This window comes from Acomys russatus, chromosome 4 (genome assembly GCF_903995435.1).
Source record: "Acomys russatus chromosome 4, mAcoRus1.1, whole genome shotgun sequence".
Lineage (NCBI taxonomy): Eukaryota > Metazoa > Chordata > Mammalia > Rodentia > Muridae > Acomys > Acomys russatus.
In genome coordinates this window covers 17378506-17449042 of record NC_067140.1, presented here as the reverse complement: position 1 = coordinate 17449042, position 70537 = coordinate 17378506, and the positions used below count along the sequence as shown (strand labels likewise).

General features: G+C 49.9%; 2 protein-coding genes and 1 pseudogene across 3 annotated transcripts in view; 1 reads left to right on the top strand and 2 right to left on the bottom strand.

Moving 5' to 3' along the window:
* The window catches only part of Ripor3 (RIPOR family member 3), a 27371-nt gene extending 19406 nt beyond the window's left edge, over positions 1-7965 (top strand). The window contains exons 12-20 of one of the 2 annotated variants that reach the window (XM_051143843.1): positions 1190-1320; positions 2061-2184; positions 2622-2757; positions 3189-3350; positions 3990-4151; positions 4665-4867; positions 5577-5660; positions 7262-7352; positions 7722-7965. In XM_051143843.1, the coding sequence (XP_050999800.1) occupies positions 1190-1320; positions 2061-2184; positions 2622-2757; positions 3189-3350; positions 3990-4151; positions 4665-4867; positions 5577-5660; positions 7262-7352; positions 7722-7819 (1191 nt within the window). In that variant the 3' untranslated portion in view covers positions 7820-7965. Of the gene's footprint in view, positions 1-1189; positions 1321-2060; positions 2185-2621; positions 2758-3188; positions 3351-3989; positions 4201-4664; positions 4868-5576; positions 5661-7261; positions 7353-7721 lie in introns of those variants that run through there. The other variant, XM_051143842.1, reaches the window with a different exon arrangement.
* A 3387-nt stretch (positions 7966-11352) lies between these two features.
* Positions 11353-61015, bottom strand: Ptpn1 (protein tyrosine phosphatase non-receptor type 1). Its single transcript, XM_051143845.1, has 9 exons — positions 60809-61015; positions 27020-27110; positions 24372-24472; positions 21492-21590; positions 16693-16830; positions 14200-14409; positions 13741-13902; positions 13049-13269; positions 11353-12198 (listed from the first exon to the last, which is right to left on the bottom strand). The coding sequence occupies exons 1-9, from the start codon at positions 60869-60871 to the stop codon at positions 11985-11987; spliced, it is 1299 nt and encodes a 432-aa protein (XP_050999802.1). The 5' UTR covers positions 60872-61015; the 3' UTR covers positions 11353-11984.
* A 3460-nt stretch (positions 61016-64475) lies between these two features.
* On the bottom strand, positions 64476-65218 carry LOC127187738 (60S ribosomal protein L17-like; annotated as a pseudogene).
* Positions 65219-70537: the final 5319 nt, after the last annotated feature.

Here is a 70537-nt window from a genome sequence, read left to right as displayed (position 1 = left end):
GACCCTGCCTCAAAAACAAGCAAAACAAAAGACACGTTGGACAGCTTTTTTTTTTTTTTTTTTTTTAATTTTTCAAGACAGGGTTTCTCTGTGTAGCCTTGGCTGTTCTGGACTCACTCTGTAGACCTGGCTGGTCTCGAACTCACAGCAATCCACCTGCCTCTGCCTCCCAAGTGCTGGGATTAAAGGTGTGTGCCACCACCGCCTGGCAAGTTGTACAGCTCTTAGGGCATGGTACCCAAGGTTGTCCTAGCATGGTCCCTCTACCCACACAAGCACATGCACACATGTAACACACACAACACACAAAGGAAAAGAAAACAGATTTGAAACTAAAGTGCACGTGTGAGCCTAGTATTTACTGGCTGGGAGTTTGAAGTGTAGCCCTAGGGGCCATGGGTCAGTGTTTGCTAATTTAGCTGCATAACTACCTCAAATCATAAGAACCAGTGTGTCTATTTGTGTCTGTGTACATGTATGCACACATGTGCTTGCCGAGTTTTATTCTAATGGAAGTAAAGTCTCTGTGGCTTATTATTTTGTTGTTGCTCAAGGATTTATTTTATTTTATTTTTGTCTGGGGGCTCAGCTGTGAGCACCTGCTTCAGGACTTCAGTCCTGTTGGGGTGTGGTTGGTGCGGACTGAGGCCTGGTGTATTGGGTACCCGTGGGACCCTAGCACTGCAGGCAGCCCTGGCTTGACGACAGAGGTCTCCAGATGGCTTGACCAGCGGTGGGTAGTGGCTCCCGCACGCCTCCCCGTTTGCAGCTCACCCACAGCTTCAGAATCTCCTCAGGGTACTTGTCAGCATGAGCGCAGAACAGGTGTCTGGATTTGCTGAGAATTGAGCCCCTGAGCCTTGGGCAATAGTGCGGGGGCAGGTGTCGGCTGGGATAGAATGGCGCCTTCTTGTGGGAGAAGCCCTGCCCTGTGTGTCCCATACCTGGGTTTCTCTTCCTGTGGTTTGTCCCATGGGTGTTGGGGACAAACAAGTGAAGACATGCAGATCTGTCTCCCTGGAGACCTTCCCTCGTTGCAGGCCATGTTGGCGGGACACCGGAAATGCCACATCCTAGGCTTGCACATCCTGAGACTTAAGCAAGCCATCTCTGGGCTGGTGTGTGGGACTATCACGTCCTGGCTGGGTGGGGAGTGCAAGGCCTTCCTTATCCTGGTACTTGTCCACAGCCCCGAGGGGTACAGCCGGAACCCGTGTCAGCGCAGAGCCTGATGGACTGTATCCTTGAGAGCTTCGCGTTTCTGAACGCCGACCTTGCCAGTGATGAGCTGTCCCTGTTTGGGGGCTCCCAGGCTCCTGAGTGAGTGCACCCCAAGTGGGGATACCTCCGGACTGCTAGAGCTCTATGCTAGTCTCTGAGTTGCTGGCCCTATCATGTCAGGTTTTACTGTGCACAGCGTCTCCTTTCCACGTCGCTCTCCCCGCACAGTAAGCCTGTATGGCCACTGAGGGGATCTCAGGCAGCACCCAACAAAACCCTGACTTGACTTCAGTGGCCGTCACGTGACCAACAGGAACTGCCTTGCCCACCGCTCAATCTGGACCACAATCCACCTCTATCTGCCTCACCGCCTGCCTTGCTCACCTCACAGCCCAGGGTCACCTCTATCCCTAGACCTTAGCATTTCAGAAGGAGACAGTCTCCGCTTTTTTTTTTCTCTGATCCAGTGGGGTCCCACGGGGAGATTTCAAATCTGCTACCTTCCCAAGTGTGGCGAGCCAGTTGGGCCTTGGTGGGTCTTGCCTCTGTCCTGTGAGCCACGAAACCAGGCCTAAGTCTAGGCTTCCTGCCTGCTTCGCTGAGGAACAATATGAGGCTCTGGAAACCACCCAGAGCCACAGCCTCAGGTTCCTGGGAAGCCCTGCCCTCCACAGCTATTTGATTTCCAGCCAACTTTCTCTCCCTTTCCTCTATCAGAACCCTGTGCCTGGAGCCCAGTCTCCAGTCTGGAGCTGGGACGGGGTGGGGGGTGGGGAGCCAGGTCAGAAAAGGGGGTCCCTTACTAACCCAATGTTCATTCAGTTCTTCCGTTTCCTCAGGAGGGACAGCCCCCCACCTCCACGGCCATCACTGAAGGTGTCGCCCAGCGAGCTCACAGCCGGTGCCCCTGAGCTGGACACACTGCTCACCGTCCACCTTCAAGTCTGCAAGGCCTTGCTTCAGGTGTCTGGGCGGAGCTTGGCTGGGCTGAGGATTGTGCTCAAAGGTGGGGAAAAATCTGGGGTCGGGTAAGAGGAACCCACCCTGAGAGCCAATGTCAAGGAGGCTCTGTAGCAGGAGGTTGGCCTCAGGGCGCCAAGCCCTGATCCAAATGGGTGTTTCTGATGTCCACCAGTCCAAACTGCCTCAACCACAGCAAGCATCCAAGGTGGGCTGCAGGCCACACTGCTCCCATGGGTCCAGATGCCATCAGGCAGGCCTGGCCCTCGGTCCACTCCTTTGTGATGTTTGACTGAACATGGGTGGGGTGACCCTGGGGGCTCATCCTGAAGAAGAGAAGGAGCTTAGGTCATGGGTTAGAAGCCACCTCTGGGCCAGGGCAGCTGTGAGCTGAGTGAGACCTACATGCTGGGCTAAGGCAAGTATCTTGCTGATTATAGAAACTGGCCTCCCCTAATTTGTCACGGATGGTCCAGGACTGCCTCCTGGAAGAAGCAGCTCAGCAAAGGCAGGTCCTGGAAGTGCTTTCAGACCTTGACTCTGAGCAGATCAGCAAGGCCAGGTCTGTTGAAGAGAGTAAGTAGCAAGCAGCCGCCAGCCCAAGACCTCGCCTCCCTCCCCCTCCCACTGACGGGCAGCGCCTATGGGCTTGCACAGCTGCATGTCTCTGTGTACAGAGAAGGCCACCGCTGGTTCCCTGAAGCCATTTCCATCCACATCCTGGTGTCCCCTCCAAAGAGCAATGGCTGTCACCATTAGTTCTTTATCTTCCCCCTGTGGACCTGTCTGGGGAATCCAGCTTCCTAGTCAGGGTGGCTGATCTTGTGAGTGGGGACCAGGAAGGTGCTTGGAGTCAAGACTATTCTCTCAGGGAGACACAGGCCTGAGAGGAGGTCCCTGTATTGGGTCTCCTACCCTTACTTCCAACCTTGGGTCATTGTGTGGGAGGGGTTTCTGGTGTCTGAGGTTACCCCAGCCCAGGCTGCTGAGCAGCTGCTGGCTCTCAGTCATCCCACAGGCTCCTCACAGGAAGGGCGGGCTGGCACTGTGGCGGGCGTGCACACAGCCTGGCGGAGTCCTGGCCTGCCCTGCCTCCACACTCCTGAGCCAGCTCAAGAAAACCTTCCTGCATCGCGTCCGAGGGAAGTACCCAGGCCAGCTGGAAATAGGTAGTGTCTTCCTTGCTTGTCCTGTCCCATGAGGGAACAGCAGTGCATGCAACTGGGGTCTTCACACTTCGGGTTCTCCCTAGCTCTGTGCATGCCTTCGATGCCTCTGGGGGAGCAGGCTGTGAATCCCTGTGCCGCCTACCGAGCCTTGAAAGGTTCTTACAGGAAGGTGTGCAGGCAAGGTGCCATCCAGGTGTCCTGGCTTTAGGCTGAACTCTTCCTGAGGGTGGCTGCAGCATTTTCCTGTGGACCAAGTGAAGGGTGGTGCTCCCAGGGGTGGCTTTGAAGTCTGGAAGTTTGGCCCGCTCTCTGGGCTGCTGATTGCCATGTGTTTCCAGAGCTCTGGCTCTGGGATTTCAGAGTCCACTTAGTGGTTACTGGCTAGCTGGCACGCTCTTTTCCTCTGTCAGTTAAAGGATTAAAAGACAGGAAAACAGCCAGAGCAGAGTGAAAATGAACTTCATTGGCAAGTGCTACTGCCTTCTGGGATAGGGAAGGTTCTAGAACCAAGAAGTCTGCTGACTCTAAGGAGGCCTCTCTGGGATCACATCTCCCAGAATTCCTTTCAGCTGACACAGACCTGTTTATTGAGAGGCCATCTGAGGCCTCGGCTCCACTCACGGCCCTTCCCTCTGTCAGTGTGTCGTAGGCTCCTGGAGCAGGTGGTTGGCTGTGGCGGGCTATTGGCCATAACAGGGCTCCAGGAAGAGCAGACGGTCACCTGGTTCCAGTTCCATAGCTACCTGCAGCGGCAGAGCATCTCCGACCTGGAGAAACACCTCAACCAGCTCACCAAGGAAGGTAGAACCCGGCAGTGGCCACAGCCTCGAAGCCAGTTATGGCACACCCTGTATGCAGTCTGTGTTTCCTTCTGACTGGGGCCACAATTCAGAGCCCCCGTAACTCTCCCTCAAGCTGTCAGAACTGAGGCAGCGTGAGACCACAGTCAGTTGTGATTGAACTTAAGAGGGAAGTGAGCCACCCCGAGTAGCCCCGGGAAGGAGGGGGTAGCAGCCTAGAAGTTTGGGCTTGTTCTGGTTTCTTTTTGAGTCAGGCTCTCACTCTGTGTAGCCTAGACTGACTGACTTCAAAGTCCCTGTCTTTCTGCCTTAGCCTCCCAAGTGTTGGGATCACAGGTGTGTACAATTGTGCCAAGGCTGGCCTGTGGTTTTGTTCATTTTTCCAGGGTGTGTCTGGTCCACTGGTAGAAGTGTCTTAGTCGGGATGTGGTGATGCCCTTCTGTCTGGGAGTTGGCTCTGTGGCTCAGGCAGCTAAGCCTCGAACGATGGCAGCCACCTCTCCCTGTTTTTCAGTTACTCTCATTGAGGAGTTGCATTGCGCAGGCCCAGCCAAGGCCCTGAGGAAGCTGCAGGGGAAATGTCTGGGCCAGCTGCAGCCCTTGCCCCAGACACTTCGAGCCTGGGCACTGCTGCAGCTGGACGGACCCTCAAGGCTCTGCAGGACCGCCAGAACACGCCTGGCCAGCGCGGCCAGGAACAGACGCTTCCGGGAGAAGGTGTGCTGCATGCATGGGCATCCTGGCTGGGTGTGCAAGAGTACAAGATGGGTGATGGGGCCTGTGCTTAAATAGGGGGTTTGAGAGTGCTTTGAAGAGGCTGAACGTGCACTGCAGTCACTAGGGTGACCTAAGGGGTATACCTAGTACCAGCTCACAGCCTGGGCTTGGTCTCTCAGTCGTCCATACATTTTTCTAAGAGGTGTTTTGACATTTTTATTGTTTATTTATTGGGAGTATGTGTGCCACACTCTGAGTCTGGAGGTCAGAGGACAACCCGAGGGAGTCAGTTTACTCCCTCTACCACATAAGCTCCAGAGCTCAAACTATGGTGAAGCTGGGCACAGTGGAATGTGCCTTTAATCCCAGCATTGAAAGGCTGTGAACTCTTGTGAGTTCAAGGCCAGCCTGGTCTACCAAGCAAGTTTCAGGACAGCCAGAGCTACACAGAGAAAGCCTGCCTCAAAAAACAAAAACATCAAAGCTTTGGAGTTCACTCATTAAGGCTGGCTAGCGATCAGTCTTTGGTTAATCCACCTCCTGACAATAGTATACTTGGCCATATTGACAGGTCTTACGTGCCAGATTGTTTAGAGAGGGTCTGGGTCACTGGAGCATCTGGTCACTGGAGCATCTGCAGTGTGCTCGACTCAGCTGGGGACCTAGACCTGCTCTGACTTCTCAGTCCAATCCTGGTCTTCTCCCTCAGGCTCTGCTGTACTACACCAACGCCTTAAACGACAGTGACACCAAGCTCCAGCAGGCCGCGTGCATGGCGCTACAGCAACTTGGGGTGAGTTCCCTGTCCTCCCTAGTGACTGACAGGAGGCCAGCTGTGGTGAGGACCAGAATGCAGCAGCAGCTTGAAAGTGCCTTTATTGGCCTGGTGTGGTGGCGCACGCCTGTAATCCCAGCACTCTGGAGGCAGAGGCAGATGGATCGCTGTGAGTTCGAGGCCAGCCTGGTCTACAAAGGGAGTCCAGGATAGCCAAGGCTACACAGAGAAACCTTGTCTCAAAGGGGGTGGGGGGGGGGGAGAAAGAAAAAAAGAAAAAGAAAAGAAAGAAAGTGCCTTCATTACTGGGACAGGGGATGGGGGTGTCACCAGCAGCAAGAGGACCCCAACAGTAGAGGTCCCCACGCCAAGGGACTCCTTGTCCAACTCAACATGTTTGAACTATGATAAATTCTTGTAAACGAGAAAAAGATGAAATATGGAAATGTGAAAGCTGCTTGTCACCCATCCTTAGCAGAAGTGACTTGGCCACCTAAGGCACAGTTCCTGCTTGCAGGGACACGTGTTGCTCAACATTGGTGTTACACATGACTTTAGAGTGAGCTGAGGGACTGAATGTGAATCCCCAGAACTCCATAAGAAAAGCCAGGCATGGTGACACACACTTTAATTCCAGTATAGGGATGCAGAAGTGGGGTACCCCTGGGGCTCTCTGGCCTGTCAGCATGGCTTATCTGTGAGCTCCAGGCTAGGACAGACCCTCTTTCAAAGGCACCTGCTCACTCTCATTTTGCTCATATTGTGTGGAGGTGTGCATGTGGGGTGCACATGTGTAATCACTTTAGAGTCATCCTCTTCAGAGTCTTCATGCATTGGGGGGGAAAAACCCAGCCAGGTGTGGTGGTACATAACCACGATCCAGGCCAGCCTGGGTTACATAGTAAGATCCTGTCTGAAACAAAACAAAACAAAAAACAAAACAAACAAACAAAAAAACACAAAAAAACAAACAAACAAACAAAAAACCCAAAAAAACAAAAAAAATGCCACTATGAGCACTGTGTGACTAGGTTTTTATAAAAAGCCATACTGGCTTCCAGCTCATCTTCCCAGACTGGATGACACAGGGTTGCTTCAGGGCCTGTGAGCCATGCCTTCCCTGCTCTCCCTGCACCCCGACGCTGGGGCTCCTCCATGCATAACCTTGTTGCGTGCTTGTACATGGGAGTTGGTTCAATGCAGAGGAAACCCACCGACCCCACTTGCTCAAGGCTGCCCCAAAAGGTCCTCAGAGGTACTTGCTGAAGCTCAGGAACTGGGCGAAGGGGTCGGGGATCCCGTGGGAGCGCTGTCTGTGGATGTGGATGTGTGGGCAAATCGGGTCCTAGTTCTTCAGGGAAGGGAGTTTCAGCTAGCAAGTCCCAGAAGCCAGCCAGATCTGTCAGGTGGTGTCCACAGACAAACTTGCCGGCCTGTACTGGGGTGTAGAAGAGACTTCCAAAAGTGCCCTTGCATGACCTGAGACCATGTAAGAAGCCCGGAGGCCTCTAGAGGGCAGACGAGGGCCTGGGAACCATGCCGGGGTTGGCACTGCAGGAATGACAGTGAGGCCTGTGTACTGCTTAAGCAGCGCCCCCTCCCCCCTCCTGACCTCACAGGGTATTGAAAGCATCGAGCAGATCGCTAGCCTGTGTCAGTCTGACCTGGAGGCCGTACGAGTTGCAGCGCGGGAAGCGACACTGTCATTCGGTAAAGTACAGCCAAAGAACCTGTGCTGCAGCGGAGTCCCAGGGGTCTAGTGGAGAAAGGTTAAGGCTGCTGGGGCCCCTGCTGCAGGCCACTGCAGCAGCTCCTGGCCAGGGCCTGATGCCTTCACAGCAGGTCGGAAGCCAGGGTGTGATTTTTTTTTTTTCCACTTACTTTGGGGCCCTTGGCTAACGGAGGGCAGAGGCAAAGGCAGGCTGGTGCCCAGGAGATCTCTGACATAGGAGGCTGTTACAGCTGCTCAGTCACCAGCAGGGGCAGGGACCTCTAAACACTACTGTCCTCCCCCTCCAGAGACCGAAGAAGACAATAAGGTGGTGACAAGCCAGTGTGACAAATACCTTTATATTCTAGGTGAGAAAGGCCGCCTAGCTTTTGAGAAGATGGACAGACTCCATTCAGACCAAGAAGCCTTCTGCCAGGAAGCGGATGTTGAAATCACAATTTTTTAAGAAGCTGTGACCAACAGGCTCAAACCTGGCATCTTTCTTCCTTGATGTTGCCTAGCCTCCAGAGTGCCCCAGTTTTGGATGGAGCACCATAGGCACTTCACAAGTGTGAGCTGGTCCGGATGCCTACCTGAGGGTTGGGTTAGTACTAAGCCCAGGCGCATAGAGGTATTCACAGAGCAGGAAGAAGTGGTATGTGGGACCACCGAGGCTGTGGCCTTCCTCCAAATGCTGTTTTACCTTCTTGCCTTCCTGGGGTACAGTGCCAGGGCAGCTGGTACTGACTGAGGATCAAGAGTCCAGGCCTAAGTGAGGCTACAAGAAAGCCATGCATGAAGCATGAGCTCCTGGCACTCTTGGCCAGGGCAGAGCTGGCGTGGTAAACATGGCTGCCTCAGGCCATTAGATGAACTGCCCGAGACCCCAGAGCTAGGGTGAGACCCACGATGGGTTTCCTACCTAGGTGGATAAACACTCCAAGCTGCTGTCTGAGAAGCCCACGAGGGGCTCTCAGGGCTGACTCAGACATGCCCCACTTACAGTCCTGTGGACCACGTGTGCGGACTTGGTATTTATTTGCCTCATTCACGTCCATTTTTGAAATCTCAATTAAAAACTCTGTAGTGTATGGCTACCTTACTGCCCAAAGTGGATAACGCTGTGTCTGTGGAGCCACATGGGAGGGGATGGCCAGGGCCACAGGGCTCTGCAGGACCCACGGGATCCTCCCTGCACTGTCCGCCGCCCGCACCACAAGACAGGGTTTCTCTGTGTGGCTTTGGCTGTCCTGGGCTCACTTTGTAGACCAGGCTGGCCTTGAATGCACAGCAATCTGCTTGCCTCTGCCTCCTGAGAGCTGGGATTAAAGGTGTGCGACCCCATGCCTGGTTTCTCCTTACACTCTTCACCCTACTGGACGTACACCCAAGAGTTACTAGTCAGTCACCTTCTCATGCTTATGCTCTGTGAAAGCTTAGACACCATTTTCATAAATGAAACTTTCAGCTGGGACAGTGGGGGTGTGGCTGTGCTGTCTGTTTTATCTGTCACTGCACAGGTGAAACAGGAAGTCAGTCACCTTGGGGCCTTGCATGTTTAGTCTTGTGCAAGAATGGGAGGTCCCGCTACTTTTGGGTCTCATTTTCATTTCTGAGTGTACATCAAATGAGGTTTATGGATAGCTTGAGGTGGGATGCCAGTGACCCCTGAGTCTTAAGGCACCCAGGTTACTAAAGGGTGGGTTCCTGAACTACCAGTGTGGAGGACCCAGTTCCCCACAAGGTCTGCAGGAAAGGCAGGCTGGCCAGTCACTGGCACACACAACCCACAGCACGCTAACCCTGCTGGGCAGATGTCTGTCACATGTCACAAGAAAACAGAAGCATCTCACGTTCATGTTCTTTAAAAACATTTATTGTTGCAACTAATGCAGACCCATTAGTGAGACAGCAAGTTGGAAACGGTGCAGTCTGACAGTTCTGTGAGGTCACAGAAGACCCTGAGACACCCCCACTGGGGCGTGCACCACCCCACACACCTGTAAAGGTACTATACTGGAACACTTTTTTTTGTTGTTGTTCATTTTTTATTTTTATAAAAATGGTTTATTCCATGGCCATTTAAAAAAAAAGAGAGACCGACCTGCTGAGTAAATATTGGCTTAAGGCATACAGCAGCTTGCTACCTCCACCACAGGCGACGGGCAGAGAGTGCCTGTTCTCCAGGCCGTCACCTAGAAGGCTACTGTACACACAGCAGTACTACAGACACAGCCCGCTGCTAACTGCTCTCAGCCTGGACCCTGGCTGTACCACCTCCCCAGGCTCTGCGGGCAAGGCCACTATCATTCCCACCAGTGGCTCTGTGCTGGCTTCTCTGGGTGAAAGGCAAAATGTGAAATGCTGGCAAGAGGCAGTTTGGAGCTCCAGCTGCCTTCACTTATTTTTAAAAAGCCACCCAATGTGGAGTCTTAAGTTCCCCTCACAGGAAGAGTCATGAGCACCATCATCAGTCTCTACCAGGCTCAAGAGCGGCGCATTTCTAGGCAAGGTGACCCAGGCCAGCAATGACAGCAGCTGACTCTAAGGACACCCGCGCTGTTCCCAGGAGGGGGCCTCCCACAAGCAGCCTTGCTTCCAATCCTGGCCTGCTCCCAGAGAGCGTGAACTTGGAATGGAGGGGCTGACCCCAGAGGCGGAAGGGCCCTGTCTGCCTAAGTGTCCAGGGAATGAGGTGTGAGTGTGGAATGTGTGAGATCCAGCGGGGCTCCGTGGGGCTAGGCGGGGAAGACCAGGGAGCCTGAAGCATCCTGCCAGGAGTGAGGCAGTATCTGCACTGGATAGCACTGCTCTTAGGCAGAGTTGGCAGTTACTCAGCAACGGCCACTTCTGGTCAGAGCATGCAGAGGTGGCTGGACATGGGTTGTCAGTGAGCAGGCATCTATCTTAAGTTTCCCATGTCAAGCAGGTGGCACCACCAGGACAGGAGACTTCCTGCTTTCTAACCACAGGGAAAGCAGAGGCTGGGAACTGGATCTAGAAGGCCATGGGGACAAAGCCCAGTGTCTAGCCTCGCACTCCATAGCAGTTCCACAGGGTCTTCACACGGCACCACATTGCCCCATGTTCCTCAAGATTTCTCCTCACACCCTGCAGCTCCTGCTCCTAGCCCAGGCCTGGCCACACAGGGACTCCTGATCTGTTACTGTACTTGATGGGGCCCTGGGAGCCAGGCTGTCATCTTACACCCTCAGTTTGAGGACGTGCTCATGCAGTGGGGACGCCTTTGGGAACAGGTGAATAAATAAGAGCGGAGTGGCTTCTAGGGAAGGTGTAGGGCCTCGGGCTGCTACAGGGTGCTGTTCTGCCGCTGCCGTTCCCTTCAACTCCTCAAAATGACCGTGGGCTTGGGACTCTAGGGAAGGAAGTGGAAGGAGAAAGCAGGAAAGGGGAGATGCCTGGCCTGGGATGGTGGCCCCCTGTCAACAAGCACCCTTCGCAGCTCGCTCTGCGGACCTGCAGCTGAGAGGTCAGAGTGCAGGCTGTGCTGCTGCTGACAGCAGCCTCAGGAAAGCAAGTGGCCTGGATGCACTGCAGCGCCCACCCCCACGGCCATGGCCACAGCAGCACTGGAGGCAGCATGGCCAGCGGTGCTATTTTATGAGTCCAGATTCTGAAAATCACCACTTAGGAAAACGTCTTTGCAGTATGCAAAAAAATCATCTGACGCCTTCAAGGATGTTCTCTGGAACAGGACTGGGTGTTTCAGAGGTTGGTGCAAGTCCTGTGGAGCAGCTTCCACGATGCCAAGGCTCCTCCCTCCTTTCTCAGTCATGCGTGCACCTCAGTGGGCTGGCTTCTACCAGAGCGGTGCTGACTTCCCACATGAAATGCCAAGGGCAGCAAGAGGCCAGCAGCCATCTAAGATGAACCTGACCCTAAGGCAGGGCCCTCGGGGAAACCCATCTGCAGGAATGGGGTGGTGAGGGCTGGGACACCTGCAAGATGGTTGTCACAAGGAGGGAGGGCACAGATGGAAACGCAGCAGGGACACCTGAGCGAAGCAGAGCCGGGCCTGTGTTTAGACACAGCCTGTGCTGTTGCTCTCCTCACAGCAGGGTGACTCCAGGGCACCTGCAAGCTCAGGGAGCATAGTGGGGGTTGCCCAAGCCAGCAGGAGCTTTACACCCTGACTGGTTGGGATCCTTCCCCTGGGAAATCAATGTAAGTTATGAATCTAATCACACGCCAAAGGGCACAGGAGAATCTCCTGAGTGCCTGGCGTCTTTTTCTCCCCCAGAAATAACAGAAACCTGCCTTTATAAATGTTAAAAACAACAGTGTGTTGTAATTCTTTCTTTCTTTTTTTTTTTTTCCAAAAACAAACGAACCAGAGAAAGAGGGAGAAGGAGTGAGGTGAGCGAGTGAGTGAGAGTATTTGGCATTTCCTCTACTTCTCCTGAACAGGTTATGGCCCTGAGATTAGACCCTGTTCTTGGGACCAAGGGCTCCTTCAAAGCCCAGTGCACTGATACCCCTCCTGGGGCTGGCCCTTCCAGTTCCCCCGCAGGCTTGCGAGCTGTTCCCCCAACACCGGGTCAGATGCCGCAGACTGAATCCTGAGCTGGGCAGCAGCAGTGCCCACTGCACTCAGGCCTCACAGCAGTCCGTCAGTGAAAACATACCCGGTAGCAGAGGTATGCACCAGTCGCCAGGACCGTGGCCATGCACACATTGACCAGGAAGGGCTTCCAGTGAGTTGGCCAGTGTGGCTTTTGCTCTTCCTCTGTTGGGGGCTGCTCTTCCTTGGTGGGAACAGATGCCTGGGTACCTTGAAGACCTCTACCCACCATCCGCTTCCTAACTTCAGTGTCTTGACTCATGCTGAAGAGAGAAGAAGAGACAGGTTGTTCATCTTGGGAAGATGGACAGGGACACTATCACAAAGGAGGAATTCCGGAGAAATGAGGCCTCCTCACAGAGCAGACCCTTGGGCAAAATCCACAGCCAGGCTGGGTTTAATTCAAGGATCAAGTCAGCTCACAGCCCACCAGTGTTGTGCGTCACCAGGAATGGAAACTCCCAGCTCTAGCCAAAGATGCACTCAGATGCACATGGCTTCCTTAGTCCCAGCACACTGCTAGCTCTGTACTTCCATGACGAAGCACGGTAGAGTGAAGGCCGCTAGGTCATGCCTCTACAAGCTGTGTGCAGAGCTCTGGGTGGGTACCGCCGAGAGGCAGACTGTGTGTGCCCACATGTCAAAACTGCCCTCCAGGAAGGACACAGTTGCCTCAGGAGCTGGCTCACTCCTACCAGGATCACCAGAGTGCTACTTGCTGCAGGCACACATTTCTTGGTCATCCCAGTTCTACCACACAATGCTATGAGCTTGCCCCTCCGAGGGTCTGCAGCACACACATCCCGGTGCATTCATAGCACCTCAGTACTCCACAGGTACCAGTGGGTGCCCAACAATGCTCGTACCAGGATAAGCAAGCAAGCTGCAACACCTGCCTAGTTTCAGCACCGAGCAGATCAGACAAACGCCACAAGGGGGCACTGGAACCCCATTATAACTTGTCACTTCAGGTATACCCAGGTGCCATGGGCACTGTCTCATGAATGCAAAAGCACCTCTTGTAGCCTCACAGTCTTGAATGCCTACAAGTATTTCTGGACAGCAAGCCAGTTCCTGTCCCCACCCCAAGCCACACTCTCTTCTATCACCAACCTGCTCATGCTGTGTATGGCACTTGAGGGGGCTCTGCCTTCCTCTCTGGCCAGGCTGTCCTCATCCTCACAGGTCTCCTCGCTCACCCACTGGTGGTTGGAGAAGAACTCCTTGCATTTCCCATTGGGAGACTCCAGGATGCGCTTGGGTGGCCGGGGAGGTGGGGGTACATGCTCGGGTGGGGGTTCCAGGTCTTCATGGGAGAGCTCCTTCCACTGATCCTTGGAGGAGGAGCAACAGAGGCCGCATTAGCACCCGCTCTGGGTCTGTCCTGGAGACCAGGGGACAGCTCAGCAGCAGCTCTGGGTCTGCCCTGGACCCTGGCTCCAGGCAGATGTTTGGAAGGCAGAGGCGCAGGTCTCAGGCAGGCCTTGGACTCCTGGTGTCCTGCTTCCATTTCTAAAGGGCTGGGGTCACAGAGGATGCGAGGCATGGTCTTTAGAAGGTCAAACCCACCCTTCATCTCGGAAAGAATGTGTGGCAGGCAGAAGGGAGCAGCTGCTTAACACTCTAGATTGTCATGCCCGTAGAGGAGCTACTTTCATTGACCGCAACAGCGTTGGGCCTTTTACAATGGCGTTTCTTTCAAAGATGTGAGCGTTGATGAGCATGCACAGACTGTGGTCTGTCCATAGCTAGAAACCAAGCTAGCTGGACACTACTGCACATGCGCGAAGCAGAGTAGCACTGACCTGCACTGAGGAGTCGCCCATGATAAACTTTGCACCCTCGATCACAGCCAGGTAGGAGAAGCGCAGCTGGTCGGCAGTCTGGATGAGGCCCATGCGGAACCTGCGCATCTCCAGCAGCACTTTCTTGATATCCACGGAAGAGGGGTCTTTCCTCTTGTCCATCTGCAAGCCAGGGAGACTGGGTCAGCCAGAGGAAAGCCACAGAGGGGTGGTGGAGGGACTCAAAGAAATGGGAGAAAATGCAGCCAACCTGGGACTCTTTGGGCCCCAAGCTGAAAGAGCTTAGAAAAGAGTCATGGGTATTCTAGGGTGCCCCGGATCCTGTGACAATTGGGAGAACCCTGTGAACAAGGCTAGAAGGGGCTGAACCACTGTTATGGAAACTGTGGAAGGCAAAGGCCACAGCAGGGTAGGTTCAAGCATGTTTTTTTTCTTCCTGGCTTGCAAAGCCCTCCTCACCAGCAAGAGGCAGGTGTCAGCCAGACAGAAGGTCCCCGACCTGCCGATGCCAGCACTGCAGTGCACCACAATGGGGCCATGCTCTGGGCTGAGCGAGCCTGACTCTCGGACTTTGAATAGGAAGTTGAGGAAAGAGGCAGGCGACTCAGGAACTCCAAAGTCGGGCCACGTGGTGTAGTGGAAATGCAGGATCTCTCGGGCCTCCTGGGTCTGAAAGAGAGAGACTTGTGGTTAGGCTGAGTGCTTCATCCGCACAGACTACACATGTGCATCAAGTGACTTCCTGCCCAGCCCTCCTTAGGGCACGTTGTCTGGGTCTGGCCACCATCTTCAGTAGTGGAAACCCTCTTATTTTCCCGTTCCTTCCCCCATGCACATGTGGCCACAATCATTTCAGCTGAAAAGTTCATGATGCCACTGGCACCCTAAATCTTTCAAAGAGTTCCTGAGTGTATGTGTGTGAGAAAGAGAGAGAGAGCGGGGTGGGGGTTGGGCTGAGCAGACCCCAGGTCTGAGAGTCACTCGGATGGGTCAGGCAATTGTTACTTTTGAAGAAAATGTGATTAGCTCAAGTCTTGGAAGATGGGACTGCCAAGAAGGCAGCTTAATCCCTGTGCAGCCTCAGCCATGCCTCTAGAAGTTGACTGCCTATGAGTTGGCCACATCCTCACTCACCCCAAGGACCACACCCATCCCACAGTGCCCGAGGCCGAGCGAAAGAATGGCCTCCAGTGCTGTTTCCTAGATGGCAGTGAGGGGTGCCACATGGTGAGTGTACCTCTGGAGGTCAGAAGATAACTTGCAGAGTTACTGGCAAGTAACTTTACACATGTTTTATTATTTACTATTATTAAAGGAGGCCACCTCAGGCAAGACCCCAGAGGGCAGGGCTCCAGGGCTATGGAGAGGGCCAGCTGCCTGTTCGAAGCAAAGATGCCCTGCTGATACCAAGTTACTTCTGTCTGCAATATACAGGAGGTCCCTGCTGTGGGACAAACATGCATGAAAGACATGGCCCATCCCTCAGTGTAGCTACTATACCCAGGATGTTGTGCACAGCTGGCCCATCTGGAGACCCTGCAGCAGCTATGGCCGCCACCCTGCAAACCAAAATACCACTTGTATTGGGTGTTAAGGTGGGAGGTGTGTCAAAATAAATGTGAAGCCTGCCTGGCCACTGGTGAGACCTTGTCTCAGGACAAACAACCACCCTCTCAAAGTCCCAACCCAAACAAAGCCTAGACACTCCTGTCCTCACTGCCAGGAAACAGACAGCAGGCCTCTGGTGGTGTTCTCAACTGTCTCCCTCAACAAGCAGACATTTCCAAGGTTATTAGATGTCACTCTTAAAGCTGGGCTGGCAAATACTGGAAAGCGATAGGAAGGCTCTACCACACCCCCACCCTGCCAGTGGCATTCTCACAGAGTTTCAGCGATCTCATCCCGTGCTCCAGGCTCCTCTACTAGGTCATACAAAGCAGGAAGCCATAGGGAGGTTCAAGGCGGTGTGGCTCACTCTGCAGCAGATCGCAAGCCTTCCCTATGGCCCAGCAAGCACCATTCCAGTAGCCTAGCCATTGTCCTACCCCCTCTGCTCTCGGGATTGCATGTGTCCAGGTTTGCTTGCTTTTCGTTTTGGTTTTTCAAGACACGGATTTTTCTGCGTAGTCTTGGCTGTCCTGGACTCACTCTGTAGACCAGGCTGGCCTCGAACTCACAGGGATCCACCTGCCTCTGCCTCCAGAGTGCTGGGATTAAAGGCGTGCGCCACCACGCCCAGCTCCACGCATCTATTGACCTTCATCCATGACCTCCCAGAACTCTTCCAAGTCCTAGTCTGAAACTAAAACATGGGAGATGTCCCTTGGTGTTGCCCTAGCAGTCAGGCAGTGGGTTGACAGTGGCTCCATCAGTGGCTCCATCATGTCTAAGACTCATGTGGCCTCCTTAGTCACATGAGTCCTTAGCTCTGTGCCATAAGCAGGGCTTCTACAGCTCATTACTAGAGGGTCTTGCCATGCCCCAGTAAGCAACAGACAGGACAACTTTCCGCCAGCAAGTCTACCGTAAGGCCTGGCTTACCGAGTTTCAGGTGTGAAACCTGGGCAGTGGGTGAGCCCTCCTCCTCCTGGCAGATCAGACAATGAGGAAGGTACAAACTTGCTGTCGTTTCTCTTGCAGGCACCACTTCAGCTCTCCAGCCCCACAGACAGAGCCAGCCACTCTCAGGTAAGGAACTGTCTTTTCCCTTGGAACTGTGTTAACTGGTGTCAAGGGAGGGCGAGAGAGCACTGTGAGAGGTGCTTGTCCCCTGTCCTTCATTGGTGCCTGGGCACTGGCTCCTACAACAGCAAGCCCTGCTCACCACAGTATGAGGCCACACTCTGCACGGGGCTCAATCCCTGGGAACATTGCAGCTGCAAACAGCACCGGTGGACTATGAAAAGAAGCAAGCCACAGGCTCAGGGAGGACTTTAGACATGGCATACTTACGGCCAGGTTTTCCAACTCCAACTGTCGTACTGTGTAATATGACTTGACATCTTCAGAGATTAGTGTCAATTTCAAATTTGTGTCGTCAAAAACCATCTCTTTTTCTTCCTTCTGTGGCCAATACTGGGCACATTTTAACTAGAGGAAGAACAGCACAGGATTACTGTGAGCGGCCGCTACATGAGCAGGAGGCTTGGGTGGGCTGTCTGCTAGCTTTATGACAACTCAGAGGCCTGGGTCTCCCGATCAGTACAACTCCTGCCCCAGTAAAACTAGAGTTGGCTGGGACCCTGACCCAGCAGCTTTGTGGCAGGGCTCACACTTCCCACTCAGCAGTATGTCACAGTGGGCTCTGGTCTTTGTCGTGAGGTTCTGTGCCCCTCACAGATGACTTCAGTAGCATCTCAGTATGACCAGAGCCTCTGAGAAAACCCACAGGCGACAGAGTAGAGGGCTGGAGACTTGTCAGGCTGAGGGGCTGTGGTCAGAGCAGCCCACTAGAGGGAGGAAGACAGCTTGCAGCACAGCTCACATGTTCATTCTGACTTGGTTCAGCAGAAGAGTACTCCTGCCACTCTATTTTGCTGACATCAGAAACCAATTGATGATCTTGATTCAAATGCTGAATATTACAGCTTTTAATGAACCGAAAAATCTGGTCTGGGCTTTAGGAGAAGGAGATCTGGCTGGAGCTTAGGCACACAGGTCCTGTGAACTAAGCTCAGCCATTCCTGCTGCAGGCAGCTGTTCTGAAGCTCCAAGCAAGATTGGCAGGGTGCCCAAGGAGAGAACTCAGAGACCTTGACCCTCCCAAGCAAGGAAATGCAGCAAGCTTCTCTTTGGTACAGAGCACAGAGAATTCACACCCTGACCTGTTCCTGGGCTGGCCTAGTCTGCTGGGAAAGATGTTCCCTCCCCCTAGAGTGGGCAGATGGGAAGAAGATGGAGAGGGGACACTGATATTCACATGACCTGGGGACTCAGCGGAGGGGGAAACTCAGGCTACCCAGGCAAAGAGAGGTCAAAGGGAGCTCTTTGGAGAGAAGGCTCTGATGGGTGATAGGGTAGTGTCTCAGGGGAAAGCAGGAGCCATGGCAAGGAGGGCCAGAACCCAGTGGGGCTGTGGCAACCAGGCACCTGAGACATCACTTGGGGCTGGGAGGAGCTGAGTCTGAAGACAGAAGCACAGAGGCCTGTTGGTCTCACTCTTCTGGAGCCAATGCTGCCTGCCCTCTACAAAACCAATGCAAATGCTACAGAAAGCATGAAGAAAGTGAGGGCCTTATATGGCCAGGGAAGTAGGGACTTTCCATTCCAGGACAGAAGCCGGTGGGCTTTCTCAAGAACTCTGTTTCAAGGTTGGGCCTGCTCAACCCACGCCCCTCCCACCTTCAGCTAGGGCCAACCTGTCAGCATGGGAGCAGATCGTGACATCAGAACGTAGAGGCAGAGGCCAGTGAATTGTGCATGGAGAAACCTGAATGGGCCACTTATTCCTACAGTTAGACCCAAGGTCACCATGCTAGGGTGGACATTCACCATGAGCAAGGTGGACAAGCCCTAGCCTTTACTTCCACAGCAGAAGCTCAGAACAAGCCCGACAGATCTCTAATCCAGGCAAAATCTACAATTTAAGAGCATTCTGGCACACAGCCAAGTGTCCATCAAACATTTAATTAGGTGTCCATAGGACGATGTTCTGTTCGGTCATTTCCCGCAAACACTTCTGCTTTAAACACAAAACAAACCAGCGAGCACATAATTCCCACTTCCAGTTAGCTGATGGCACCCCCGCGCTGCCTTGAGCGGAAGCCTGACTTTTACTGGAATGTGAGCAGGCCCTCGCCGGGACTGACACCAAGGCCCTTTGGCCAGCCCCAGACAGGAAGGTGGCAATGCCAGTGTGCTGGCATCCTGAGTTTAATAGCTGTTTCCACCATGAAGCCTGAAGCTCACACAAATCTTTCTGAAACAGAGCCAGGAAAACAAAGAAAGACGCTGTGATAGCCAGTACAGTCTCTCAGACAGGTGGGGCTTGTCTTCATCCTCCATAATGGTTAGGACTAACAAGCGAGCAGGTTCCAGAGCTAAGGACCCTGGCCTACCAAGTGCCTGGACCCCAACTCTGGCTCTCATGGGTTAGGCTGTGTTCTGGAATGCAAATTATTCTCACTTTGCTCCCACCCACTGTGTAAACATCAGTCCTACCCTTACACACAGCACACACCAGGTACCAAAAGCAGGAGGTCAGCACCTACATGTCTGAGAGGAAAAAGGGCAGAGAGTGCACACGCAGTCCAGGGTCTCTGAAACCCAGCAGAGCTATGGATGGTTGGAACTAGGTGACGGAGCAGCAACACCTCTCATCCCTGTACTCAACTCACCCCCAGGGTTGCTGATATGTATCCCACACAAAGCACTGCTCCAATGGCCCTGAGCAGAGTTCTAAAGGACCACTGTTATGCTCCCATGGGAAACAGCAACCAGCCAGCCAGCTATGCTTCCAATAGCTAACACGGGAATCTTGGGGAAGGTGGTCATGGTTGATCCATTTATGGTCAGCTCAGGGTGCTTAAAGCCAGACCTTGTGGCAGTCATACCACCACAGAGCAAAGGCCATTCTTTATAATGTGACAACAGATGCTAATGCAAACTGCTAACTACAAGGGGTCATCAGGACCCCTAGCAACACACTTAAACATCTGAGAATGTACACATGCATGTGTACCCTTACACACACACACCCACCCACACACACACACACACACACACACTAAATCCTATCATATCTGGTGACTTTGTTTTTTCAAGACAGGCTTTCTCTGTATAGCCCCGGCTGTCCTGGAACTCACTCTGTAGACCAGGCTGGCCTTGAACTCAGAGTGATCTACCTGCCTCTGCCTTTCAAGTGCTTGGATTAAGGGCATGTGCCACCACTCCCTGGCCTCTGATGACTTGTTTTTTATTTGCTTTTTACATGTATGAGTGCTTTGTCTGCTCATATGTGTGTGCACAAGCCTAGTGTCCACTGATGTCAGAAGAGATTGTTAGATCCCTTGGAGCTTGAATTATAGGTGGTTGTGGGCCATTATGTGGGTGCTGGGAATGGAACCCAGGTCCTCTGCAAGAGCAGCCAGCAGTCTCCGCAGTCTTAGCCATTGAGATAGCTACTCTCCAGCCCCCACATCGATGATTTCCTAACAATAGTTGGTTTAAAATTCCACTCCTTTGTTTTGTCAACTGACCACACTGGCAAGCTCTGCATCTGCCACTATACCGTGTTCTACAAAAGCGGGAACCAGGCAGCAGTACGGCATCGAGTAACCTCAAGGAAACTCCCAAGAGTGAGGGGACCCTTGTGCTCAGTGGGTGGGTGCAGCTTGCTGGTGATACCTTGTCCTTACTCTGTACACCTGTTCTCACCCTTGGGTGTGGCTGTCTCTGGAGGGGATGGATGGCTTCTTTGGGAGCCTTATGGTCTTGAGAGGATTAGGAAGCCAGGGAAGCTGTGGACAGTGCCCCAGCTGACACAAAGCCTGCAACTGGGAAGGCCAAGGGACATTCCATTCTCTGCTCTGGCTATCGCTCCAGTTGGTTCCAAAAACTCTCAGTTGACCTTTTCCAGGGGCCTCAACCTCTGGAGCTGGGGAGTTCGTAAGTGCCAACCAAGGCCACAGAGGGAAGAAAGAGGCTGCTGGCTTGGCCCCAGGCTGGCTGTGGGCAGCAGCACGCAAAGCCAGTCTTCAGTGTCCACTGCAGGAACGGGAGGAGGGAAGGGACAGGAGGGCTGGCTGTTAAGAGTACGCATTAATCTGAGACAGTGTCATTGTGACTCTGACCTTTGGCCCAAAAGAGAGGTAAAAGAACAAAAGGAGGTCTGTGTGGGCTATGGTTTGGGGAGTGGGAGACAGGTCCAGCCACTCAGGGTCTTAGACCGCATCGATGACTACCCTCCGAGGTATGAGCATGGTGAGACACAGACCACTCTAGAAGTGTGGGACAGAAGGGACTGAAAACAGTAGGCTTAGAGGGAAGGGTGGCTGAAGGGGCAGAGCCTGAGGGAGTAGGCATAAGGTTACTGTGTAATTCAAATGCTGGTTTCTGTATCCCCCCATATCTGGTTGTGATCCTTGTTCTGAGAATCTCCTGTCTCAATGTTATATAAACACTGCTCCCCAACTGTCCCGATATGCCATCGCTGAGCAGGGGAGAGAACAGAGCTGGACCTCCTGCCAGCTGGGGAGGAGGAGTTAGAGGAAGAAGTAGGGGAATCAGCCACAAGTAGATCCAGGAGTCATCAGGAGAAAAAGCTACAAAGTGCAAGTATCTCGGGGATTTTGGCAAAGAGGAAGCCAGATCAGCTTAGAGGGTTAAGAACAGAGTAATAACTGCTCACTTACTGTCTTGTGAAGCTTATTAAACAAATATAAGAGTCTCAATTATTGTGTGATAGCCAGGTTGAGAGAAACTGGTAAACATAGTTTTATAAAAATAACTGTAACAGGATGGTGTCTTAACAGTCATAAGAACTCACAGCACCACAAGTCCTGGAGTGAGCCTAGCAGAGGTTATGGTGGCACATCAAATCTGGAAGTCAGTATCTCCCACGGCTCCGCAGTGCCACCTCTGCCATCAAGAGGCACAGTCTGACCAGCCAAAGGTAGGCTTGCCAAAGACGCACTTGAGGCTGCTTTTATTAGCACTATTTACCCAGGTCCAGACACAAGCAGTACAAGAACTCACAGCCGGTAAGGTAGAGAGCCTGCATCAGGCTCCACAGGGCCATGGCATGAACTTACCGAGCCTTTCTCCATGATGCGGTTGAGCATGACCACGCCTCTGCTCTTCTGCTCCCACACCATCTCCCAGAAGTGCCCACATGTGTTTGGTAAAGGGCCCTGCAAACATACAAGATACACACTGTCCAACACTAGGCACACAAGCTCACCATGCATTCAGCCAGTGACGGTGTTTATAGGTTCAGGCAGAGTGGCCACCAAGGTGCCCTACCCTGTGGTCAGTTACCCAGTCTTGGTCTGAGCTGATGGCTGAGGGGCTCTACTGGGCGGGCTTCTTGCCTATGAGCAAGTGGATACAGGACATAGGTGAGAGGCAGCATGGGGCACGACCACTACTATGCTCTGGCAGTTCCAGACTTTTAAAAAGTGTCATCTTTTAATTTCAGGCAGGTCACTCCACCTCTCTCAGCCTGCTTTTCCACACAGTCCACTTGATAAAACAGCGTGTGTTCACAGGTTGTATAAACAGCAGTAGCACTGCATGTGAAGGACTCAGGACAACACCTAGAGTGCAGCGAGCACCAGTCCAGAGTGAGCCTCTTGCTTACAACTGATGAGTCTAACTGTGGACAGACAGCCTCTACAGCTGGACTGCGGGGCTCTGAAGACCCGGGCACGGCCAGCACCTGCTGAGCAGGGAGCCCACCTAGTGATGGTGGGTGCTGATGGTTGAATGTCAAGTGCTGGGAGTCTGCTTTAGTTGTTAGCCTCATGGGACACTACAGGAAAGCACCCACCCCAGGGCTGGTCAAATTTTTGGATCAGAACCTCTTCTAGAAGTCTCTTTCTCACCTATTTCCATCCAAGCCACTGCCCTGTAAGTCTCGGCACACTCCCCTCTCTGCACCAGCACTTGGCATCTTCTCACTCTCCCCTGAGCACTTGTTTTCAAGTGTGAAGCAAGGGCTCAGATGAAAGCATGACACAGGTGAGCTTTCTCCTCAGGTAATAGAGCCAGTTGTGGCAGCTGGATGCCAGGGTACCTGATGGCCACCCAGGCCCTTCATCCTCTGTGCTGCACAAGGATCCAAGCCCTCAGCCCCGCCATGGGTACAGCTCTCTGCATTCTGCAACTCAGCAGTTACCTTCCTGTCCCCAACCACCACCCAGCTCACAGCAGCCTTCAGGACCTGAAAGGACATGGCCCTTAGACTTGGCTGTCCCTCTGCAATGGAAGTGAAGGACACCCTACATTCCCTGCTCTTTCCAACCTGACTTGTACAATATGAGACTATCGTGTGGTTTACATAAAGAACAATGCTGAAAGTAAATGGAAGGTTCCTGGTTCCTGGCTTGGAAAATGTTTGGGTCTCCCTGTCAGAAATGCTTCTTTGGGGTCAGACTGCTTTGATTCTTATCTGAACCCTCTTGGGCTGTAGAAGCCATCTACGAATGCCCATGGTGCCACCTTACACAACAGGTCGCAGGTCTCAAATAACTGCCAGGGCCCAGGGTGGGGGAAGGGAGATGAGAAATGCTTCACTTTCTCTATTTCTCTAAACAGGGTCTCACTCTAACCCAGGCTGGCCTGTGGAATTCACCATATATCCCAAACTGGCCTCCATCATGGGACAATTCTTCTGTCTCAGCCTCTCAAGTGCAGGAATCGCAGGTATGAACCATGACCTGGGTCTAATGAATGCTTCTTTTTTCTTGTTAGTATTTTTGGGAAATACTAGGGACTGGACTTCGGGGCTTGCATGACAGGCAAGTGCTCTACCCTCAAGCTCCAACCCTAGCCCCTCAAAGAAATTTCTAAATGCTCGTTGGACCCCTCTGGCACCATATACCTATAGTGGGTCAACAACCATACCAAGCCTTTCTGACCTCACTACAGATGAATGGCTGAAGCCAAGAATGGTAACTTCTCTACAGATTCTCAAAGGGTGACTTGCATCTCAGCATCTCAGCAGCAGGACCCCCTCCTGAGGAATCTCTGCAGCTACCCAGTCAAACACAGAGGTGCTGAGAAGACCCTGGCTGAGCCCTCGGGAGGGCAGCCTGCTGATGCTACCCACACTGACTCGGGGCCATCTGGGCTGCTTCTGGTCACGCAAACTGGCTTGGGACAGAAGGGAGAAGGGCACTGATGGATGAGTGCTGCCTCAAGCTTCTGGCTACACTAGAACTTGATTTCCAAGCCACAGGCAGCACTATCATGCTCAAACCCTACAGCCCAGGATATGATACGGAATGACAAAGGGAGACTAAGATAAACAACACATGGCCATTTAAACCAGCCTGCAGCTAACGGGGTTGACTGGAGAAAATTATTAAAATAAACTCAATCCCCTTTCTAGACATTCAGTCTTCTGGTCACACACTGCAGTGTGTTCCAGGACGTCCATCATCTGGCCGGGAGTGTTGGTGCACGCCTATAATCCCAGCACTCGGGAGACAGAGGCAAGTGGATCTCTGTGAGTTCGAGGCCAGGCCGGTCTACAAGGTGAGTCCAGGATAGCCAGGGTTACACAGAGAAACCCTGTCTTGGGGGAAAAAAGGAAAGGGGGGGGGGCGGGGAAGAAAGGAAGGGGGACCACATCCTCTAATGAGGCCCAGAGGAACATTGAATGCACTTGGCACAGAGGTGCCTGGCCACCCGCTAACCCCCTTAGTCGCTGCCAGAAGCACTCAATGCTGAGATCCATGCCTCCATGGTCACATGGTTTAGGTTTTTCTCCTGCCCATCAAAGGCCACTGGCATCTCAGTGTGACACTTCACAGCGCTGTGCCTACACTGAGTCTGAGGAAGGATCTTTCTTTTTTGGTTGAGAAGAAGCCCGAGCTTCTAAAGGACAGGCTAATCTTGTCTGATGTGAACAAAATGGCACTCTCAGAACTCCTCAGGTGAAATGAAAAGTAGTCCAGACGGCCTGTTACCTGGGTGAGAATATAGCTCCTCTGGGCTTCTTCCATCTTTATCAAACTAGCATTGATGTAGTCATTATCCTCCTGGTGCAATTTAATCCGACTGTGGTCAACTGAAAGATAAAAGCAGAGCTGGGTTAGCCCTGGGGTCCAATTGCCTACATTCTAAAGGAAAGCAGAGAGAGACCCATGGCCTGAAGAACATGCACATTGGCAGGGGCCTCGCTATCTGGGTGACATTAGTCATCTGTGGGGTGACTGGCATTCTCAGGACAGCTCTGAGACCAGAAACATCATCACATTCTATAGCAACAGCCATCAACTCCAGACCATGCCCTTCTTTGGAGGGCCGATCCCAGGAGATCCACTTCCTGATGCCTGGCACTCAAGTCCTCAGTCTGACACATGGAGGAGTCTCAGGTGGGCTCACTAATAATGTGCTTTGGCCCAGTCTCCAGCACTGTGGAGTATCTGACTAATGCGCAGCAGTGTGACATGTGTAATGAGGTGACGAAAGATCTTTCAGAAGTTATGATCAGTAAGATTTAAGGGGATTAAAAAAAAGATGTAAGGGGATTTCAATTGGGGGTAATGGCAAACGCCATTAGCCTCAGCACTTGGGAGGAGACAGAGGCAGGTGGATCTCTGTGAGTTCAAGGCCAGCCTGGGCTAAAGAGAGGGTTCCAGAACAGCCAGAATTACATAGTGAGACCCTGTCTCAAAGGGATGGTGGTAGTGGTGTGCAATGGAATAAAGTAAAACCACCTTGCACAATGAAGTACACAGAAGTAATCCGAGGAACAAGCTCAGCAGGGGAGCTCTGGCCCAGCTCCCGACGGAGCACCATGCTATTGTTTGCTGCCCTCACTATTTTATCACAAGAGCAGTGGCTCCCAAGGGCCATCATTCTTGCTCTGCTGCTGTTACAGATGGAGCCTATTTTTTCTGCTATAGCACAGGGAACCTGGTCAGAGCAAATCATGTGTTTCTCCTGAGTCCAGAGGGAAAGGGAGCATGGCACTAAGACTGGCAACCCGAGGTTTCTGTTCAGAAGGCTCTTTGTGGAGGTCAGAGGATCTCTGGGTTAATCCTTTTTTTTTTTTTTTTTTTTTTTTTTTTGAGACAGGGTCTCTCTGTGTAACCTTGGCTGTCCTGGATTCACTCTGTAGACCATCTGGCTTTGAACTCACAGCAATCTGCCTGCCTCTGCCTCCCAGAGTGCCTGGGTTACTCCTTTTTTTATTTATTTTTTAATCTATTTCTATCATCATCAAAACATTCAAAGATGGTAAGATCAACTATGAGTTTACAACGCATTATGCTACTGGGAGTTAACTATTCTGAGAAAGTATGGCTTGCCTTCTGTAAAGCATGTGCTTCCACTCCCCAATACGTCATTAAAACCCACTTATTTATGTGGAATAGGTTTTTTTGTTTTTTGTTTTGTTTTGTTTGGCCTGGGTTACTCTTAAGTGGAAAAGAAAAAAGGCAGGCAGACTGACTGGGACCATGAGGTCTGGTAACACTTACAATCCCAACACTTGGGAAGGAGACAGGAGGATCCTGAGCTTACAGCCAGCTTTGGTGGCATAGTAAGCTTGAGTCCAGCCTGGGCTGCATGAACTTATTTCTCAAGCAGACACTGTAGCTACTAGCTCCCATCTAGGACAGCTGGTGGGTGTCCTGGTAGTGAGGAAGGAGGACAGTCTCATATGGTCACACTATTGTTCCATCCAGAATCCCAGAGCAGAATCAGCAAGGGTTTTTCTTCTGCTACTGTGTTCTTATAAACTTGTCTGATGTCCCCTTAGCCAGGGTAAGCTAAGCTGAAAACAGCAGGTTCTGGGTGAGGTTAAATCACCCTTTACCAAGCACCTTCAGATGCACTTCAAATGACCTAGTGACAACTGCCTCAGATCTTAGCCCATGTTTATTAATGCATACCTGAGGGGCAGCTGACTGAGTGGCTTATACCGTTGCTTCACCTCCACACACTCCTGACAACCAGAGCCACCAGGGTGGCAGACCAAGAGGCACAGGTTGTATTCCAATCCTAGAACAATCTCCCCTGGAACTTCATCAGCAGCCAAGAAGATTTGAGTAGCCACAATCCTTGTGAGGAATAATGTCTACCGACCTTGTGGGGAGGAATAAACCTGGGTGCCAGCAACAAAACCAGGTCCTGACCCCAGTGCTGACTTCTCTTGCTTTCCACTCATTCTCCATGCTCAGTTATTGTTTTGAAGATATTTCCAGATTAGGAGCCAGTCAGAAGATGTAGGCTCAGGCTAGTGGGCACTGCCAGTCCCAAGCAGTGAAAGCCAAGAGCTGGCTGGAGCTGCACATCTGGTGGAGTGGGGTACTGTGTGCATCACTGAGACCTGTTGCCAGGCCGACAACCAATGGCATTGCTGCTGAGTCACCCGGAAGAGGCTGTTCACCAAGCCCAAGCCACTCCACTTCAAGGGAGGAAAATGATTCAGCACAACACAGAGCTGAAAAGGAGGTCTCTGAACCAGCAGCATTTCCAGAAACTGGAGCCCTAGTGCCTTCTGTGCGTACAACAGGAGACAATGAGGTCATAACCTCTACCAACCCTGGACAATGGCAGCCTGCAACTGGGAAGTGTGAATGGGGCAGTGGGAACAGTGGGTACTTACAAGGGCTGACATCTCGGTACCTGTTCCTGTTTTTGTTCTTAGGAAGTTTCGCCACTCTGCATGGGAAGTCACTGGCTTCATGTCGAATATCCTGCAAAAAAAGATAAAGAGTTCTCTTTTGGAATCTACACCAGACATTTAACAGAGCACCAGAGATGGGCCAGGCACTGAGGGCAGAGTAGACATCAAAGAGGCCTGGGCTGTGTGGGCAGGACAAGGTGATAACCCACAGGTACAGAAAAGGTTACAGGAACAGAGTGGGGCGCGAAGGCCCAGGCCTGGCTGGAAGGCAGAGGAAGCAGTGCACTACTTAGGAAGGCCTGCTGGCAGAGGCAGGGCTTACGGCAGGAACAGTGAGTGGGTAGCAGGCAAGAATGGCAGATGGCTGGAGGATGTGGTGGGCAGGCCAGATCTTGAAGTGCTGGAATGTCAGGCCTAGGAGTTCCAACTGGAACCGTTTGGGAAGGAACATGTCAATAAACACTCTACCAGCCAACTGCTGTCCTTGGAGGCAAACATCACGCCTCTGCATGAACAGGAGCAGGCTTCCTCCTGTTCAATGGACCACATAGGCCCATCCTGTTCTTGCTGGGATACCACCAACCTCAGGAAGCAGTCTGGGAGCAATCTACCTTCATTAGCATATTCACTGGCATGTGAAAATTTTAAATATGCTACCACCATGAAATTGTATGTATACAAATGGTTTAAACCTTTGACTTTCCAGCTGGTAGTGAAAAAGGGGACAGAAGAAGAGGTCATGGTGACAGCAGTCTACAAACTAGGAATCAGATGGTTCAGGAGGAGGACAGCCTCACATTCCCCCAGTCATGCAGGGTGTGTCACCCTGGAAAGAAGGGGGAAGACTCCCAACAGGGAGGGGGAAGAGGAGTAAGGCCCCTCTGAACAGAGCTAGATGCTACCCGACCCTACTCGGCTTCCCTCTGAGCTGCCGTGCCAGTGTTCACTTCTGCAGGAATCAAAGGATGACTTTATGACAGAGTCAATTGACTTTCCAGACTAGAAAGCATAAAGTAGTAAAGTGCAAAGTGAATGACCAATCCAAGGCATGAATGAGCTGCACAAGCCCAAGCTCTGGCCCTGCCTGTTTTTTCATTTCAGCTGGGGGGGGGGGGGGGGTAAGAGGGGGAACGGGCGGCTACAGCAACCACTTCCTTTCCAAGTAGGAAGTCTTCAGATGATCTGACTAGGCAGCAGGAAGCACTAGAGGCTGTCAGCATTGGGGTGTGCCTGTTTGCTCAGGGCTCTACCTGCCTGTGGGCCTCTACTCTCTCTCACACAGATGACACTGATGGCAGATACACTCAGAAAATGTTTAACTGGAAGCAAGGGCCAGGGAAAAGAGGCCCTTGGAGGACACTGAGAATAAACTACTGATGCACTCACAACAGTAAGATCTCATATCTAGCAGTTAAGGACAGGGCGCTATGATAAACTAAACAAAAATGTCTTTTGTAATGTAAGGCAAAATAGCAAAAATGACAAGCTCAGTTGAAAAGATAACGACACCACCGCCACTGCCACAGGCACCTAAAGGAAAGCCAAAGGTAGTAGATAAAATCAGCTAAAGCAAGAAATACAGGGAAAGAGAACATAAAAAGTTCCAACAATCTCTCAGACCATCAAGTGCCCAGGAAAACAATGGAAACAATCCATTCTATGGACTGTGTAGCTCCAGAGCCCGTGATAAAGAGAGTGTCTGTTCTAAGAGGCAGGTCACCATGGCCTCACTGCAATCTACCAAGCAAGGACCAGCCTTCTCCATTCTGAAGAATGCTCATTTCCAGGCTGGAATTCAACACCCAGCCCAGCAGTCAAGTGAGAAGGGCCAATAAAAACATCCCTTACTGTGCAGGCAAGGCCTTGTATCTCAGCACCCATGTAGGCCTCACACCTCACCACCTGTGCAGCTTCCCCCACTCCTCACCACTCATGCAGGTCTCACACATCTCCTTTTCCAGCAAGATTTTCCACCCCAGTGAGAAAAAAAACCAAGAAAGAGGGGGAAAGAAACAAAATGGAAAATGATGGCAAAGGAAAGTTCCATGGAAACTGGAGGCTGACAGACTGTTGCCAACATGAGCAAGACGGCAGCATCAACAGCTTGCCTTCTCCAGCACAATAACTGACAGACACGTCAAGCTACCAGAAGAAATGAGACCTGAATCTAGCCAACAGGGGGTCCCAATTGAGACAGAAGGCGATGGTTTTTAGAATCTAGATGACAATCAAGCACTGCAGGCTACAGATCTACCTGTAGAACAGAGGCCTTCAGTCGGATGGCTCCGTGAAAACCTGGAACTGAGAGTTTTAACTGCTCACAAAGCTAGTATTAAAACCATGGTGAGAGGGTAGAACACGGGCCAAGTGTCAGCCATGTGGCTGTGCACACCTATAATGCCAGTACTCAGAGGCCAAGGCAACCCTGCTGTGAGCTGAGATCAGCCTGAGCTATACAGCGAGCCCCCATCGCAAAGAATCAAAATGACGCCAGGTGCAGAGGGGCACACCTTTAATCTCAGAGCTCTGGGGCAGAGGCAGATACACTTTGAGGCCAGCCTGTTCTATATAATGAGCCCTTGTCTCAAAACAAAACAAAAAATAAGTAGAACAATATTTTTGTATTTAGGGAAGCTCATTTGCACCACTGCTCAAGTATCTCTTACATGCAATTAGTCAGAAATTCCAACTTGGATGACCAGCTGCCACACCCTACTTTGAGATCTCTATTTCTTTTGGAAATAAACAGGCCTAAAAACCAGTCCAGCTACACGAAATACTTCCATATTTTTCCAGAATACTTTGCTAAGTCAAACAGCAATGCTGGCTTTAACCATCCCCTCTAGCCCCAGGCAGTGAGTGTGTGCTTCTGGCTCCATGGTAGACTGCATTCTCCTTTAAAACTATCTGCCCTGAGGAAGAACAGGGAAGGCTTCCTGAAAACAGGCGTCTGTTAAGAGCAAAGCCCTCACCTTTAATGCCAGACCCAGGCCAGGGCTGGCCCTCAACATAACCTGCTGACTGCCTGAAAGGATGATGCTAATTCCGTAAGTGTACAGCTTGACTCCACACCAGCATGCTTCCCGGCACAGGATGAAGAGCCCCAGAGGGAGCATGCATCTGAGAACACCCATCAGGCCCATCTCAGCTGCTGCAGAATGCATGCTCCTGGGCTTGGTTTGGTTTCTGCAACTGTCACACAGAGCCCCCTGACAAGATAGTACCAAACTGGTTACTAAAACAGGCAGAGGAGGTGGGTATGCTCTAGCACACCTGTAATCCCAGCACCTGCAAGGCTGAAGCAGGCAGATGGAGAGTTCAAAGACAGCTTGGGCTGTCTCAGAAAAAAAAAAAAAAAAAAAAAAAAAAAAGAGGCGAGGAGACTAATTTTCTTTAGTGGTGTTGCCACTGGCAAATTGTCCATTCCAGTAGCTAGCTTCCATCCAGGCTCAAGCAAGCACACTACTTAAATTCAGGGAACCACAAACAAAACAAAACAATCCCCAAAAACGTGTAAGCAGGAAGGGCTATTTATGAAGGGCCCTGACAGATGCTATGTCTAAAGGAGGCAAGGTCCAACTGCACCTGTGACCTAATAGCTCTCCTGGGATTACCAAGTCCCTGTCACTGGACCATCTAGACCTCTCTAAATGGTGGTCCGACCTGAGAGGCTGGAGGTGTTTCCTGGTGCTGAGAGAATCTACTGTTTCTCAGAAACAGTCAAGATGCAGGGCATCTGAAGGGCAGAAATACCAGACAATGGGGCCTGACAGGCAAGCACTTCCTGGAACCCAGGCACAGCCACAGCTAAGAGAACACAGAGAGATGACACTTGTGTCTGGCTCACCTAAGATGCTGCATATAAGTACTTCAAAGAGATGAATGCAGAGCAGATTTTAACAACTGAGAGAACAGATTTTCCCCCTGAGACAGGGTTTCTCAGTGTAGCCTTGGCTGTCATGGACTCACTTTGTAGACCAGGCTGGCCTCGAACTCACAGAGATCCACCTGCCTCTGCCTCCCGAGTGCTGGGATTAAAGATGCGCACCACGCCTGGCAAGAACAGAAAATTTATGTGGCCAGAGTATAACCAAAATGCATAGATCATCAGAGGCTGCCTTCTGAATGGAAAACATACGCTCTTCTTTGCGTGTGCTCTGCTTTGTTTTGTCTATGAGACAGATGCTTATGTAGCACCAGGCTAGCCTCAAACTCCCTATGAAGCTGAGAATGACCTCGAACCCAGACTCCCCAAGTCCTGGGAGTATGCACCACCACACCTGATTGATTTGCTAGGCAATGCAGATAGGGCTCAGGCTGGTGTGAATTGCTAAGTAAGCTCCATCCCCAGCCTGCTTTACTCTCCACACACAGAAGTTAACAATATAACTTACTGCAAAGACTTAAGAAAGGTGAAGTTTAATGGCCACCTGCCTGCTATGCATGAGGCCCTGGGCTGGATTCTAACTTTTATTAAGCTGGAAGGAACCTATGCTGGGGACAGCCGGGCAATTTCACCCTGATGAGCACCCTCTCCTCTGAGCATGAAGCACCAGTCAATTAATTATATTTAGAAAAACCACAGATAGTCTAGGCTCCCACACTGATGAGAAGCAGCAGAAACGAAAGCCCAGTGCACCCCACCCCCAACCTGGCCTGCTAGATAGTCACAGAAGAGGACCTGCTCTAGTGGAGGACAACACGGAATACAGTTCCACTCAGTCCAGAGTGGACTTATGCCCGGAGCTAAGGAACCGTGGACAAAGAAGGCAGAAGTGGCATCTCTGGACAGTCAAGGCTTTAGGGGTACAGCTGGGTGACTACAGGGGCAGTGCCCAGGCTGCAATTGCAGTCACAGAGAGGAGCAGCAGGGGTGGGTGGGTGGGAACGGGAGTTGGGGGTGGTGGTGATAAAGCTGCAGAACAGCAGCAGCATTGGAGTGGCTCTCAGATCGAACGCCAGAGCTTTGGCATGTGCAGCCCTTCAAAACACCTAACTTGTAAAAATACCAGTGACCTCTGCCACCGCTGATGACCCCAAGCCATTTATAAGAACAAGTCACTTACATAATCTTGTTAACAATGACTTCTAGGTCTCTAAGGGCTGATGTAGTTTTAGTAGTAAGAATGACAGTTTTGAGGGGCTGAACTGTGGCTGACGGTGGGAGGAGCATGGACGGTTCAAGACCCTAAGGGGAGCAATGAGTATGAATGAATGATTCAATGCTGGTAAGATGAATCTGGCCTTGCACGGCATTAGAAGTAGCATTCTGAGTTCAATGCAGCAGGCCCCGGGTGGTGGAGCTGCCACTTACCTTACACGGATTATATGAATAATTAGGATGCCTGCCTGCCATTAGACTCTCAAGTGTCCTTGACTTTGGCCCTAATTTTTACAGTCCTTGAAACAAGCATCTTTTAAAACATCACTTATGTTTTCTGTTAAATGTCATGAATTTCACCTTGGGCAGAAATCAATAGGGAGAAAATGAATCAGACTTACAGTAATTGATGTCAATCAAACATATTGGAACCAGTATCTACTGAAATGCTGAGAACCACAAAACTGTTCCCGTAAAAGAACGGGCTAAAAAAATCGACTTTCACTTCTGTTTTGTTTACCTTCTGCTTTCCGTCAGGCCAGTAACAACTTCACCCGGCTCCTGGCTGGTTGCCAGGGGACAGTGGGACAGTTGACTAACAAGGACTTGGCAGACTCTGCAGGAGCAAGGTCCACAACTTTCCTGGCAGGAACCAGGCTGCCCACCATGTTTCCTCCTTCCAAGGTCCCAGGGGAGAGACAACATAGGACACCAGTGAAATCCCTGCTTTGAAATGATGCTGCTCTCCTTACACAATGGAAGCATGCTCCCCACACACTTAGGAGTGTGAACAAGCTAAAACAAAACGGTTTTGGTTAAAAATTTCCCAAGTACCTGGAAAGCTATGCAAGGCTCGGCTAACCAGAAGCAAGAAGGTGGCAACTGCAGTTCTCACTGGCCGAGCCTGTCGAGTGGCTTCTGGATGCCGCACACTCCTATCTGCCATGAGAGACGAAGGATAGAAGAGGAACAGAGAGGAAGGCATGGCAACACTCAGAGCACTGGACGAGATGGATTTGTGAAGTCACAAAAGTAAAATCACAAGCTGGGCAAGAGAGGCTGTGACAGCCCAAGTGGGGAGGCAGGAGGGGCTCAACACAGTTCATCTAGACACAGCCTGGCCTGGCACTGTGGCCAGACCAGGAGCCGAACGTTCAGAGCTCAGCTGCTCAGCCTGCATGGACAAGCGGAAGAGTACACTTCCAGGTAAAGCACAGGACTGTGGGCCCAGGCATGGTGTAGATGCCTGTAGTCAATCCCCAATATTATAAGGAGACAGAAGGAAGTCAAGTTCATGAGCTATTCAGGAGGACCCGGTCTCAAAACCAAACCAAACCACGAAGTACACTACTGCCTAAATCCATTCTTTTCAATATGTTAGCAAATGAAAGACAAGGAAGAACAGGGATATTAAAATACAAGAAAACTTAAACTAGGCACAGCCTATCTCTGTGACTTTGGGCCAGCCTGGTCTACACAGTGAGTTCCAGGATAGCCAGAACACAGTGAGACCAGTGTGCCTGGGCGGGCAGGAGGAGTAAGGAAACTTAAAGACCTGGGGGTAATGGCTCAGTGGTTAAAAGACACTATTCTTGCAGAGGAACTCAGTTTGGTTTCCAGCATCAACCATAGTGGATCACACTGTCTGTAAATCCAATTCCAGGTCTGATGCCACCTTCTGGCTACCAAGGGCACACAAGTGGCACATGGGCATACATGCAGCCATATACATAAAATAATTTAAATAGAAAGAAAAAAATTGGGGGGTGTTTTTGAGACAAGGTCTCACTGTGCAGCTCTGGCTGGCCTGAAACCCACTACATAGACCAGACTGGCCTGGAACATCTGCCTGCCTCTGCCTCCTGAGTGTTGGGATTAAAGTCTACACCTAGGTACACTAGGATTAAGTGTGCGCCATGCCTTGTAGAGAAAACATCTTGTATATTGTATGATGCATCACCTGTCAATTTAAAAACCTATAGCCTGTAGGAAAGGGTAGAGAATAGAAAGTGGGTATCTAGCAGGCAGAAAGGATTGTAGAATATAGGCAGGTGTGGAAGATTCGCCCAGGAAGCTATGAGGAGGACAGATACATGGTACCTGAGACAGGTAACAAGCCACATAGCAGAATGTAGATTAGTATAAATTTTAAGTTATTAACTAGTCAGAGAAGAGCCTAGCTATATGGCCTAGGTATTTGTAAATATATTTTGAGTCTCATGAGTCATTATTCTGGGAGCTTGGGGCCAAGAGGAAAAACATGCACCCTATTACAACACCCAGATAAGAAAAGAGAATTTCAGCCGGGCGTGGTGGTACATGGGATTAATCCCAGCACTTGGGAGGCAGAGGCAGGCGGATCGCTGTGAGTTCAAGGCCAGCCTGGTCTACAGAGTGAGTCTAGGACAGCCAAGGCTACATAGGGAAACCCTGTCTTGAAAATAAAAAAAAATAAAAAAATAAAAAAAAAAAAAAAGAAAGAAAGAAAGAGAAGAGAATTTCAAGATCTACAGAGAAGCACGGTTATCCTTGAAGTGAAATTACTCCACCCCAAATACTGAAGGAAGAATGGGTAGAGTGACTCCTGCCCCATGTTTATCTTAACTGTGTTCCTTTGTATAGAAATGCATAGAAAAAAGTAAGATATCAAACACGTTAAAATGGCTAGGAATGGTGGTGCTTCCCTTTAATCACAGCAGAGACAGGCAAATTTCTGTGAGTTCCAAGCTAGCTAGGGCTATACAGTGAGACCCTGTCTAACACCCCCCCACACACTAAACTGTTCCAGTTCCAGTTCCATAAACAGAGGGGAAAGTGGGGCAGGCAGGAGTGAGGCAATGGCACTAGCACTGCTGTGTGAGTCGGAGGACCTGAGCTTGGATCCCAGTACCTGTACAAAACCTTGGGTAGGGCTGTGTGCTATATCAACACCCTATCTGGGAAGACAATTGGTGGGGAGTGACCAAGCAGGTCACCCAATGTTGTCAACTGGTCTCGCTGTGTGCATGTACAGGAGGAGCGTATAACTGCACACGCACCCCTTCTGCCCTGCATCTTCCCATCACAGTTCCCACTAACCTCAAGTGAAGCAAATTTTAATAAGTACTTTTAATTAAAAAGCTACACTCAGAGGGCTGGTTCTATGGCCTAGCCAGCAAAGGTGCTGGTGGCCAGAATTGGACTCCTACAGGCAGTCTTCTGACCTCCACATTTAAGCTAAGATGCATGTCCCCCCCCCACACACACCCCAAAAACAAAAATATAAAAACAAAACAAAACAAACAAAAAACTACATTCATATCCCAGCACCAAGGTCAGCCTGGACTGCACTGTAAGTCCCTGCCTTAAACGAACAAAACAAGTAACTAAAACCTACATTCAGAGCACTATTGCAAACAACACCAGCACAGAGCAGCAAAGCCTCACATCTGTGCACCTAACCACATCCTCAACCATGCAGTAAAATGAATGATTTTTCCAAGGTCTGCCCCTCTGGCCCCTGCAGAGTATGTACCCTAGGCCTTCTTAGAGATGAATACATCAAAAAACATTTTTTCATTTATAGAGCGAGTTCTAGGACAGCCAAGCCAACACAGAGAAACCCTGTCTAGAAACACACACACACACACACACAAATTATATATTAAGTAATATATCACAGTGTATATATAACACACATATATATCACACAATGTGTATACTATACACACACACACATATATTTTTTAAATGGGGACAAACAACGAGCCTCCGCTAGTGGCATGCAATCACTTGCAGAAGCTTCTGAAAGCTGGAGGATGCTTTAAGAGGTTCTCCATATCTCAATGCCACAACCCAGACCCCAGAGGAATGGACACCCACATGCACACCGCTTGGCCCCAGCAGGTCACTTCCAGCCCTCTTGGCTGCTGTGGCATGAACACCCTCCAAAAATGTGCACAGTACTTTCCTCCAAAGCTAGGAAGAATCAAGGACTCCTAAAACTCAAGGTGGACAAGAAATTAAGGAACATAAAAGCTATCCACATGGCCAAAGAAGGGCTGTGACCTCCTGCTGGGCTACTCTGCCCTCTTCACAGCCTCTTCTGAGAACACAGTGAATTGCAGCACCGTGTGCTCACTAGAGCAGCCATATATGAGGATCACAAACTTGTCACCAATTTCTGTTCCTGTCATCAGGTTTGGGACAGGTGTTGAGGGAACAGGTGGTCCTGCCAAGGTCCCTGTCCTCAGTGAGGGGAGTAGACCATCTGTGGCCACAAGCTCACTGTGCTGAAAGGAAAGCATGTCTCAAGTCTATTGTGCAGGAAGGGAAGGCATCAAGGCTGCCTAGTGAAATCGAAAGTAATGTCTTTGAAAGTGGCTGTTGGGTGGCGCCCTGTCTTTACAGACTAAGGCTAGCATTAATGGAAGGAAACCAACTAACTGTCGTGGTCCAGCTGTTCAATGGAAACCTCAGGCATAGGGCCAGAGGACCAGGGATTGCCCCTCCAGAGAGTGCTCAGGGACTGTACAGTGTCACTCTGGGCCCTTGCCACATGACAGCAAGCTCCAGCCCAGTCTGTATCGGCACACACAGCTGCCAGGCTTTTTGCCTCTGCTATCTAGATGGGACATACCCAGAGGCACTGGCATTCACAGGCACAGCTCAATTAAGGAATATGGGGTGGGGGGGTTCTAATGATGTCAAGAAGAGCCAAGGGGAGGGCAGTGGATTGGGCTGCATAGGATGACAGGCAGCAAAGAAAGACAACACCACTGACCAAACCCACTCAGGCAATACCATTCCCAGCTGCCAGAGAAGGCTCAGGGGTTATGAGCAATTTCCAGCTCTGCCATCTGGGGAGCAACAGGGGTATGAAAGAAGTTCCTTGGAAGACCAGGCCTCTGCCCAGTGTTTCTGTTGCAGAACTGCCGACTCTGACAGGAACATTCTTGAAGACCACATTCCATACAACCAGATTCTAGGCTCTCTACAGTCTCTTTCCCAACAGAAAAGGAGTGTACCTACAGCTACAAAATCAGGGAGTCCTGAGGCACGCCGATAAGACATCAGCAGGGCACACAGCACTGGTAGCATTGAGTCACCACCTGCTAAGCTCTGCTTGCTGCCAGGGCTGACCACAGGTCCCCAGCCTACCCCAACTGCACCTGCAGTGGAGGCCCCAGGCATTTTCCAGCCCTGAGATTTTACTGTCCTTCCTAAGTCCAAAGTAGAGGCAGTGATGGCTCCCTTGATTCTTGTAAAAGGTACTGGCTATGATGCTAGGATCCATTCTACAATAAATCAGAGTGAGGAGGGGTGACCCCTGGCAAGAGCTCATAATTGCTGCCTCTTTCCTGAATGCTGCTGGGATTAAAGGCATAAGCTGCCAGGCCAGGCTGGGAAAGAGTGTGAGTTCCAGGACAGCCTGAGCTACAGTAGCACTGTCTCAAATCCATATACAAATGCATTACTAATAAATGAGTCTACAGTGTATTAAAAGGAACACTACAATATATAGATGCGTGCACGCGCACACACGCGCGCAGACACACACACACACACACACACACACCTGACCATGATCTACCTGCCAAGCCATGCTGCAGTTCCATAGACATACAGACATACAGGGTGAGGAGAAAGGGTATAAGGAGTCTGTATTATCTCACAGCTGTACAGGAGTCTGCAATGACCTCACTGAAATTTCAAGAAAAAAATCTGAGTGGCAGAATCCAGACCAAAATATATGTAGTGAAGAGCTGTAGTGATGGGTGTCAAAAAGGGTTTTATCCTTTTTCCACAGGAAATGTAAAGTGCATTGTAAGAAAATAATGTTCTTTGTTTTGTTTTGTTTTTCAAGACAGAGTTTCCCTGTGTAGCAGTAGCTGCCCTGGAACTCTGTAGACCAGGCTGTCCCCAAACTCAGAGATCCGCCTGCCACTGCCTCCAGAGTGCTGGGATTAAAGGCGTGCGCCACCACCAATCACTGGAAAGTATGAATTTTTAACAAGACTGTCAGCAGAACTTGAGGTGTATAAACACTATACCCAAAACTATTAGCTAGTCTAAGAAAACCCTTAACGCTTAAAAAAAAAAATCTGGATAAAGAAAGGAGCAATTTCACTTCCCTAGATTCATGTGTCAGGAGGCAAAATGCCCAGAAATCCAGTCTCAGATCACAAGCCTGCCTCCTTTCCTGGAGTTCATTTCTAAAGAAAAGGCACCAGGCTACACCCCAGGCCCCACTGAAGTGCTTTGAGGTCCCCGGGAGCAGCGGAAAGCCTAAGCTGTTCCTCAGCACTTCCTCCACTTCTGCACTTGTCTCATTTAGGTGGGCTCCATCTCACTCAATTAGGTAATTAAAGGATTCTTTCTTTTAAAGGGAAAGGTGGGAGGAGTGAGTTAATACCTGAAGGCTACTTGTGATGACAAATCCACAGGGTCTCTAGGCCAGGCAGCAGGCCACCAGCTGCAAAGGACATAAAGCCAAAGCAAAAGGCAACCCCAAATTCCTGCAGAGCTTGATGGTAGCTAGAGAGGAGGAGGAAGGAAGCTCTGAGTGCTGTCAAATGTTCTGGGGAGTTCAGCAGAGATAACTGGGATCAAGAGCCACACACACCCTATCAGAGTGGAGCTGCTCACTCTAGAACCAAAACCTAACTCCCAAAAAGAAGATGCTTCCTCAAGTGACTGGTGCAAAGTTAAGCTGCCACTCAGGAGAAAGGTACCGCTCAGTGCAAGGGGAGGCAGGGGACTGCCATGAAGGCGAACAAAGTATGTGGTGCTGGCCTGGAGGACCTGTGAAGCTGAGACCTCTACCCAGGAGGCTCCAGGCATCTGTATCAGACCAGATAAGGACTCTAATGGGGATTTGGGGGTGGTAATGATATCTAAACTGTTTGAACATGACATATAGCACGTTTGTGATGAACAGGAGCAAAGGTCTTGCAGCAGCTGAGACTAACTAAAGAGCATACATGAGAATGGCTTCAGCAGGAGCGATGGCCAGAAGTTGTGGGTATTCATTTCTATTTTGGTGTGGGTGTTGAAACAGGGTCTTACTCTGTACCCTGAGCTGGCCTCATTCAAACTTGTGACAACCCTCTTGCCTCAGCCTTCTCAGTTTAAGATTACAGGTATGAGCCAGCAGCCCAACTTTGGGACATCAGTTTCAGGAAGAAAGCTGGAAGACAGGTACCAATTGGCAGTGAGAATACATGGAAGAGGTGATGACCTTAGGTTTCAAGTTAATGTGGCCAAGGCTAGACAGAAACACCACAGGTTTCCACTGAGCTGGACAATGCAGGACAAACAAAGATCAAGGGGGACAACAAAGAGTAAGCAGCCGCGTCCCATTACAAAACACTTTCCAAATAAAAAGGTTGAAGCCGTACTTTAAAAAGAGTGCAAGCCGGGCGTGGTGGCATACATCTTTAATCCCAGCACTCGGGAGGCAGAGGTAGGTGGATCTCTGAGTTCGAGGCCAGCCTGGTCTGCAGAGCGAGTTTCAGGACAGCCAGGGATGGCTACACAGAGAAACCTTATCTTGAAAAAACAAAAGAAAAAAAGAAAAGAAAAAAAAATGCACTAGAAAATGCATTGGATCTTATGGCCATGTGACTTGATATATTTTTATGAAATGTGATATCTTCACAGGTTAAAGACCAGGTACTTGAGTGATTTCTAGGATTACAGACCTTTATCAGAGAAAGGTGCATGAACTGGAGAAGACCCAGGCTCACGGGGAAACTTTAGCTGAAAGTAGAGTGTGCTGTTTAATACCACAGCTTCCATGGCTAAAGCCAACCCTGTCAGAGTTCACAGCTATTTATTAAGTGGGGGAAAGGCCCAGAACCTTTTATCACACTGTGCCAGACATACTTAGGAACAATGTATGTTCCCAGGAAAGCAGTCTACCTCCGGCCTCGATGCCCCTTCTTGGTGCAGTACTCCCAAAAGGCCTCTTCAGAAGCAGTCCATCAAACCTTCCCATCTGTCCCCAAGTGAAGCAACAGATGTCAAACCAAAGACCAAATGTCTGTGTGAACTAGCATTTCACAAGCTGTTAGAGTGGCTCCCCACAAACACCTTGCCCTACTGGGGTACAGGTCATTTGTAGGTACAGGAAGGGGAGGGGGAAAATCAAATTGCACAAGGACTTCTGCCTGCCAGTCCTTGTCCCAAAGCCCCAACTTTGTGCATCCCATGATGCTCAGATGGAGCTGTCCGGGACTGGACAGCTACTGCCTAAAGACTTATGCAATTGCCTTCTCCGCTGCACTTTGCTTGCCATAGGCTGGCCTCGAGTATTGGTGGGAGGAAGTGCCTGTGTGGTTTCATGGCCTCTTGTGATTGGCCTTGTCTGAAAACCAAACAGAAGTAAGAAACAGCATGGAGGGCAGTGAGGCTGCCTCTAAAAGTTGCTATCTTGTGCAATGTGACCCCCAGGAGGAGAATGACATTGACTTCACACATGTCTGTGATGAGTCAGTCACCTGGGATCCATAGCTCTCAGAGCAGCATTCTTCATGAGAACCCAGCAAAGCACTTAAAACTTTACTAGCTACTGCAGAAAACCATGTGTTCCAGAAATAGGTGAGTCTGTAGGCCAGCGGCAAAACCCAAGAGGCTCATACCTAGGAATCCGGAAGTGTGGAGGTCATGAAGACTCCCTAGGAGCAGCCTGTAACTGCTCTCCAACCCTAGTAACTCTAGCCTGGTGATAGTCTTTGAGGATCAAACCTATTCCTTACATCCCAAATGCAGCCTGTACTACTGAATCCCTCAGGATCAAACTGGCCAGGGCCGGAGAGATGGCTCAGAGGTTAAGAGCATTGGTTATTCTTCCAAAGGTCCTGAGTTCAATTCCCATCTGGTGTGTTCTTCTGGCCTGCTAGCTCACATGCTGAATACTGTATAAGTAATAAATATTTAAGAAAGAAAGAAAGAAAGAAAGAAAGAAAGAAAGAAAGAAAGAAAGAAAAGAAAAGAAAAGAAAAGATTAGAAAAATGTGCCTCCAGTGTGGCTTAGGAGCCTGGGAAGGGGTCTGCAGACATCACCTCCTGGCGGAACTCCAGGGATACTCATTCATAAAGGCCATTGCCAAGTGAAGTTATGTGATAGTACCAGAACCTCTCAGGTAAACTGCAGAGGTTACAGCTGCATGCAGGGTGTGGAGGGTGTGCAGTGTAAGCTCCGCTTCCTGCACTGTTTCTAGAGGAAAACATAGCCAGAATACCAACCAACCTCCAAATTCCTGACGTGTGATGTACCTGTGGACAAGTGCTGTCTGTACTTTCATGCATGGTTACCATTTTGACTATGTGCCAGCTAAAAAAAAGTCCACCTCAACACTGTTTTGTGAAGAGATCCAAGTAAGATTTTAAGGTGTTATACAGTGAATAAAACCATGGAGCCTCGCAAGCCAGGTATCCCATGACACTAAGAGCCGACAGCTTTTATGAAAGCCTCTCTCAGTTTAGAACAGATTACATGAGAGCATTTAAAAACAAGTGTTTGTGAAGGTTGCTGTTACCCATTTTTCAGTGATTACCTGCTTCCATGGCTACAAGCTCATGCTTGCTCTTGCCATCCTCTTCAATGGGCATTGGCAGGTACAGAAACACAGAGGCAGTGGGTAGTAGCCAAGACAGACCAGAATGCCAAACAAGCATCTATGGCTAGCCTGCAGTCCAAAGTATGCTCAGGGAGAAGCCAAAGACGTGAATTACCAAGTCTATGGCCAATGGCACATGCTTGTCACATGGGGGGGGGGGGGGCGTAAGATACCCCATGTCTGCAGCTGCAGTGGCTACAGGAGGAGACAGCAGGAAAAAAACATATGGCTGTAGGTGGGGCACCAGAAGCACAGGCACAGCCCAGCTTCCATGTCTGCCCTGTGACAATCAGGTCTCATCTCTTCACCTCTCCCTTTCAGCCTGAATCCTAAGAAAGGATTCACAGGCTTGGCTTTGCTGGCCGGGTACATCAGCAGCCTGGGCACAGTGTGGGTTCCCTCCAAACTCAGCTACTCTGGAGAAAGAAGACTTGAGGCTCCAGAGTAGCAGAGTTGCACAGAAGAGGCTGCTGGGCAGGGAAGACATGCCTTTTCCTGGGCCGCAGTCCTGCTCTGTGCCCTCTGATCACAACAGGTCTTCTCTGTCTCAAATCATTCAGTGGAGTTCTGCTCATCTCACAGGACAGAAGACCATAGTGCCTCTGTTCTAAACTCACCTTCACACAGGAACGAGTCCCCCTTATGTCAAATGTACTAGGGCTCAAGCACCCAAACAACCTCCTGCACAGGAGTGGCAGGTTGGCGGCCCTGGCCTAGGCAGCTAAACTCCCCGGGCACAGTAAAGCTTTGCAGTTTGTTTTAGGCCTTCCTTCTCCATTCAAATCACATCACTCATTCCATAAGCTCCACGGGACGGGGCATCCAAACCAACCAATCACGAATGACCTTCAGGCTGGACAAAGGCAACACTGCAAACGTGAGGGTTTTTTTTGGGGGGGGAGGGTTTCGAGACAGGGTTTCTCTGTGTAGCCTTGACTGTCCTGGACTGGCTTTGTAGACCAGGCTGGCCTCGAACTCACAGCAACCCGCCTGCCTCTGCCTCCCGAGTGCTGGGATTAAAGGCTGCCTGAAAAGAGTGAGGATCTTAAACACAGACTAACACCTTACTTGCTCAGAATCTTTGCGGGGCACCATCTGGTAAGATTAAAATCTCAGTAAATACCAAACAAATGAAAATACAGAGGTAATGTAGTCAAAATGATCTAAGTGCAGAGAACACATGCCTCCCTTCTCACCAGCTCTTCATGTTCAGATGCTCCTCAGCCACAAAATCACACGCTAAGGAAGCTGCTTCCTGCAGCCCTGCTCCCACTACTGCCATCTCTCCCTGGGCTAACATCCTTGAACACAAAGCTGGAGTGGCAGGGCCTGTACATGTCAGGGGAGCAGCAAGGAAGAACTGAGTCCCATCAACTATCAACAGGGCCTGGATGGGCCCTTTGCGGTGAAGTGTACACACAGGCAAAGCTCTGCTACAGTCATCAGCAGGTGTACACAGTTCTCCCTCAGAAATGGTTTCCAGCCTAAACTAATATGCACATGAGAGAAGAAACTCAGAAGATGGCTATTCCAGGCCTCCCTGTTGGTCCAGTACATCCACTCACTGAGGAATCACTGGGAACTTTCTATGTGCTTGTCCTATGGCTGGGGACTAAGAGACACGAACCACTGACATAGACTTGACAGTAAGAAACCCCAACCATCAGTCACAACACTAGCATGGCTGCAGCATAAGCACAGGCGATGCTGTGGGAGGATCTAGGAAACGGCAGTCAGAGGAGGTGCCCTGGAGGGGAGCCTCAGATGCACTCGGAAGAAAAAATTATCTCCAGAGAAGGCAGAGGGTTCCAGAAGGGAGACAGAACACAAGGCAAGGCTGCACAGTGACAGAATCATCTCAGAACAGGAAAGAGCCTCTAAAGTTGTAGCCAATGGGGGAAGGGCAGAGAGTGTGTGTCCAGTGAATTCAAGACCTCTAATGTTTAAGGGTGAAAGAGCAGTGACTAGGGCAACATCTGGGAGCTAAAGAATAAAGAGACACACTCAGAATCCAGGCCTAGGATGAGCCAGAGAGGTGGCGATGAGGAGAGAGGGAAGGGGGGGAGGGAGGGAGAAAGAGAAAGAGAGAGAGAGAGAGAGAGAGAGAGAGAGAGAGAGAGAGAGAGAGAGGGATAGCACGAGCGCATGCTATGGAAACCAATGAGCATGTTCAAAAGTACTAGCGAGTTTTTCTCAATGGTGCCCAGATACATAAAGAATGCATTCCTCAGTACCAACAAACAGGCAGTGACGATGGTCAAGAACACAACAGAACAGGGCACGGTAGTGCACACCTTTAATCCCACCACTTGGTGGCAGGGGCAAAAGGATCTCTCTAAGTTTGAGACCAGTATGGTCTACAAAGCCAGTTCCAGAACCACCAGGGCTCTATAGAGATGCATTTGCCTCCAATAAATAAGCAAGCAAGCAAACAAAAAAACCCAAGGACAATGGAAAAGGAAAAAAAAAAAAAAAAAAAAGAAGAAAGCAAGCAAGCAGACAGGTCAACCACACTAAATGCTGCTCAACTCAGGATGTGAAGTGTCCACTGACTGATCAAAGAGGAAGCCAGCTAGCAAAGAGGAGCTTCGTGTCAGACATTACGTCAGCGGCTTGGAACATGAAGGCCAGCTTCTCTGTGCCAAGGAGTAACTGGAAGGTAACAATAGGCACAGTGCTGATTTACTGCAAATATTCACCTGCAGCTACAGGACTCAGGAAGCTGAGGCAGGAAGGCCTGTGTTCAAGGCCAGCCTGCACTACAAAGCCAGACTGCAGACGGTGTGAGCTAATTTACATAGAAAGACCCTGTTTCTAAATAAACAAAGAAACAAACAAATAAAAGTGGCCTGACCACGGTCTTGGGGAAAGAAAAACTGCTGGAAACCTAGATGCAAGAGAAAGCCAGAAGAGGGAAGTGGATGAGTAAAGGATTGTGGGGGAGGGAGCTCTAGGCTGGGGAGCTCTAAGGTCTGAGCTTAGAAAACGTCAAAGGCTGGGGCAGGTTGTGGCACAAACATGAAGTTCCTAGAGGATGAGGACCAGGTAAAGTGAGGAAGCAGAGAATGATGGGAAGGACATGCTTAAAATACAAGCAGTGCAAACAAGGCCAGGACCTATACTCCCCAGGACAGCAAAGAGAGCCCCAAACCACAAATGTGGGGGCAAGTGACACACTTGCATCTCTCCAACCCCAAGGGGTTTCCCTAATGGCAGAGCATAGTCAAGGAACTGAGTTGTGAGGCAGAGCTTGTCCTGTGCAAACGCATTCTCCATTGCTCTCGGAAAAGCACGCGTCTCGTGCCAGTGCTTGGCCATGGACAGCTGTATCTCAACAACCAAGCCCACAGGCTTGGGACTAGAGAGAGCTTTTCTGCACCATCACTCTTGTTCCCATATGTGCTCTGGACAGACAAATGATAGCACAGTAAACCAGATGGAGATAGCACTACCCAAGTCACTTACCCAAGAAGACAAAGCAAGGCACTGCTTGCTTGCTCTACGCTGCCATCACCTGTAGGAAAATCCTTCTCCCCGAGGTCTTCAAGCCATTGGTAATCAGCCTTTTGCTTCTGTTCTGAGAATGCATCTTAGTGTAGAAACAGACTAGCCTCACTCACAATCCTCCCAAGTGCTGGGACTACAGCCATGTGTTATCATGCCCAGCTCTACTGTACTGGTCAAGGCTGTGGCTCAGTGGGAGAGCTATGGCCTGGCATGCAGAAGCTCTAGGCTCTGTTCTCAGCACTGAATGCACAGATGCACACACAGTACAGTGTGCTATGGCTTGTGCCCTGGGCTTCTCCTACACATAAGCTTCATAACCAGAACTAAAAGGAACAGAGGGCTGGGAATACGACTCAGTGTTAGAGACTAGCCTAGCATGTGAGGCCAGGGGTTCAAGTCCTAGCACTATCATCAGTGTCCCCCAAAAGTAAACAGCTAATGTTTTCACAAGGACGGTGCCTGCAGATAATCAGTTGGGATTGTTTCTATGTGGTAAATGAAAAAACCGGCAGTAAGCAGTGAGCTATCCATAGCTACTTGAGATAATTTTTGTTTTTAACTTTACTTCACCACAAAAGCCTCACAAGCTGTAATCCTGTATGAAGGGTTAAATACCTGAAAATGAAGTCTGTGGCTCAGGCATTTAAAATGAGGTAGCAGGCAGGCATGGAGTTGGCTTGTACCCGAATCTTAGCACTTGAGAGGCTGAGGCAGGAAGATCACAAGCTGCCCACCCTGGACAACATAATGAGACTGCACATCTAAAATACAAAAGTAAGGGTTGGTGAGAAGGCTTAGCACATCAAGGTGCCTTGCCGCCAAGCCTGACAACCTGAATTCTGCCAGTGTTCTCTGACCGACACAGACACAAATAAAAAACTAGACAAAAGGGCAAGGGATATAGCTCAGGGGTAGAGTGCTTGCCTAGCATGTATGAAGCTAAGGGTCACTGTAGAATACTGTAAAAATAATAAAAATAAAATAGTAAGATGATTATCACTGTTTTTGTTTGTTTGTTTGTTTAGGCTTTTTGTTTGTTTGTTTTTTAGGACAGGGTTTCTCTGTGTAGCCCTGGCTGTCCTCGAATGCATAGATAGCAACCTGCCTTTGCCTCCTGAGTGCTGGGATTAAAGGTGTGCGCCGCTGCCCGCCACCACCATCTGGCTCTCACTGATCTTAAATCCTCTTACACAGGTACTAGACGTGAAAGTTACTCAAAGAAAACTATCTGGATAATAACAACTACTAATAAAACAAACCATATGATGGGAGAAACCATCATTAAAAATTTCCCTGAAAATCCACATATAAATGAGCCCTTTTCTGAGTGCCTGCTGCAGAGCAGGGGCTAGCCACACATCTTCAGTTTATTCTCAGTAAAGCAGCGGGTGACTACAGAGTCTGTTTACTTATTTCTTTAGTAATAAAAACTTACATATTCCAGGCTGGCCTCAACTCACTATGTAGCCAAAGCTCCTCCTGCCTCTACTTCTCCAGTGCTGGTATCCTAGGCATGTGCCTCCATGCTTGGTTTATGCAGTGATGGGGAGCAAACCCGGGGCGTTGTGCATGCTGGGCCAGGTACATCCTTAGGCCCTGATTCTTCATGAGAATGTTTACTTTATTCTCTGCAGGAGAGGCTACTTTATCACAATGGACACTGGTGCTCCTGTCTAGTAATATACACTGACAAGTGACAAATGCACTGTCTGTTATCTTTAAATGTTGACACCTCTGTTGTCACCCTGACAAAGGGAACAGATCAAAAGAAGACAGGACCGGGCCTGGTGGCACACACCTGTAATCCTAGCACTCAGGAGGCAGAGGCAGGTGGATTGCTGTGAGTTTGAGGCTAACCTGGTTTACAAAGCAAGTCCAGAACAGCCAAGGCTACACAGAGAATCCCTGTCTTGAAAAAAACAAAACAACAACAAAACGAAGACAAGGGAAATGTGTGCGGACACATGTGGGGAGAGACAAACTGACAGGCATTATCTTCCACCTGCACTGGCTTCCATGGGAGGAAGAAGAGCTTCTATCACTGTGACCTAGGACTCTTTGTCACCAGGACTACAAGCCCCACTGACTATCACAGAGCCTGGGGCCCAGTGGCTGTTGTGCACCAGACAAATGCTGGCCAGCAAAGGGCTTAGGTCTAGAAGAGGACCAGGGAGAAGCCTTCAATGAGTCCTCAGGCTGGCCCGAGCTGTGACTGTGCCCTCTGCCCATGGTGGGGAGTGTTCACTGCTGAGCTGGTTCTATCCTTCAGGGACTCAGCTTTGTGGGGGAAGGCATAAAGTTCAGGACACAGAGCCTGACTGCTTTACAGTGTGAAGAACTGCCAGAAACTATTGACTCGTTTTCTTGTTTGCGCACACATCTCTCTGAGTTACAGGTGCTCCAGAGAAAGCTTGTCCTATAATTCCCTAGGGGGTTGTTGCTGCCTTTCAGACTCTCCTGCAAATCTTCCCTGGCTCTCTGACTTCACTCCTTGACAGAAGGGAGACTGGAGAAACATTAAGCAGGAGATCAGACAGTGGAAGCATAGCATCCTTCCTAACCAAGCCACAGAACAAGGCATTAAGAAAGCTTCTAGCGTTCTCAGCAAACTTGGGCAGAATACTCTTTTCATCAGTTCCCACAGGGCCCATTGAATTTAACTGCCAGCTTGGTCATCAAACATGATTCTTGGAAGGGAAGCATGTACACAGGACTGCAATCTCAGCACTGGGGAGACCGAGACATAAAGAGATGTGAGGTCAGTCTGGGTTACACAAGGAGACTATAAAACTCAACACCACATGCACACAGAAAGGGTTCTTGGAAATAGCTGAACATAGGACAAAAATATAATCACACTCAGTTGCCTGCGGTGGAAAAATGGGCTTCCAACTTCCCTTAAAGCAGCAGGGAACTAGGGACAGAGGAGGCAGCAGGGAAAGAGTCCTACAGCAGCTGGACTTACTCTGTACTTTCTGGTCAGGGGATTTCCCTTATGCCATCTGCCTTCACCCCTCTGCTCTGATTTTGTTAGCGACACCACAGCAAACACGTTTCAAATCAAACAGCACTTCAGTACCAGCACTAACAATGAACTTGAATAAACCCAGCCTGCCATGGTTCTGGGCCCCATGGAAAGGCAACATTAAGTCCATGGGACTGAGGCAAAGTAAACAATGCAGACATATCCATCCAAAGAAGCAATGACCTTGGCTCCAGGGCCAAGGTAGTTCTCACAGCAGGACCCAGGCTCTAAGATGTGCCATGCTTCCTCCCAATTTGTCAATATCAAAACACAACCCCTAGTAGGTTCTTCTTTATAAAAACAGTGCACACATTATAAAGTAAATGACTGTGGGCAGTCAATTTATGACAGCTAGGTAGGAGGACAAAGCAGGCAGAGATCGTCTCTCCAGGGAGACAGTGCATGTGGAAGCTCAGACAGTGGCCACTCCAGCTGTAGCTGGGAAGGTGGACTGGAGTCCCTGGGTTGGGAAGAACACAAGCTCTATGACCCCCCCCCTCCCATCTTCCACAGACACTCCCTGTTACAGACGTACCACAGGGCACCCCCTCAGGGCCCCAGGGCTGCCAAGGCACTGCACAGAACTTGAGCTCCAACAGAACACAAGATGGTGGGCACTATGCTGAACAAGCAGAATGTGGCAGACTGATGACAAAATGTGGGTCTGATAACAAAACCCAACAGTCCCACTTCTGACAAGAATCTCAAAAGCAACTCCGTCATTCACTGTGTGACATTTAGTAATTTATAATACATCTGATTTACAACTTCAAAGGACATTTTCTTATTTCTAAAGATGAACAGACGTTCTTAAAGTTTTAACTGTGTTATTACAAAATTTTAAAGTTTGTGTTCCTCTTGGAGATAAGCAGGATCACAGAGCAGCCACAGTGACCCTAAACACAGGACACAAAACTTCCACTCTTCCAGAAATGCTAGACTCCTTCTAGTTATTGAAGTGACTATGGAGTTAGGGGCATCAGATGCAGGCTGTGCTGTCAAGCCTGTTGCTCTCACCCCACATGCCACAGGCTGGACCTTGGACACTCCTCAAAGACCAACAGCAGCTAGGTATAAAGACCCTAACCCCAGTGTCCCTAGCCTTAGGAGTGTCCATTCATGATGGATGGAGAAAGGCAGCCATGCAGCCTGGGACTAGAGCTTTCCATGCAGAGTTCTGCTAGGAGGAACCAGAACCAGAGACGAACAATGCCTATAGTCCAGGACAGCTAAGGAAGGCCTCTCAGCCAGGCAGCAGACTCTCTGTGTGGCACACTGCACACTGGCCTTTGGCACCCTTGGCAAGAGCTGCACACTTCAAAGAGCAGAATAACTTGCCGGAACAGGAGCATGTCACTGAGCAAAGGAGTTGGTGTGGAAATAACCTCCTAGGCTCCCACTGGCTGCTGCCTCAGAGAACTGAGAAGGCAGCTCCTGCAATGGAGCCAAGGGTAGAACACTGGCATGCCCTACACTCAAAATATGTCTTTCTAGAAAGTGAGCCTTAATGGTGGACAAAAAAATGAGTTGTGAACAGGAGACTAAAATTAGCACAGACCACGAACACACGCATCACTTCCTTTATGATCAGTCTACAACTAACACCAGTATTAGAGGCATTTGCAAAAGAAAGGTGAAGGGAAGCTCAGCTCTGCCCCTTCCTCAGCTCTGCCCCTCCCTCTGCCTAGAAGGGTCTTGGCCCCTGTACACTGCCAAAGGGTGGCAGTTGGCTAACATGAAAGTAGCCAAGGGCAGCTACTAGAGCCCCGTTTGCCCTGTAAATAAACAGCATGTTCCACACAGTACTTCAGCGGTTAGAGAACCGCCACCCCCTCACAGTGAAGACAGGAAGTTGTGGAAGATGGCCCACACCCGTCTCCAGCTGCATGGCAACAGCAGCTGGGAAATGCCACACTCCCCTACCTTGCTAGGCCTCTGTCTACTCAAGCCAGGCGCTTCCACCTTTCACAAGCAACATCTTCCAATAGCTTCACTGAGAAGACCATGGTGATTGCCAGCAAGGGATGTAGCAAGTTGCAAAGGAGGCCTGGCTGAAGAGCAGTCCTTCATGAGAACGCACTTGGTTCTGACAGATATCCATCCTCTCTGTACTGTAACTGCTTGCATCAGTGCTGTGATGGGCTTATTTCGGGGTGAGGAGAGATGGTTCAAGCTCTCAACAGATAAAACAACTAAACAGAAACTGCCATCTGCTCCTGGCCACTTTCAATGCTGTCACTCCAACTGACAAAACAAGGAAGGGGCACATATGTGAGTAGTCCTCTGAGCTCTGAACAGACAATAACAAACTGCCATGGCACTGACATTTCTAGGATTTACCCAAGAGAAACATAAGAAGACACAATGTTTAGTACAGGTATGACCTGGCTGGCGGCCAGCCTGCCTGGCACACTGCACATCTGAATAAGTAGCATGGCACAGCATGCTCCTGAAGTCAGAATACTGAATTCTGAAGTGGTGTGAGTGGCGGCGGCTGGCCTGTGGACCAGTCTGCACTCTCCACTGCTCCTTTAATGCACTTCTTCTTCATAGAGACCCTGGTGGTATGAATGCTCACTCTCTGAGGTAATATGCTAAAATCATAGTCAATAGGCTTCCACTGTGTAAGTGGTTGCTCATATGCAATGAAGTGAGTGCTGTTCCTTCAAATTGTCTTCTGAGTGGCTTATCTGCACGACCTTTACCTACCCAAGGGCACTGCTGTCTCCACAGGGGACTCCCTGTGAAGACAGCAATCTGGGAAGGCCTAAAAATGGTATATGATTGAGACACAGAACCCTCTGAAACCTGCTGGTCCTCAGATGCGGCTAAACCACCTGCTGTAACTAGGGCTGCCACAGAGATGTGGCCTCATGAGACTGAACATAGCTTCCCCCTCAGCTGAATCCTCCACATTGCTCCACACCACATGCAAGGTGGCAGGAGGCAGAGTCAAGCACAGGAATGTCAGGGCTCTCACTCAAGCTCCTGCTAAGGTAAGGATCGAGTCAGCGTAGAAACACAAAAGGAACAATAATCAAGTACCTAAGAGCAGAGTAAGTGACAATCCTTCACAGGAAAACACCCTCCTCCCAGAAACACCAGGAGCTAGAGAGCTAGAGAGACACTTGGGAGGGAGCAGCTGCTGCTCTCCCAAAGCCTGCAGTACAGTGCCCTGAGCCAAAGGCAGCTCCTATCTGAAACCCAGACAGCAGACAATCCTGTTCCCTCTTCTAGCCTATGTGTATGTACCCAGACAGACAGACAGACAGACACACAGACACACACACACACACACATACACACACACACACACACACACGGAGTCACCACACCACTGACTGTTCTCTAACAGGCCCTCCTCTAAATGCAAACCCAGGCACACACATTTGACTCAAGGAGGGTCTAATTTACTTTGATCCTTCTAAAAGCAAGATATCCTACTGGAACAGCAGGGCAGTACAGTCAACAAGGGACAAATACATTCCAACAAAGGTCAGCTGGGCCGGGTGGGGGGGGGGGGTACTGACATGCACTCGGTGTAGTTTTTATTCAATGGAATGAGGCTGTGTTCAGAAGTGACTCCATCCTTAGTAGCCCACCTCTGAAGAGAGCTCCACCCACTTGACATAGCCTTCCTGTAGGCAACTCTGCAGCAGTACATGTCTTTTGAGTGGTCAGTCTGCTCAGAATGAACAACAGCAAGTTGGTGGCTGGAACTTGGTCATTTCAAAATCAGCTTCCTTGTTGAGAAGAGCTGTGCTAGGCAGTAAGATGGCCTGGAAAATAAAGGCACCCGCTGCCAAAGCTGGTGACCCAAGTTCCATCCCCAGGACCTACAAAGTGGAAAGGGCCAGGTTCCTCAGCAGACTGTCCTCTGACTTGATGCATGGATGAACACACAACAAATAAATAAATGTAATACTCCTTTGAAAGGAAACAGTGTACCTGTAAGATCCATGGAAAAAGAAAGGGAAGCACAGGACAACTACTTCCAGACAGACGCAGCTTTAGGATGTGGCTCTGGACACCAAGTCCTGCTGCGCTCATGCTTGCTGCAAGCACTACCACTCAGCCACAAAAGCCAGAGACAGCCCAAGCTTCTCCCTATTAAAAAGCAGGTCTGGGCTGAAAGAGAAGGAGCTGGGGACATGAGACCATTTGTTCCCTAGGCCCCTTCACAGGTGGCTCAGAAGGAGTTTCCTGGCTTGGGCTTGGATGAAAGTAAAGGACACGAACATGCGCAGTCATGAAAAAACCTGGACCCATCACTCAGCCAGAAGCTGATGCTGACTCCGGGTGCACCACAGGGCTCAGGTCTTAAAAGCTCTCACTACCCAGTGAGTGTAGGCAGTGAGGCAGCTCCAGTCAGACTAGACAGCTTCCTGAGCACTTGGAACCGAACCACCACACACATGGTACTGTGTGCAGTGTGACCTGTGCCGAGCCAGAGGAGCATTAGACCTAGGCTCATACTCTGGCTATTGAGGGGAAAGGCATTCTGTGACATACGGTCCTGTTGCCGGTTCTACAGACTGTCAGCAAAGGCAGTTTCAGGAATTCAGAGCCGGGGCAGGAGAAGTGTGAGCTTCAGGGTAGCCTGAGCTCAATAATGGAAACTGTGTCAAAAAGTAAAGAGGAGTGAGGGTGGAGGCAGAGTGCATGTCTAGGGGCCTGAGGCTCACACCCCACCACACACACTGCATAAACCCAGCACAGCGGCTCATACTTATATAACCCAGTGCTGTGGACTCAGAAGGATAAATGGTCAAGGTCGTCTTTGATACCTAGCCAGCCTGGGACACCTGTGACCCAGTCTTTAAAGAAGGACAAGAACTAGGTTAGAACTAGCTTAGAACCTCTCTGCCAAGGCTCCCGGGAAGTGCTGCTGAGAAGGAAGGCTGTGGGTGGCAGAGAGTGTCTCCACAGAGTGGATTGGACGGTTCTGTCCAGTGGTGGGGACTTAGGTACTTTCTCCTGGAGGCCAGCAGATGTGAAAGCTCTCATCTTATTCAAATGAAGCTGAGAGCAGATGTGGGTTCTTTCTAAAATTACAACATAAGGGCAGCTGCCCCTCATGCATCCCGCTTTTGTGAACTCTCAAGAGTCAGTTCCTCTGTTTCTTTACAGGAAAACCACTCAAGTGCCCTCTCAAGGAAGGGCACCTAACTGTAGCAGGCAACTCACTTTCCCATGCCCCTCACTCTAGGGAGCCCTCTTAGTGATGTCCCTTGAGAAACAACAACAACAAACAAACAAAGCCCTTCAAATCTTGAAGCTGCTAGCCACACTAGCAAACCTATTGATTTGAGCCTAACCACATGACCTCTGCAGACCTCTGCAGTTTACAGGGGTTATTTCAAGAGCATTAAGAACTTTTATTACTGAAGGTGAACTTAATGGCCAGTTAGTTCAGGATCATCTTACAAAAGGAAGGGAGAGAAAGGGGAGTGAAGAAGGGAGGCAGAACGAACAGAGCCATCTAGCTCTAGCCGAGACTGAAGGACACTGCCAGACACTGAGAAGAGCAGGAGCAGAGAAGGTTACACTCCTCTCCTGACACTCAAATGATCTAGGTCAAAGGTTCAACAATGCTTGCCTTTACTAACTGGAGCTCAAGAAACACAAGACTTGGTTAAGGTTGTTGACTGACAGAGAACCATATCTTATTTCCCAAAATTAACAATTATCTTGTGAAATCATCCACACACAAAACCTCTCTAAGCCAGTTAAGAGTGGCCAGATCAGAGCTCAACAGGACTGGCGAGAAAGCCGTGGCACCACCCCGATGCCTACTGAGTCTGTGACACAGAACACTTTCATACCTCAGGTTTCTGTGAGGTGGGCAAATACAGCAAGTTTGACAGCACAATCAGTAGCTTCTCTGTAAAGACACGAATTATCTCCTTGAGTCAGAGCTCAAATATAGGCTTTCCACTCCAGGACCCTACTGTTGGGCCCTCTGCGGTAAATCCTCCTGACTCCATCACTAGCTCTGTACAGGGACCAAAGAACCAGAGACTCTACATCTTTAGGCAGCCATGTCCACTCCATGCTTGTGAGAACACTTACTTTGTGTCAGGTTTAGATGGGTGCCATAGTCAGTGATCTCAAGACATGTGAGCTCCAGAGATGTACTAAGATATAAAAAGGCAGCTCTAATGAGTACAGGGCAACACCAGGCAGTGCATAGAACCCACAGCAGAGGTCCATTCCGCCTGTCTCTGACTTCCTGAGTGCTGGGATCAAAGGCATGTGTGTGCCACCATGACTAGCAAAATACCTCCCCTCAGCCCCCATTCTCCCCATTCTCCCCCTTCACCCCCCACTCCTGCCCTCTGCATAGGGTTTCTGTGTATAGCACTGGCTGTCCTGGACTCACTTTGCAGACCAGGATGGCCTAGAACTCACAAAGATCCGTCTGCCTCTGCTTTCCTGAGTGCTGGGATCACAAGTGTGCTACCACACCAAGCTGTGGACTACTTTTAATGCTTTTTTTTTTTTCCTTCAAGACAAGGTTTCTTTCTCTATGTTATCTTGGCTGTCCTGGACTCTCTTTGTAGACCAGGCTGGCCTCGAACTCACAGCAATTGCCTACCTCTACCTCCCGAGTGCTGGGATTAAATAAAGGCGTGCATCCACCACGCCTGGCTTAACACCAGTTAAAATCCAGATTCAAGCAGGGTATGGTGGTACACGCCTTTAATCCCAGCACTTGCAAGGCAGAGGCAGGTGGATCTCTGAGTTTGAGGCTAGCCTGGTGAGTTCCAGGACAGCCAGGGCTACACAGAGAAACCATGTCTCAAAAAACAAACAAACAAATGAATAAATAAGATTCAGATTCAAAACCAATCAGTGGTGCCAAAAACCTTTAATCCCAGCACTCAGGAGGCAGAGGTAATTGGATATCTGTGAATTAGAGGCCAGCCTGGTCTACAGAGCTAGTTCTAAGATAACTACACAAAGAAACCCTGTCTTGAAAAAGAAAAATAGTCACACAGAAGTGAAAAGCTCAGAACTATTGTTAAAACAAGTAAAACTGGGTGGCAGTGGCGGCACCATTTAATCCAGCACTTGGGAGGCAGAGACAACCAGGGCTACACAGAGAAACCCTGTCTAAAAATAAATAAATAAAATCACATTAGCAATAAACCGAGGGTCTATGGGGGTGGAGGGAGACCTGATAGACCAGATGAGGCAGTGACCTGCATGGGCTGGGAGATGGGTAAAGTGCTTATTATGGAAGTGTGTGGACATGAGTTTGGATGCCTAGAAGCCAAGTAAAGCTGGACAGAGGCCTATCTATAACCCAGTACTGCTCCATGAGATGAGAGACAGGAGAATCCTGGGAAGCTCATAAGCCAGACATCCTGGCAGAAGCAGCAGTGAAACAGACATCCTATTATACACAAGACAGAAGCAATGTAAGCCAGCACCCAGTGTTGTCCTCCACTGACCTCTACATGTTTGCTATAGCACACATACATGCACAGGTACACATGCACTCACACAGACTGTACACACAGTAAAATAAAGGCTACCAACTTGTCATCTCTGCAGTATGAAGAAGTAAGTGCAGGCTTAATGGGCACTAAGACCACCGAGGTGAGTGACAGGGTGACCAAACAATGAAAGGAGGGGGAGGGCCTCTGAGGGCTGGTCCAAGCCAAGCACTCAACACCCAGTCAGGGCACTGCAGGTGAGCATGTCATCCCAGAAGCAATGACTCAGATAGGATTCCAGGTTTCTAGAACATGCCCAGCCTTCTTGCCAGTATTAGTTGCTACCGGGAATGAGTTCTACTAGGAATGAGTTAACATCAACACTCAGGGAAGAAATGCAGAATATACACAGGTTCAGGTAGGCCTCAAAGCACTTATGAATAAAAGCCCAACATGGAAGAAATTGCCAAAAGAATTCTGAAGAGACTGGAAAAGAAGCAATGTCTGTGTGTGTGCGTGTGTGTATGTGTGTGTGTGCGCGCGCGCATGCGCGCACATTAGCTCAGGTCTGTAAGAGAGGGAGGCACAGCAGAACAGAGTCCAGACTGGGCCACACAGCAAGATGCATCTAAAACAAAAACAAAAACAAAAAACCAACCAAACAAAAACAAACAGCAAACAAACAAACAAAACCCCCAAGGACCAAAGAGGTGGCCCAGTGGTACAGTGCTTGCTTAGGCCGTGGGCACCATCCCAGTACCACCAAAAAAAAAAAAGACAAAGAGAAAAAAGCTATTATCTCAGTAGATTATCATCCAAAAAGCCTCCACAGGAAAATTCTCATTCATTTAAATCTCAGTATACCAGCAACTAATTCTATTACTCAATAAATACTAGGTCTTGTGGTTTAGGCAGGTTAGAAGCTCAGCAGAGGGATCTGGTAGCTGAAAACCATTTACTTTTCTCTGTTTTCCCACTACTCCCAGCTGCGGTAACAGACACTGAATGGTTGCTTACTCCCCAGGAAGCCCAGCTACTTTAAATATGTAGAGGACAGCAAACAAGGGGTGTTTCTCTCTTGACTCTGCTGGAACACTCTGTTAATTTCCTCCCAGCCCAGATAATTTCAAAAGTCTTCACACCTCCTCAAAGTGCCCATCAGAATCCTAAATTTAGTTCACACAACCAGGGCAAGCAAGAACATTTAGATCTCAGGGGTCACTCAAGTAGTCTGTGTGTTATATACCCCACCCCCATCCATCGAAACAAGTCACGGTGTATAGATCTTTCTCTTCTTCACAAAACAGTTTCCCCCCTTGGTAGCCAGCAGTGTCTAAATAAACACTATTGTAAGTACATCTTTTGGAGCATGATAACTCAACTGTGTATACCAACAAGGAATTTCAGGGTACTCCTGATACAGCAGGACTTTAACCCAGGCACTGGGTTGTATTTCAGAATGAAGGCAGCTATAACAAATGTCAGATGGAAAAGTGCCCCAGCACACAGAGCAGCCTGTAGAGGTCAAGTCAGGAGCTACCGGGTGGGAGATGCTCTTTATCTGAAACACATCACTCTCTGAAAGTGGCAGAACCAAAGAACTGAACAATAAGAAACAGAGCAACCTTGACCAGCACCCTCTTCCACTTCTGAGGGAGGGCAGGGTGCCTAGTCACTCTTTCCATCCAATCAAGCATGCTCTCTCAGGCTAGCTAAGCCACACTCCTTTTGGACCTGTACTCTAATTGCTCCTTTGCAAATTCTGAGTGAAAGAAATCAATTCTACACCATTTCCATATGCAAACAAACCTGACTTTACAGACCTAAGGATTGCCCCGCTCACTAGCAGAAAAGATAGAAACACCCAAGCTCCCTCTAAGAAGGCTTGGTACCTGAAGGGATTTTTCGTAGGGTGGCACCTTCCCCAGCACTCAAAAGTCAACCTCACCTTTTGTTCTTTGCCCATTTGTTTCAGAGTAGATCTTTTTGGTCTAATTAGAAAGTAAATTAGAATAAGGAGAAATGATTCCACTACCTTGTTTATACAGCTTCAAGCAAAGCTACATACTCCTTTTTAATTATGACAAGCTCAAATAAGACTTTTGATAATAATGCCTTCATTTTGACACACTATCAAACATTCACTTAAAAAAAAACTTATTTTCTACCCATTGTAAACACATTTCTTTGAACTAAAAAAATTGGTTTGGGTAAACTGGCCTTTACATTAGAAAATTAGCTTTAGATTCACTCAAGGTCATTCAAGTTCTGGTTTTTAAAAATGGCTCAACTGAAGCAGGGTGTGGTGGTACCCATTTTTGATTCCAGCATTCAGGAGGAAGAAGCAGGCAGATTTCTCTGGCCTGGTCTGCAAAGTGTGTTCCAAGACAGCCAGGGCTACACAGAGAACCCCTGTTTCAAACAACCAAAATCGGGGGAAAAAAAAAAAGAAAGAAAGAAAGAAAGAAAAAAGAGGAGGAGGGGCGTCGGCCACGGCACAATTTTAAGGCAAAGAGCTACTTTAAAAATATAAAACCAGCCGGGCGTAGTGGCCCACACTTTTAATCCCAGCACTTGGGAGGCAGAGGCAGTCAGATCTTTGTGAGTTTGAGGCCAGCCTGGTCTACAAACTGAGTCCAGGACAGCCAAGGCTAACACAGAGAGACTCTGTCTCAAAAAAACCAAACCAAACCAAACAAAAAAAAAAAAATGTATATAAAACCAGGGGCTGGGGAGATGGCTCAGCGGTTAAGAGCACTAGCTGCTCATCCAGAGGTGCTGAGAGAGTTCAACTCCCAGCACCCACATGGTGGTTCACAACCACCTGTAATGACATCTGGTGTTCTGTCTGATGCTCTCTTCTGTCATGGGATCAAACATGCAAATGGAGTGCTTATATATGCAAATGCACAAATAAGTAAATCTCTAAAAAAAAAAGTAAAACCAGGAAGCACTTCCATCACTATTTTAGAAAATACAAATATGCAAGGGCAGTGGTGCACGCCTGTAATCCCAACACTCAGGAGGCAGAGGCACCCAGGCCTCTGTGAGTTTGAGGGCCAGCCTAGACAAAAGAGTGAACTCCAGGACAGCCAGGATTATACAGAGAAACCCAGTCTGAGAGAGACAGAGAGAGAGAGAGAGAGAGAGAGAGGGAGAGAGATACAGACACACACACACACACACACAGAGAAAGAGAGGGGGAGGAGGGGGAGAGCGGGAGCGCAGATATTCACAGCCGGAAAGCCCATGGGCTCACGTGAGCACTTGTGAACATGCTGTGGAGACCCTGACATCTATCTGACTAACTTGTGGGGCTTAAGTGTGGCAGAGAAACTGGAGAACAATGAGGAATGCAATGTCAAAGCCAGTCCACTTCTGGCCAACAGCATTCTTAGCACAGCGTTAACAAGGCTTAGATGTCAGGGCAGGCCATTCTGACCTAATGCATTAAGACAACAACAACAACAACAAACCCTTCACTCTACCATAACTTATTTATGACACAAACTTGTCATCCTATCAGTCTGTTTCAATATTAAAGATCCAACTGTCTCCACTTGGGATGGTCTGTTTAGCCAACAACTTCCACACTTCAGAGTGGCTTACATGACAATGTCCATATGATGTTACCCAGGGCTTCCCTTGTATTCTATCTGATACAGAAAATCCGCCCACAGATCCAACTCCTTAGTGGAATCCATCCAACCAGTTCAGAGACTAGGCCTGAATACAAACGTTACTATTGATCGCTCTACTTACACAGATTCCACTAGCTATAAATATCAGTCTGGGAAAAGCTGACACACGTCACATCGCAAGTAAAAAGAACCCTGTCAAGGGATCTGGAAATCAAGGCCACCCAAAAAAAGCTTTTGTTACTCAGGCGCACCAAAGCCTGAGGCTTTTTACTTTCCCAAGTGAAGCTCAAAATAGATTTCAATTCTCCAGCTGATGGGTCTCAACCAACGCCTTTTGAACCTATAAGCTGAAAGCAGAATAAACTGCCTGTCATCTTCACATGCGAAACAGGGATCTATTTTGCACATGCTTATTTAAGATGCCCCTCGAGTGTGGTTTGGGGGCAACCCTCACAACCCCCGCACTGACATTTAATCAGAAGACTTATTTTCTGTATAGAGGACTCAGCTGCTTGAAAAGCAATCTTTGTGTTTTCAATTCACTGTTTCATAGACAGAGGGGGGAAAACACTTTCATGATATTTTATGAGCCACCAGAACCCCTCAGGTGGACCAGATCTCAGCAAACAGGACCATCTCAGTCCATGATCAAAGGATAAAACACACTCGTCAAGAAAACAGGCCATTTAGAGAGGGTTAAAACCATCTCACTTCCCTGTCTGAACGAGGTTTTGTCAGCTAGCTGGAGGAATGGATTCTGTGTCCCTCTAGTCGCCTAACCTCGTAGCTTGTCGGTCCTTGTTCTCTTCAAAAAAGCAAGTCTTCTCTAAGAACCCTGCCGTGATCCCCTCTCTAAGGCAGCAGGCCCTTTTTGGGCAGTCACCCTCCACCTAACAGGTCTTTCTCTTCCCAACACTTGTCACCAGCTGCAATGATCTGTATTTGAGTGTCTGTGGGATTCCAAGCCTCTCCGGAGGTAGAGTAAGTCTACAGTGGCGCTCCACACTCAACCATCTATAAAGCTTAATACTGAACAGACTCTCTCCAACTCACGTCCAACAAATGAATGGATAAGAAGGAGTGAAGGGTCTGTCATCCTGGGGCCTCCACCACCACACACCGAGGCACGAGGAAAGGAAATGTGCGGGGGCGGGGGGTGTCGGCGAACCCACCCGCCTCCCCGGGAGACAAAGGAAGAGAGCCTGAGGTGGTCCGGTCCAGACGAGGAAGCAGCAGGGGTGTGGACCAGTGGGGACAAAGGGTGGCTGGGCCATGTTGGGGGGGGGGGGAGGCTCAGAGAGGATACCGACCGCGGAGATACAGGCGGGTGAGGGTGTCGCAGGGACTACAAGCCCCAAGCGGGATCATGGGCGGCGGGGCCGCGCGACAGGGGTCGCCTGAGCAGGGAGGGCCAGGGAGACCGCGCGGCCTAGGGGGCCCGGCTCCGCACCTGGTAAATAGCCGCCCAGTTCCCGGCCTTGTCGATCTGCTCGAACTCCTTCTCCATCTCCATGTCGGGCCTGGCTGGCTGCCCGAGTCCCCTCGGCCGTCTGCCGCGCTAGGCCGTGTCGCTCCGCGTCCTGAGGCCCGCCGCCCGCCACCACCGCAGCCCCAGCCTCCCAAGCCGCGACTTCTGCATGTCAAGCCGGCAGCCGGAAGTACGCACCCCGCCTCGCCGCTAGCTCCGCCCCTTTAAGGGAGAACCAGTCAGATAGCGAGGAGGTTCGCCGGCACTTCCGCGGGGGCGGGGCCTGGGCGGGGCTTATTGGAAGACGCCTGGGCTGGAGGAGATGGACCAGCTAGAGGCCTCCGCTTCCCGGGTTCCGCGCGCGCACCCGTTGCCCAGGCGATCCCCGGCGGCGCGCCCCACAGAGCGTGGGCTGAGGCGAAGTTGGCGGGATCTAGAGTTCGAGCCTCGTGCTGGCCGGTTAGTCACGCGACGAGGGCGTGGCCTCGAGTTAGGCAGTTGCGGGGGAACGGCATTTCCTGTCCCCCCCCCCCATTTTTTGGTTGTTTTTTTTTTTTTCTTTCCCCTTGGTGTTTTTTGAGACTGGGTTTCTCTGCATAGCCCTGGTGCCCTCAAACTCCATCTGTTGACCAGACTGGGTAGGTCCGCCTTACTCTTCCTGAGTTTTAGGATTAAAGGGGTACACCACCACTTAGGGCTCCGTTCTTTATTTTTTAACTCAGAGTCCTACTATCCCAGATTAGCCTCCCACTTGCCTTCAGGCCAAGGATGAGCCTCCTGCCTCCACCTCCCACGTCCTGGAATCACAGGCATGTATTGCGGGGGATGGAGCCAGAGCTCTCAATGCATGCTAGGACGCACTCACTGGGCCACATCCCCAGTTTCTTGTTTATTTTAGACAGTGAGTCACTCTGTAGCCTGAGCTGGCCTGGAATTCACTATGTAGTGCAGGCTGGCCTTCAGCTCCAGATCCACCTGCCTCAGTCTCCCAAGTTTCGGACAAGTGCCAACATCTAGCTGTCCACCCTGCTTTCATAAAACTTGGGGAGAGTTCATGAGATTTCTACCCAGGCAGCAAAGTTTTCTCTCTTCCCACAGTCTCATGAAAATACTGACCAGATGTGGTGGCAACCTGCTTGTAAACCTGCACTCTCCTGGGGCGTGGTGGCGCACGCCTTTAATCGCAGCACTCTGGGAGGCAGAGGCAGGCAGATCTCGAGTTTGAGGCCAGCCTGGTCTACAAGGAGGGTTCCAGGACAGCCAGGGCTGTTACACAGAGGAACCCTATCTCGAAAAAACAAACAAACAAACCCCCACTCTCCAGGACAGCCTGGTCTACATAGTGAGTTTCAGGACAGCCAGTTACACAGTGAAACTCTGTCTGAAACCAAAACACAGCAAAAAGGGGGAAAATCTTCCCTAAAGGCTGATGGTGCCTCACAACTGTCATAACTCCAGTTACAGATCCTTGTCTGACCTTCAAGGGCATGGAGCACACACTGATAGCATACTATTGTGTATACATGCATACAAAACATTCATACAAGCCGAGGCAGTGGTGGCGCAAGCCTTTAATCCCAGCACTCAGAGGCAGGTAGATCGCTGTGAGTTTGAGGCCGGCCTGGTCTACAAAGTGAGTCCAGGACAGCCAAGGCTACACAGAGAAACCCTGTCTCGAAAAACCAAAAAACAAACAAAACATTCATACAAATAAAATTAAAACTTTTTTTTTTTGAGACAGGATTTCTCTTGTAGTCCTGGCTGTCCTGGACTTGCCGGCTCCTAGCTCCTGCTATGATAGAATGAATTCCAGCTTGCTCTTGGGGTGCTGGGACCCCACATTTGGAGGCTGCCTACCTAAAGTCATTGCCTATTTAGATGACTCTGGTCAGGTGGGATCCCCCTGTCCGTATGGCACACATTTGAGGACAGCTTCGTGGAGTCAAGGTGGCTCTCACCCCTGTATACCTCCACCCAGGTCCTTTCTCTGCCTCTTCTATCTCTGACTGACTGTCTTTCCTTAGTGGCATTTCATTCACCTTGCCTTATTTTCACACAACTTCTCTGGCGCCTCCTGTATGACAAACCTCCCTGCCTCATTTCTGTAAGAACCCTTGTCGTTGTGTCCCAGTGCATGTGGCCTGTCCACTGATCCAGAGCTCCTGCTGCGGCCCCTAAGTCAATGACTTGTGCAAAGACTATTTTCCCAAATAAGGTCACATTGGTGAAGTGACTTCTTAGGGGCCCCACTTAACCCACTGACGTGCCAGATGGTGAAACCCCGTGAGAAATACTAACCCTGAAGGAGAGGCTGAATCTCAGGGTGTCTCATATTCACTCTCCATGTTTCAGCACCAGAGATTCTCAGTGAGTGAATAATTTTTCTCACGTATGCATGCATGCACACACACATACACTCCGATTGTCTCATATCCACTCTTCACGTCAACACTAAAGATTTTCAGTAAATAATTTTTTACACAGTGCACATGAGTGTATGTGTGAGTGCATGGGCACACACACACACACACACACACACACACACACACACACACACGCGCGCGCGCGCGCGAGCACCGTGCACGCACATGCGCACATACATACTTGACGTAAACACGCACGTATGTAAGCATGTGTGTAAGCACGCTTACGCACGCATGTACGCGCATGCGCGCGCACATGTACACGCATGCGAGTCCACACACGTATGTAATGGAAAACACACAAAGTGTACACACTAAAAATAAATGTGTACATTTTAACAAAGAATAAAGATACATCCCTTGTAGGCTCAATTATTATATTTTATTATGAACTTATTAAACGAGCCTACCTTCCTAACAATCGGACTAGCACAAACTATCAGAAAAGGATATTAAAGAATACTATAATGAAACACACACACACACACACACACACACACATATATATATCCTCTCATTCTGTTCAAGGATGTTTTTCACCAAGCTCTCCCGAGAAGTAGTTCGACTTCTAAGTGGAAAACAATCCTGCTTTCTCACATCTAAGTGGTAAACATCCCGCCCTCTTCTCCACACCACACACTTGGGATCAAAACAGAAACAGGTTTATCTCCCCTTCAGTCCCTAGCCCAGGCTCCCGCACCCAGGTGACCCTGGTGACAGGCCCTGCCTGCGGCTTCCCTAGAGCTGGGTCCCTTCTCAGTACAACTGGCTGATTTCCACCACAGTCCTGACCAGGGCTCTGTGCTTCTGCATCTGTCTCTTCTGCTGAGTGTCACTTCCCCAAGCAGGCCTGCTGACTGCAGCTAAAGCCTCCTGTCAGTCCTCTGTCACACCTAGGTGCTGGCTTGTCTCCAGGCAGGCCTGCTCCATTAGGGCAGAATGCCTCCTTCCCCACGGTCCAAGCACCTGGCATTTGCTGAGAAGAGAGACTTCTATGACCCTAAGTGTCAGCTTCCCTGAAGCCAGCCCTGCCCCGGAGGCTCCCTGAAACCTAACGATGGCGGTGGCTGATTAGAAAGTAAACAAGGTGGCCACGTGTCACCATGGCTAAAGCCCTTTCTGGTCAAGCAAACCCATGAAACGCTGGCATGTTCTCACCGGGTTTTCGGCTTTCTTTTCCGCAGATTCCACCAAGGCAGTGTAGTTGTTTTTATTTTATGCTGAATTTATTCCTGTGCCATCAGTTTTTGTTTCTTCTGGGATCTCTTTTCCTTCCGTGCCACCTCCTCCTCTGGCTTTGGAACAATGCACTCCTTTTCAGTGAGGATCATCTGGATGTGGCCGAGGGAGCTCATGTGAGGGTTAATCCAGCCATGGGCTCTGTAAGTTTGTCGGTGCATGATGCATCTTAGGCGCCTTGTTTACCTGGATACATTCAATGACAGGAGAATCTACACCTAAACCCTGAAGTTCAGCATTACTCTCTGCATTTTGTGCAGCAAAACTTCAGCACTCTTTGTGGCCACCGACCCTGAGTCCAGCCCCACTGTTTGGCCTGGGTGCACCTCCCGTCTCCACCATCATACAGCCGGAACGGCACACATTGCTTCTTATTTTAATTTTTTTAGAAAAAGATTTATTATTTACAGTATTCTGTCCACACATGTGCCTGCCTACCACAAGAAGACACCAGAGCTCATTACAGGTGGTTGTAAGCCACCATGTGGTTGCTGGGAATTGAACTTGGGACCTTTGGAAGAGCAGATGGTGCTCTTAACCTCTGAACCACCTCTCCAGCCCCCACATTGCTTCTTTAAAGGGACATCTTTCAGCTATTTGGTGGCTTTTCAGATATACATACCCTTGATGGCCTGGGCAATTTCCTGGGTGTTCTTAAAGTGAACACGAAGATTTGAACCTCTTGATTTGCATGATTTTGTAGGGTTTTCTGGGTCAAGTGAGTAGCAAACCATCTTTGCAGGTCACTTTTGGCCACTTACAGGAAGAGTGACAGTGTGGCTCTTGTTTTTTGTTTGTTTGTTTGGTTTGATTTGTTTTGTTTTTTCAAGACAGGGTTTCTCTGTATAGCCTTGGCTGTCCTGGTACTCGCTCTGTAGACCAGGCTGACCTCGAACTCACAGCGATCTGCCTGCCTCTGCCTCCCAAGTGCTGGGATTAAAGGCATGCGCCACCACGGCCTGGCTGGCAGTGTAGTTCTTAACCTGTGGGTCCCAACCCCTTTGAGGGGATCAAATGACCCTTTCACAGGGATCACATTGGGAAACGCAGATATTTATATTACGATCATAACAGCAGCAAAATTACAGCTATGAAGTAGCAACGAAAATAATTTTATGGTTGGGGGCTCACCACAACATGAGGGACTGTATAAAGGGTCCTAGCACGCTGGGTGAGGTGGCGCATGCCTGTGATCCCAGCACTCTGAGAGGCAGAAGCAGGCAGATGTCTATGAGTTTGAGGCCAGCCTGGTCTACAGAGGGAGTCCAGGACAGCCAAGGGTCCTAGCATTAGGAAGGCTAAGAACCCCTGATCTACAGAGAGAAGTCAATACTGCAAATCAACTTTTGAATCATCCCAAGACTGGCAAGTAGAGCATGGCGGCTGTTTTCAAAGCATGGGGCTGCTGCTGACCCCTAAGGGAGCGAGGTCAGCAAGTGGCCTGGACAGCAGGGGTGTTGGCATAGCTCAGAGTTTAGGATCCCAAGAAACAGTCAAGCTAACTTGATTCTAACGTCACTGCAGCTAGGAAGTCCCTGCTCCACTCCTGATAATTCCCACCTCCGCCCTGTCCCTTTACTATGTGCCACGACATTACATGTCTGCTTGAAGTGTCTGTCATCATCCTGGCCTCTAACTGTAAACTTTGTGAATAAGTGGGGCTGAGTTGTGTTGCCCAACACCGTCTTCCTTTAGCTGGAAGTCTGCAAGTCATTTTCCCCCAGTCCCCCACCAGTCCCTGGAAGGTTTTACAAGCCAGGATGACAAGAGCTTCTTTGCCTCTCATCGACTGAGTCCCTTTGAACGTCTGGCTCAACCAGCCAGTGCTGGGAGCCCACAGGCAGGAAGGGCATAGCCCTACCCTCCCACCCCCAAGCTTCAAGACTGTATTTTCTAACCCAGCCAGGGACCTGGTCTGGGATGGAATTGCCAATGCGGGGAAGCTGGAGCGCCGGCATCAGGAGGCCTGTAGCTGCCTGGGCATCAGTTAAACTCCAAAGTCCTTTTAAATTCTTCAAACTGTCTCACTGTCTCAGGTGAAGATGGTTGCTGCTCATGGAGAGGAAAGAGGCACAGCCCAGTGCAACCCTGGGCTTGGATCTGAGAGGGCATGGCGACCATGTCACAGCTGCCAAGCCCAGAGTCTGCCTCTCACAGACTTTGCGCCTGGAACAAGTTGATGAACATCTTGATGTTGGCCTAGATAGTCACCTTTGAGAAAACTCAACAGAAAGTGGCTTTTGCAAAATGGGAAGTTTATAGGCTTATGAAAGTGAGAAGTCTAAAAGCATCTTGCTTCAGGCACAGTGTGATCTAAGGGCTCAAGCAATGTCCTTGTGACTCTGTCTCTCCTCAGCCCCTTCTCTCTTGCCCTGTGCCGGCTTCGGTCCTGGGCGGGCTCACTTCAGCAAGATAACTGGGGTGGCCCAGCAGTCCTCCAAGCACATATTCTAGGATGTAGTCTCCTAAGTCCCCTGGAGGGGCGGAGGACATGTGTCATCTCTAAGCCAGTCTCTGCTTAGAGGAGAGCTTGCCGACAAGGCAAAGGATGCTCACAGGAGCCATGCAGCTGGCAAGGGCAAAACGAGCTGTGAGTGCGGGCATCTGCCTCTGACCGCAGTACCTGTGCCCTCCTCCAGGACATAGTACAATCTCCCCAGTAATTCCCATGAACTCTAAAAATAGCACAGGTGGCCCTGAGAATGCCGATCATGGTGACAGCCAGGCGTGGTGACCACATGCCTGTAATCCTAGCACTAGTGGGTAGAGGTTCAATGTCATCCTTGACCGTATAGATTGTGTTCAAGTCCAGTCTGAGCCACATGAGACACTGTCTCAACACTTATTTATTTATTTTACTTAATTCTGTGAAAGCTTATACTATCGGGAATCTCATTTGAACTGCAGCACAGAGAAGTTAAGCAATTTGCCCACAGTTGCATAGGACTTGAACTTCTGGTTCTGAAGGTCTCTTCTCTTGAGTTCTGCACCATTTCAGGAGGGGAGGCGGGACCACCCGAAGCTCCGCCCCACTCATATCCTCGCTGGGCTCTTCAAAACCTTAAAGAGACTCTCCCCGCCTCTCCGCCCCCAGAAAACGGTTCAGACTTGACTTCAAGCCATTATAAATAAACACACACAAATATAATCCCAAACTGGCCGTCTCATAAGAAGAGAGAAGACGAGAGGTGGAGACATTTAGAGGAACTGGGGGAGTCACGTGTGTGCTGAGAAAGGCTGCGGAGAGGCGTGGGGGTGGGGGTGGGGGTGCGAGGAGGGAAGTGCGACCCAGAGATGGAAATGAGGTTTGGCCTTATGCTTCCAGCCAAGGTGGAGTCTGGGAGGATTGCTAGAGGCCAGGGCACTTACCCACTCAGACAGTGGTTCTGGGTACGGATTCTGGAACTTGGCTGCCTTGGGCAGGCAATGCTCTGGGGCAAGCCAGCTCCTCACCCTCTCCAAACCTCAATTTTAGTTTCAATTTTAGGAGGATTTAATTAAATGAGCCAGTGTGTCAAGTGCTCTTCTCTTAGGTTAGCAGCAAGGTCTTTGTAAAATTTTTTTTTTATTAAATGTTCAGGTTGCCTGCTAGCTCTAGAAACTTCCTAAGGTATGCTGTGACTTTTGTCTCTGGGGCTTTGTCCTGGCTGGCTGGCTTGCAGTGCCGCCTTGGTGTGGTACCCACAACCTGTGCAACTGCACGGCTTGCCCCTAGCCTTGCTGGGCTGTACTTTCATTACCTTGAAGTTGTGAATCATTTTTTACTTCGTGTTTTTCCTATTTGGTGTTGGGGAATTGAACCCAGGGCCTTGTGTTTGTTAGACAAGGGCTACACCACTGAGCTACGTCCATCCCTAGTCTGCTTCAGATAGCTGGTCTTAGAGGGCTGTGTTCTTGAAAGCCTTTGTCTTAGTGACTCTTATTTTGTCTTTGTGACAGAAGACTTGGCAGAAGCAATTTAAGTAACAACAGGGGCTCTGTTGTTTGTTTACTCTTCGTTTTGCCTTTTTTTTTTTTTTAAACCGGCACAGAATTCTAAGGAAGAAACAACACAGTCCGTCTCAGTGGGAGAGGCATCCTGGAGCAGCTTTACCCTGGGAGGTAGGACCTGGAGGGTGAAGCTTCCTCACTTCTTAGCAGATCAGGAAGCAGAGACAGGACTTGAACCAGGGCCAAATTATAACCCATAATGCCCACCCTACCCACACCTGATGTTCACCAGCCTGACCATATCTCCCAGAGGTCCCACAACACCCAAATAGTGCTGCCAGCTGGGAACACATGAGGCTCTGGGGGGACATTTTATTAAAAACCCAAACCAGAACACCTGTCAGAGCATTTTCTGTCATTCCGGGAGAGACCAGGGCAGCTTGTGGGAGTCAGTTATCTCTTATCGTGTGGGTCCCGGGGATTTAACTCAGGTCATCAAGCGTGGCAGCAAGCGTAAAGCATGCCTTTACCCACGGTGCCATCCCAGTAATAAGAATGATTAATGGAATAGTTACATGTACTGGGTGTAAAACTCAGGCCAGCCTCAGTGCTACATAAGCATCTCTGCAGTTCTCCGCAGTGGCCTGGTGAGGGAAGCTGGGGCCTGGATTGATCTTTGTATGACTTATGCTGCTGCGTAGCATCAAGGCTGTATCTTGAAAGACCCTGTCTTGGTAGTCACAAGTCTTTTGTTTCTTGTTTCTTGCTTCTTGTGTCTTTTGTTTCTGTAACAGAATCTGGTAGCATGCATAAACCGAGGCCTTGCTGGGCCCTTGTTCTTGAGTTATGTGTGCATGTCGAGGTGTGTGCACATGTGTGTGGAGGCTGGAGGAAACTGAGGGTGTCATTCCTATTTTGGGGGACATCTGGAACTCAACAAGGTGTCAGGGCTGGCAGATCAGTGAGCCCCAGGGATTGGCCTGACTCTATCTCCCCAATGTAGGGATTACAAATGCATGCTGCTCAGCCTGGATTTCTCCTGGCCCCCCCAGCCCCCGCCACTCGAGTTCTGGGCATGGAACTGAGGTCCTCACGCTTGCATGACAGGCATTTCATTAAATCACCTTCTCAGCCTTTTATTCTGAGACAGTGTCTCCCTGGTTCTTAGGCTGACCTTGAACTTCTCTTTCTTTCTTTTTTTTTTTTTTCTTTTTGGTTTTTGAAACAAGGTTTCCTTGGCTGGCCTGCAACTCACTTTGTAGACCAGGCTGGCCTCAAACTCAGAGATCTGCCTGTCTCTGCCTCCTGAGTGCTGGGATTAAAGGCGAGCACCAGCACCAACTTCTAACTCTTGATGGCCCTTCCTCCTGCTCCGGCCTCTTTGGTGCTGGGATCCCAGGTGGCTGTTACGACACCCAGCTTCGCTCTCTGCATTCGGAGACGGAAATGGCTTCTGTCAGAGGTCCCCACTGACTAGAACGGGGATTCCTCTGTGCTGGAGGGGAGACACAGGTGTGTGAAGGTAGAGGGACAGATTTGGGGAAATGTATTTTCAGCTATCCAGATGGCCTCACCCCGACTTCGGAGAAGCAGGCAAGAGAGGAAGCTTTGTGCTGAGGGCTTTGGCTGTCCCAGGTGCCCATGACCTGGCGTGGGCCAGGAAGCCAGACCCTCAGTGGGCAGGGTGGGGCCTTTTGTTTTATTTGGTGAGGCAGAGAGGAAGAGAGATGCTTAGAGCGGCCTCCACAGGAGACACGGGCTGGCTGCCACAAATTGGCAGCTAACTGTCAGAATGTGAGGCCAGTGGGAGGGTGTGCAGGAAACACACAACAGGGCCCTAGAAGGGGCTTGGGGCCTTGTGGATAAAATTTTGGATAATTTGATTATGTGGCTCCTTTTCTACCTGTGGTACCCTGACAGCTCTAGACAATTGTATTTGCACCATGGGTTCATCTCAAGCTGCTGGGTCAGATCCCAGATGGATCCAATATCAATTCTCTTTTTTCATACAAATGGGTTTGAAGCTGGACACTGGCTCATCCGGTTAAGGACTACATTCCCAAGATCCTCTGCAGCTAAATGTGCCACTTTGATACAAAGGCTATAAGTGAACTTCTTG

Excerpts from the sequence above, each read along its gene's own strand:
- Ptpn1 (XM_051143845.1), bottom strand. The coding sequence starts at position 60,871 with ATGGAGATGGAGAAGGAGTTCGAGCAGATCGACAAGGCCGGGAACTGG. Across the intron at positions 16,831-21,491 it reads GCATCATGGAGAAAGGCTCG|TTAAAATGTGCCCAGTATTG; the intron begins GTAAGTTCATGC and ends TTCTTCCTCTAG. Across the intron at positions 14,410-16,692 it reads TGGAGTTGGAAAACCTGGCC|ACCCAGGAGGCCCGAGAGAT; the intron begins GTAAGTATGCCA and ends TCTCTCTTTCAG.